The 66,773-nt window shown below is 34.6% G+C and overlaps 6 protein-coding genes and 1 pseudogene across 9 annotated transcripts; 3 read left to right on the top strand and 4 right to left on the bottom strand.

Moving 5' to 3' along the window:
- Positions 1–4,361: 4,361 nt before the first annotated feature.
- LOC133318175 (uncharacterized) lies at positions 4,362–14,139 on the top strand (annotated as a pseudogene).
- A 2,753-nt stretch (positions 14,140–16,892) lies between these two features.
- LOC133318156 (calcium-dependent protein kinase SK5) lies at positions 16,893–22,432 on the top strand. 2 transcript variants are annotated; one of them, XM_061520128.1, is made up of 7 exons: positions 16,893–17,445; positions 19,543–19,686; positions 19,805–19,957; positions 20,069–20,184; positions 21,614–21,781; positions 21,898–22,122; positions 22,277–22,432. In XM_061520128.1, exons 1-7 carry the CDS (start codon positions 16,893–16,895, stop codon positions 22,406–22,408), a joined length of 1,491 nt encoding a protein of 496 aa, XP_061376112.1. In that variant the 3' UTR covers positions 22,409–22,432. The 2 variants fall into 2 exon arrangements, with proteins under 2 accessions (XP_061376112.1, XP_061376113.1); XM_061520129.1 differs by having other exon boundaries at positions 16,986–17,445; positions 19,543–19,707; positions 19,781–19,957.
- Positions 22,433–22,747: 315 nt separating this feature from the next.
- On the bottom strand, positions 22,748–24,532 carry LOC133318163 (uncharacterized). The gene is made up of 3 exons (XM_061520141.1): positions 24,301–24,532; positions 24,068–24,217; positions 22,748–23,172 (listed from the first exon to the last, which is right to left on the bottom strand). Exons 1-3 carry the CDS (start codon positions 24,469–24,471, stop codon positions 23,029–23,031), a joined length of 465 nt encoding a protein of 154 aa, XP_061376125.1. The 5' UTR covers positions 24,472–24,532; the 3' UTR covers positions 22,748–23,028.
- A 5,185-nt stretch (positions 24,533–29,717) lies between these two features.
- On the bottom strand, positions 29,718–32,299 carry LOC133318164 (uncharacterized). The gene is made up of 3 exons (XM_061520142.1): positions 32,029–32,299; positions 31,791–31,937; positions 29,718–30,182 (listed from the first exon to the last, which is right to left on the bottom strand). Exons 1-3 carry the CDS (start codon positions 32,248–32,250, stop codon positions 30,039–30,041), a joined length of 513 nt encoding a protein of 170 aa, XP_061376126.1. The 5' UTR covers positions 32,251–32,299; the 3' UTR covers positions 29,718–30,038.
- A 1,740-nt stretch (positions 32,300–34,039) lies between these two features.
- LOC133318154 (uncharacterized) lies at positions 34,040–44,016 on the bottom strand. Its single transcript, XM_061520124.1, has 12 exons — positions 43,712–44,016; positions 42,928–43,074; positions 42,698–42,812; positions 42,506–42,600; positions 41,675–41,778; positions 39,134–39,171; positions 38,554–38,789; positions 37,342–37,435; positions 37,044–37,234; positions 36,236–36,455; positions 35,034–35,201; positions 34,040–34,556 (listed from the first exon to the last, which is right to left on the bottom strand). The coding sequence occupies exons 1-12, from the start codon at positions 43,907–43,909 to the stop codon at positions 34,405–34,407; spliced, it is 1,758 nt and encodes a 585-aa protein (XP_061376108.1). The 5' UTR covers positions 43,910–44,016; the 3' UTR covers positions 34,040–34,404.
- A 905-nt stretch (positions 44,017–44,921) lies between these two features.
- LOC133318165 (putative pentatricopeptide repeat-containing protein At5g08490) lies at positions 44,922–48,041 on the top strand. 2 transcript variants are annotated; one of them, XM_061520145.1, is made up of 2 exons: positions 44,922–47,200; positions 47,306–48,041. In XM_061520145.1, exons 1-2 carry the CDS (start codon positions 45,184–45,186, stop codon positions 47,803–47,805), a joined length of 2,517 nt encoding a protein of 838 aa, XP_061376129.1. In that variant the 5' UTR covers positions 44,922–45,183; the 3' UTR covers positions 47,806–48,041. The 2 variants fall into 2 exon arrangements, with proteins under 2 accessions (XP_061376129.1, XP_061376127.1); XM_061520143.1 differs by having other exon boundaries at positions 44,922–48,041.
- Positions 48,042–56,790: 8,749 nt separating this feature from the next.
- LOC133318155 (protein SUPPRESSOR OF GENE SILENCING 3) lies at positions 56,791–62,007 on the bottom strand. Of its 2 annotated transcripts, none has more exons than XM_061520125.1 (6): positions 61,889–62,007; positions 59,649–60,699; positions 59,019–59,313; positions 58,621–58,865; positions 57,539–57,696; positions 56,791–57,251 (listed from the first exon to the last, which is right to left on the bottom strand). In XM_061520125.1, the coding sequence occupies exons 2-6, from the start codon at positions 60,681–60,683 to the stop codon at positions 57,026–57,028; spliced, it is 1,959 nt and encodes a 652-aa protein (XP_061376109.1). In that variant the 5' UTR covers positions 60,684–60,699; positions 61,889–62,007; the 3' UTR covers positions 56,791–57,025. The 2 variants fall into 2 exon arrangements, with proteins under 2 accessions (XP_061376109.1, XP_061376110.1); XM_061520126.1 differs by having other exon boundaries at positions 61,897–61,976.
- Between the last annotated feature and the right edge of the window lie 4,766 nt (positions 62,008–66,773).

Below are 66,773 nucleotides of genomic sequence, written 5' to 3'. Positions count from 1 at the left end.
TTTTTCCTTCTTTTCTTGGTGGGTCATTTCGGCCACGAAATCTGCCAATACTTGGGTTTGATTACTAGCCTAGGTTCGTACAAGATGTCATACTTTGATAATTCTATGGATGAAGTGATCATCTTTCCTGCTCGATCTGGCTTCCTAAGGATTTTTTGATAGATTGGTTGATTCTAACTTTAATTGGATGCCTTTGGAAGTAATGTCTTAGACTATAAAATATGACTATTAATGTGAATGCCACCTTTTCTATCTGTTAGTACCTCAGTTCAGGCTCTTGAAGTGTTTTTCTCACAAAATAGATGGGTTATTTCCCAGGAGTGGTTTCTTTAATAAGAAATAGACTGGTGCTAGGTCACACAGGGTTGACCCTGGTCCATTAGGTTAAGAGCCTTGCTAGGATTGGTGTTGCGAGATAAAGCTCTTGTGAGATGAATTCTTGATTAGCGGGATACACTCTAGGATGAAGGAATAACTCTAGTTCTTGGTATCGATTGAAGAGGTTGGGGGAAAGTACCTACAATGCACTCCAACAATCAAGTTAGTAGATATCTTATGTTATCAAGTTTGAATGGAAAGATTATCATACTTGGGGTTAGTGGCTTTGTATATATAATAATTTAGCATCTAGGTTATATTGCCTTAGAGTGACAATGTTCATTCTTATTGGTGGGCAGGGATGACCTTTGAAGGCGAAGTAATGCCTTAAACTATTGAATCTCAATTTTATCCAATGTTTGGAAGAGATGTCTAGTTTCGTGATCCACCCCTAGCTCATAAGCATAAAGCAATTAATGTCTCCCTACTCGTTATAAGATAGGTTTCCAGATTCTATCTTCCCTTCGGTTTGAACAAACAAGTATAATCACACAAATTGTTGCTCAGTTCCTCGACTCCACATCATAGCTCTTCATTTTCTATTTCACATAGCTCTCTTTAACATGGTTGTTCATCCTCGATCTCTAGGAAGAATTGACATCTTGTATCACCGTGACCTCATTGTCCGTACCCACCACAAATTTGCTCAACCATCAGTTAAATTTAATCGGCTCTAATTAACAACTAGTGCCAAAACACATAGAAAATTTGGATAAACAAATAAATTGGGATTGATAAAGATTGTTAAACCCTAAAGGCTACAAAGGTAAAAGTACTTAATTTTTTATAATAGAAAAACACATACAAGATCAACATGTAAGCACATCGTGGAAGACAATGCAATAAATCCCAAATGGTGATAGAAGACCAAAACATGTAAAAAGCAAGGGATAACTCAAAATGACAAAGTCAACCCTCAAGTCAAAGCTTTCAAGTGAAACAAGGCATTAAAAGGCTCGAAGTATGAAGACTAAGGCTCACATAGGCTTACATAGTTAGAAATATAGTATCAAGTATAGAAACTTAAAGAATGAAGACTATTGAGCTCCATCTTCAAGAAATACACTCATAGTTCATAAGCATGCATTATGGGAACCTACATACTTCGATCATGCATACATGATCACACACACATGAAAAACTGTTAAAATGTTGCTAGAAACATTCATACATGTGTTAGAAGTCATTAAAAATCATTTGAAGTTGATTTGGATCGAAAATAATAAAAATCAACGCTTTTGTTCTGATGTTACTCAAGTAGCACATAATCATGTACCATAATACATGGTGTACTCGAGTACGAGGCCTAGGTACTCCAATACAAGGCTCAAGAACACCTACCCGAGTACAAGCTCATGATCTACTCGAGTACCTTATAATAGAAAGCTATAACTCGACTTTAATGATCTAATTTGAAGTCCAACAGTTATAAGCGGCTAGTACTTTGACTAGACACCTATATAAACATAATATTAGGGTTTCTAAACAAGTTTTGAGAGAGAAAAATAAAGAATACTTGCAAATCACATTATTCATGATTTTAGGCTTATTTTACATATCTTGAGAGAAAACTCAATAATCTTTTGTTCTTCTTCTATTTTTTCGATTTCTTTTGTAATTATGATTGTAGAAAGGTTGTTCTACATCTGTTTTAAGTTGTTTTTTTTGTTGGAACTCGAATTTGTGGAGTGGGGAGATCCTATAGGTGTATAGGTTGAGAAAGTGATTAAGATTCTTATAAAATTCTATTGTACATCAGTTTCTCAGCCACCGATTGAAAGTTCAAAGCATAGTGGATGGTCAACATCAGTCTAGACGTAGCCCTCTAGTGGTTTGATTTTTAATATAAAAAAAAATTAAAATACTATATTTCTAGTAGATTCATGCAAGTTGTAGGAGAATATAATAATAAATTTCATAACTTTCTGAACTTATAAATAGCACTATTTAAAATATTTAGCAGCATGTGATTCAGTCTACAAATCAATATAGTTCCCCCACCACTTTAATGGCAAAAAATAAAGTAATAAAATTACGCTTTCATAAATATAACAAATAAATAATTTAAACTACATTGTCTAGCTCAAACTTTTTCTTTCTCACTTTTCTCTTTCGGTGTGATTTGCGCATAAATGACATATCATGTATGTGAAAGAAAGAAAGTTAGTTGTCTTAGGTTTGGACTCTTTATCATGGTAGTTAAAATCAGGATTTAAATTTTAAAATCTCGATTTTAAACGATTTAGATTTCACATAAAATCGTAACTAATATGAAATCGTTAAAATCGTAAAATCCCTGAATTTTTTAAACAGTGATCGATTTTAAATCCTCTCTATGAAATCTCAACATCACCCTAAAAAATCCTACTCTTTTTTTTTCATCTCTGAAATCTCTGTCTCTGAATGGCTGAAGTGAACCTCTCCTTTGTTTTGTGACTTCGTCTCTAAAGCAAACAGAGCCCTTCAAAACTCTGACGCCGTTCCCACTCGGATTCCATTCAGGTTTACCACTTCTCCTTCGAAGTGTTCTTAGTTTCTTACTGTTGCTTCCTATTTTTTCTATTGATGTTTATTGATCAATGCTTGTTTGTTTCCTGACAAAACTGAAACGAAAAATTGATTTTTTTAGGTAAAATTAGCAGGTCTTCTTTTGGGAAAATTTTAATTTAATTTAATTTATTTTTTAACTAAGCAGTTCAAAGGGGGTCATCAGTCATCGTTCGAAGGGTGTTATTTGTAATCTATGATCTGTACCCAGAAATCGATTAGGCCATCAAGAGGTATTTTTTAGATTTTATACTCTATTTTTTTTTTTAAACAATATATGTCAGTTTCAAAGGGGTGAGCAAATATATGACATTCTCCCCCATCATCTTTTCGTCTGATGAAAACTATTGGGGCTGAGCAAATATATATATATATATATATATATATATATATATATATTGATGAATGGCTTCAGGTTGCTTTTGTTTTACTGCAACCCATGGTCCATGATTCTTGAATCCTTAATCATTATCTTTTGTTTTAAAGGGATAGAGGTGAAACACTGTAACTGGCAATTGGTATTTTATGATTTTTCTAGTTCAATGTTCTTTCCTCATGTAGACTTGGAATGATTGTTGAAAAGAATTGAAGGGAATTGTTTTTTATTACTTTTTTTGATTGAAGGAGTGAATTCATTGCTTCTTAGATATTGTATTTAGTACTGAAAACTGGTTTCAACTGTGCATCAAAAAAAGGTTATAATCTCCAATCAAAATTTCCCTTGCTACCTACAGTAATATTATTCTGTAGACTTGGTTTGCTCAAATTGTTTGTCTGTGTTTATGTGAGGGACTCAATCTGACAAGGTCTGTTTTTGTGAGGGACTAGGTGATTTCTGATTGAGAAAAGCCTAATAATTTTTATACAAACAGACGTGATACATGTTAAAGTTGTGCTACTAGTACTAATAATTCGAATGCTTTTTCTGAAAGAGTTCTACCATCTGTTGAAACCTGAGATATCAATGGAATGATTCCAAGATAAAGCTTTGTAAAAACTTCTAGCAAAGGAACTTACAAAAACAGAGCATTGACATCGTGTTTAACTTGTGAACTGTTTGTGTTTGTCACTTAATTTAAAGATGTCTTCTTAGTTGCTTTGAAATTGGATTCAAGTTCAATTCTACGGTAATGTCTTCTTACTTGAAATAAATTAATATTGAAATGTCAAAATCCTTTTATTATATTCAATTATGAGATTTGAAAATGATTTATTAAATGATAAATTTATCATACACAAAATTGAGAAAATACCAATTTCATAAACGGATGTCTTCTTACTTGTATGTAGACAACACAAGTTATGACCGATGAACATACACCCTTTTATTATATTTTATATTTGTGCTTTATCTATTTATTTGACTCATTTATTGGTTTGGATTTGTGTTGATTATCTGATTTTTATCAATTTTATGCTAGTTGTTAGCTTTGAAAATGACTTGTAGTGGAAGTTCTCCTGCTGGTTTTACTAGTTCTACGCCTTTTGTCCCTGTGGGTGGAGCTGGAACATCTTCAAGAACTTACAGGAATGCTCTTGTAAGTAGGACTGATGTGGCATGGAAACATGGTTGTTCGGTTGATGGAGGTACCAATAAAATTAAATGCAAATACTGTGAAAAGATTGTAATCGGAGGTGTTTACCGAATGAACCATCATTTGGCTTGCACTCAAAAAAATGTTGGAATTTGCATTGCTGTTCCTAATGCAGTCAAGAAAAAAATGTGGAACATTGTATGTGGTTTGCAAAAAAGATTAAACAATAAATCAAGCTTTGATGATGAGGAGAGGTGGTAGAAGTTGGTGAAAAAAGATCACATGATGAAGTTAGTGACAACTCTAGGAATATCCTCAAGAAAAAAGGAGTAAGCAGCCAACCTACAATCAATAATATTTTTAAGAAGAGTTTAAGAGACGGTGCATGTGAGAAAATTGCTTCCTTTTTCTATAACAATGCCTTACAATTCAATGTTGCACGAAGTGTTGAATTTCAAGAGATGTTTGAAATGGTTGCTCGACACGGTAGTGGATTTAAGCAACCATCCTACCATGAAATTAGAGGAAAATATTTGAAGAAACAATATGTGGAGACAATGCAAAGTATTCAAAAACATAAAGCTTATTGAAAGGATATGGGCTGCACCATAATGACGAATAACTGGACAGATAAAATGAGGAGGACGCTTATAAACTTCTTAGTAAACAACCTCAAAGAAACTATGTTTTTGAAGTCAATTGATGCATCTTACATCACCAAAACAGCTGAAAAGATATTCCATATGATTGATGAAGTAGTTGAGGAGGTAGGAGAAGAAAATGTCATCCAAATTATGACGGACAACGCTGCAAACTATAAAGCTGCTGGAGCATTGTTGATGGCAAAAAGACAAAGGTTGTATTGGACACCTTGTGCGGATCATTGTATTGACCTAATGTTGGAAGACTTTGAGAAAAAGTTGTTGGTTCATCATGAGACAATTGCAAAGGGGAGAAAAATTACTACATATATATTCAAGGACTTCTTTAATTTCCATATTGCAATTTCATACAAATGGAAGAGATATGGTTAGACCAGGCAAGACTCGCTTTGCCACATCTTATCTAACTTTGGGGTGCCTTAATGACAACAAGGGAGCATTGGTAAGGATGTTTACATCAGATCAATGAATGTCTAGCAAGTTTGCTAAAACAAATGATGGCAAATATATTGAAGATGTGGTTATGGATAGGGAGTTTTGGGAAAATGTTTTGACTTGTTTAAAAGGTGTTTTTCCACTTATCAAAGTGCTTCGTTTGGTGGATTCAGATGAGAAGCTAGCCATGGGGTTCATTTATGATGAGATAATTCGGGCTAAGGAGAAAATTTAGAATGCATTCAATGGTGTTGAAAGAAGGTAATTTGATTTTAAAATTCTATTTTCTAGATTTATATTTTGCTTTTAACTTCTGTTTGCTACTTTAAATCTAATGTTTTTTTTCATTCTTTTTACTCTTTAGTTATCAGCCTCTATGTGATATATTGATACTAGATGGGATAATCAATTGATGAGGCCTTTGCATGCAGCAAGCTATTTCCTCAACCCCCAAATACAATATAGGCCAGGATTTCATGCTGATTATGAAGTTAAAAATGGACTATATCAATGTTTAGAAAGGTTGGTGGGAAGTGTTGAAGAAAGAAGAAAGATTTATGATCAAATGGATGATTTCAAGTTGCAATTAGGGAAATTTGGTTATGAATTAGCCCAAGGTGGCATTAATACAAAATCTCCAACACAATGGTGTGAACCTTATGGGTTTGAGCATCCAGAGCTCCAAAGATTTGCAATGCGCATCTTAAGCTTGGCATGTAGTTCCTCTGGTTGTGAGAGGAATTGGAGTACCTTTGAGATGATAAATTTTCTTTAATATGTAAATCTAGGTTTGTACTTGCTATATAATTAAAATTACAAACCTACTTGTTGTATATTGATTATGTTTGTTTTTGTTTAGGTCCACTCAAAGAGAAGAAATCACTTGACATAAAAGAAAATGAATGATGTTGAGTTTGTGATGACAAATTCAAAATTGGCCAAGAAAAAGCAAGTTAGAAAAACTGTTGAATATAGTATTGATGATGTTTCATCCGAAAATGAATGGATTGTGAAAAATGAAGGAACTTTATCTCATGATGAAGGTTTAGATGAAGACAATTTTGATTTGGAATTGGATGCTCACATTGAACAAGACTTGGCTCAAGTTGGAGGAGAGCGTACCAGCCCTTTGTACACCGATACTGTTAACATTGATTATGATATTAAGCGCAGTTACAATCACAACTATTTATTTATAAAAATGCGAGTAAACTTTTTCCTCTTTATTACGCGAGCATTTAAAACAATAATAAAGCGTAATAAATAAAAGTTATGACCGTAACTGTAAAATATTTGCGGAATAATTATTTAAACTGTCTAAATATCATATAATACTCCTCTCAAGTCACTAAGGGGTTCCCATAAATCCACTTAGCTAAAATCTCACTTTTACGTTTTCTACCTATCTAAACATGGTTTGGTATTTTAATTACTGCGGATAAACCGCATGTCGTGAACCTCTCATCTTTTAGTATATTATTCTAGACTTAATTAACTATTTAACAAGCTATCACATGAGTCATAAAGTTCTCGCTTGCTCCGGATATCACCGTTTGAAGTTGGACAAGCAAATCTGCTAGCCAACCTCAAACACGCCTCCAAACAGCCCTCACTCTCTCAATGATTCTGGAAATTCCACTCATCCAATTGCTCTCAAATTTTTATACAGTAAACTAGACACCTCAGTCTTCAATTTGACATATTATACACTTAATTTGGCCAAGAAACGAAGCGAGAATAAAATTTCCAAAATCTGCCAGAAGCAGCCCCATGTGCAGGGGCGTTCTGCATAGTCCATGCTCTCTGTCCCCTAAAGGGCTGCGTCGTTTTCCTTTGGTTATCAAATTTTGGCACAAGGTAGTTGACATCTCAATATTTAAAATGGCGTATGGCACGTCCCTATTGTAATTTTGTGGAGGGAGATATGCTCTCCCAAAGTTCACCCAATTTTTGCCAATTTCTAGAAATTTCACCAGAATTTCCTTTGTTTTTCCAATAAATCTCACTTTTGTAAAAGTGCTTAACTATCCTCAAATGTACCTAATAGACATGGGTAACACTCAAGGACCACAAATGCCCTGGGTGCTCTTACAATCTTTCACAGTTTGTATACAATTTGCTCAACATACATAATCATTGCTTACTTTTTCAAAGTTAACTAATTTCAATCACAAGATCCAATTGCAAGCATTCTTTGACATAAAACATAATCAAATCCTAGAATAGGCCTATTTTCCTTTCATCATATAGCATGCTTCAGTATTACATCAAGTCTTCATAATACAAATTACAAGCCTCTTTACAAAAATTACAACAATTTTCCAAATATACATAATGAGTCACCAACATAAACCATGACAAATAATTGACTAAACTTAGGCAAAAAGTGACATGAACAAAGATGACTGATAATGATCCTAACTCAATACGATGTTCATGTCCTAAGTCTAGCCTAGGCCATGTCTCAAGATTTTGCTGTCCTATGGCCTCTTGCCTGCCGCTCCAACTCCACTGGCATTACCTTAAATAAAATTCCAAAAGCGGAGTGAGATATACGAATATATCTTAGAAATCCAGAGGTTCTGGAGAATACTCCGCCCAATGGCTCACTTCGATGCATATCAATAACATAATACAACATTTAAAACGGGATAAAGCAAGAGATTTAGTGAAATAGGGAAGCATAGGGAAACAAAATACGACGAAGCTGAAATGGTCAATGCCAAAGCCACGAAACGTCCGGTCTATTGGCCTCGACATATAGCCTACGGGTTCCAAACCAAGCTGAAACTCCCTCATGGAGAATTATCCAATGGAAGTCTGTAACGCCCAAAGGCAACTGTCTACTAGCCAGAGACTCGGTACATCCAATGTACCACTAAACATACAATAATGCATGAGCATGTTATACTACATTATTCACATCCAATCTAAATTTCTGGTTTCATTGAGGCATATTGTGTTTAATTCAGATTTTCTTGTGGTTCTGTGTTAGAAGATTGATCTAGAATTAATTCTGATTTTATGTGAAATTTTGAGATAAATTTCAAATATGATTTTTCTAGTTATAATTGTGATATTTTCTGTTTAAATCAGATTTCTTGGTGTCCATTGATTAGAAAATTAATTGTGTAATATCCAAGCTCATTGGTTCATTAATTTTAGAGATTTTGATACATATGTCATTGGTTTAATTTTTTGCATATGGCATAAATTTGTGGAGCTTAGTTTGATATTACTCTGATATATTTGGTGTGATAGGACACTGTATTTTTGGGTTATTTCACTTGTTACAGTTCTGAAAAATTCTGTATTGGTTGTTAAGTGGACTAGTTGCCTGTTGTAAAATCTGTCCTAAGTGTGTGGGTGCAACCGTGTGGGTTGGCGACCTTGTGCTTGGCTTGAGAGTGTGTCTCAAGGCCCGGAGCCTCAAGAATCCACTAGGGAGAGTGGAGGTCTTGTGTGCGAGGAGTTGGTGAACTCCGTAGGTTCGGCTTGAGAGTATTCTCAGAGCTTGGAGCAGTGTAGGCACTAGGAAGGTTTTTGATATTTTGTTTGATTGCATGTGTGACGCGTGTTTGTAAAACAGGTACACTTGTGATAAATAAAATATCTGCAACGACTTCAGTCTGGACGTAGCACCCTACTTAGGCTTAGTGGGTGTGAACCAGGATATATCGTGTGCTTCTTGTCTCTCTTATTTAATTTCTGAATATTTTGTTTAGAGACTGACAGTTACACTAATTCTGGTTTGAAAGTGATGTAGCATCTTATAGGTTCTGATATAATTGCTGTAGCACTTGAACTATTTTTTTATTTTTTTTTGTATTTGGAAATTAATATTTTTCTGTTTTGTTTAAGAAAATTACATTGCTGCATTTATACTCTATAAATTGCTAAGGTACGCATTCTGTTACTACATTGTTCTTAGCATTGTGAAAAATTATTTTGGGCATATAGGGACTGAAGAAAAATTGTGTAATTGTTTACTGAATTTAAAAAGTTTTTGAAAAAGTTTAGAACACCTATTCACCCCCCTCTAGGTGTTCCGTAAGCGTCTTGTGTAAGAAGCCACTTGCCCAACAAGTGGTATCAGAGCTTCGTGCTCTGAGTGATTGGCCATTGCCAAAGAGTTAAAGATCATATGGCTTCTTTCCATCAGGATATTCCTCTTGAGGGTGGTTCCACCTATCGCCCTCCGTTTTTCAATGGGATTGATTATCCCTACTGGGAAATAAGGATGCAGATTTTCCTTGAGTCGGAAGATCTTAAAATTTGGTATAGTGTAATTAAAAAATACACAGAGTTTACTAGAGCAGAATTAGAGAGTGCCCAATACAACTCAAAAGCAAAGAACTTAATAGTTAATGCACTTGGTAAGGATGAATACTCCCGAGTATCTTCATGAATACCCCAGGTCAACTGAAACTCCCTCAAGGAGAATTATCCAGTGGAAGTCTGTAACGCCCAAAGGCAACTGTCTACTAGCCAGAGACTCGGTACATCCAATGTACCACTAAACATACAATAATGCATGAGCATGTTATACTACATTATTCACATACACCTCTAACCACTACCCTCAACGGGCATTGTGGAGCACACACGGGGATCAAACCCCAGTACCAAGGGATTACATGAATAATCTCTTTCTTCCAGCTCAATTCAATATGTTCCCGAGCTTGGTACAAATAGAATTGCCTACACATAGGACATTCCCCAATTCTGAAGACCTCCTATGCATTATGGAATATATATTTTGATGATGACAAATGGTTTACAAGAAGTCTCAAATTGAAGATAGAGCTTGGTTAGGTATTTTTATATATTTTGTTACACACAATATTATATCATATAGTATCTTTCTAAGCTCCAATGCATATCATTGCATTTCATGCATTTAATTTCATAGTAAATAATAATGGTTAAGTTTAAAATCTAAAAGAAATAATTAAATAAATATAATAGGAAGAATATAAAGTAAACGAAATACATGATATAATAAAAAACAAAATAGCTTTACCATACAAATAAAATGCATGTATCAGGTCACGTAAATGTGCAAGGTACTTTAAAAAAAAAATATGGTCACGTGGGTTTTAGATTTCAATTACATATAATATAGTATTAATAAAAAAAAGGAACCAATAGCCTTATCAATTGAAAAGCTATCAGGTTTTAAAGAATAGGTATTGTCATTGTCAACGTTGGTTTTTGCTTATTGAAAGATATATAAAAAGTAATAAAAAAATTGTAAAAAGGCAATACATTACGCATACCAAGAAAAAGACGTCTGAAGCAAAAGAAAAGAAAATATTTCTTTCTCTCACTTTCGATAACAACGCTCTTTACTCTCTCACTCACCCACCGTCTCTGTTCTTTGAAATTTTTCAATCGGTGTGGAAAATAAAATTCTTCAAGCGGTTCTCTCTGTTCTTCTACATTGTCAAGAGTTTAAGAAGCAAGAAAAATTTTCAAGAGAAGAAAATCTTCTCAGAACCAAATCGCAATTCAAGAGTATGCTAGATCTCTTTATATATGAAATATACTGAATATTTGGAATTCTTGTGAGAACAACTCATATAATCTTTTGGGGCTTCATTTTGGTAAACTCTAATCTACTCATATTGTTGGTTAATATTTCTATTTGAACCCTATATTATGAAATCTTGAAGAATTTTGGTTAAGCATGTTAAATCTAAATTTCTGGTTTCATTGAGGCATATTGTGTTTAATTCAGATTTTCTTGTGGTTCTGTGTTAGAAGATTAATCTAGAATTAATTCTGATTTTATGTGAAATTTTGAGATAAATTTCAAATATGATTTTTCTAGTTATAATTGTGATATTTTCTGTTTAAATCAGATTTCTTGGTGTCCATTGATTAGAAAATTAATTGTGTAATATCCAAGCTCATTGGTTCATTAATTTTAGAGATTTTGATACATATGTCATTGGTTTAATTTTTTGCATATGGCATAAATTTGTGGAGCTTAGTTTGATATTACTCTGATATATTTGGTGTGATAGGACACTGTATTTTTGGGTTATTTCACTTGTTACAGTTCTGAAAAATTCTGTATTGGTTGTTAAGTGGACTAGTTGCCTGTTGTAAAATCTGTCCTAAGTGTGTGGGTGCAACCGTGTGGGTTGGCGACCTTGTGCTTGGCTTGAGAGTGTGTCTCAAGGCCCGGAGCCTCAAGAATCCACTAGGGAGATTGGCGACCTTCATTTTTGTTTGAAAGTGCTGTAGCACCTTATAGGTTCTGATATAATTGCTGTAGCACTTGAACTATTTTTTTTTGTATTTGGAAATTAATATTTTTTTGTTTTGTTTAAGAAAATTACATTGTTGCGTTTATATTCTATAAATTGCTAAGGTACGCATTCTGTTACTACATTGTTCTTAGCATTGTGAAAAATTATTTTGGGCATATAGGGACTGAAGAAAAATTGTGTAATTGTTTACTGAATTTAAAAAGTTTTTGAAAAAGTTTAGAACACCTATTCACCCCCCCTCTAGGTGTTCCGAAAGCGTCCTGTGTAAGAAGCCACTTGCCCAACAAATTCGATTTCCATTCACCAATGCATATACATGATTATAAAGAAATTCATGCATAGGTTCAAGACCACTCACCAAAATCCCTTTGGTCCGGGACCAAAGGCAACCCTCGAAGCTTACGGTTCCGAGTTCAAATCCGTGGGAGGCAACCTACGATGATCACACAAGGATCATCAATACAAGGTGAAATCCACCAAGATTACAAAACATCAAAATTTCCTCCCCACCTATGCTAGGTTCGGCCAACTTAGTGTTATTTTACAAAATATTTTTCTTTATTTTCTTTTTATTTTTGTTTAGCATCCCAAGACTACCACAACACCTTTTAGGTCCCACTTTCCATCCTACACCATCACAACATCATTTTCCCCAATTATTTCACTCTAGGTCCAAATGCACATCACACACAATCCAATTATTTTTCCTTAACTTTCAATGCATTCACTCAACATACAACCCATCCAAATACCATTTGACCACACAACACATCAACCACATAATTTTACAACATCAACTTCCCTATTAGCCTACATGACCAAAATGCTCATAGCCTTACACCAAGGGTTATTCAATCCAATTCAACATTCTCACACATCATACAATCATATTATTAACTCATACAACCGTTTCACAACTCAATTACACAATCATTCAACCAATCAAATCACAAAGTCATGAAACCTTAATAAAAAATTACTAAGTTAAAATCTCAATTTCATCAATAATTTTTATGACATTTATCACTCTAAAACATCATTCTAAGCCACAATTGTCTAATACAAAATTTCCATTTGAGCTCTCTAACTACATCAATCACACAATTTAGCTCTAGGTTTTCAAAATTTAAATTCGTGAATCAAGCCATAAAAAGTGTTGAAATATACTCACAAGTTTGGCCTAGGACCCCTCCAAGTGATCCCCAAGCAATGACTTGAACAAACAACTCAAAAAACCTCCAATTTTCGTGGCTAGTTTTGGCCCTTTTCTCTCAAATGAGAGGGTTTCAAGAAAACTAATCGGTGGGATGTGTTCGGATGATGATTTCCAACAACTTTGCTCACAAAATTTACTTGATTTGAGGTTGTATTGAAGGAGTTATGATGGAAAGAAGAAATGGAAGAGAAATGGCAATAGTGGGGGGTTGCTCCACGATTTTGAGGAGAGAGAGGGAGGAAAAGGATAATGAATAGTGGACTTGGTCATGTGTCATGACTTAACTTAAGTGGGGTGGGTCCCACTGCCACCTCACGCAATTCAAATTAATTCAAATCTCCCTCTGATTCCACTAAACGTCCATAATCTCATAAACTATTTAGAAACTCTAATTTTTAACATTAATCATTGTCCTTTAATTGCCCTTGATCAGATGAATCCGGAGTTTTCCGGTCATTCGGAGAAATTGCAGTTTTAAGCTGTTACGCGCGCCGTGGGCACGCTTCCCCAAACTCACTAATTCCCATCAATTTTCACCAGAAATCATATCTCCTAGTCCTATGTACCATTTATAACTTCTATCCAAACCTAGAGCTCAAAATTCAATCGGCACGTTTTACAGTGCAACTGTACCGTGATATTTTTATTCGGTAAAAACACTATTCACCGAATTTTTAGAAACTTGGCTAACCACTCAATTTTTCATTCTGAATCCATTTTCAGGGTTAGTTTTCTCATTTGAGACCTCTTACTCAATTTCACTCTCCTAGGGTTACGTGTTTGGCTAATTATCGTTTTACCCTTCCTTTGTATTTTGACCTTAATTTTAGGATTTTCACTAATCCTACCCTTTAATCCATATTTAATATCTTAATATATGTTTTAGAATTGCGAGGTGTTATAGAGAGGATGACATTGGTGTTGTTGGTGCCTCTATAGATGATATGGTGATTCCTAATTTTGAGTTTGACAATGTGGTTGATGGAAAAGAAAGAGAAGATGCCATGCCTATGCATCATGATGTAGTTGAAGATCATGTGGAACAAAATGTCTTTGATGATAATAACTTGAATGATTTATTAGCTTAGAGTCTTAGAGTGTGACAATTATTTAAATTAGAGTTGGATAATGATGGCGGTGTTGATTTAAATTAGACTTGTATCTTGGACTTTATGAGCTTGTTTGCCTTTGTTTGATTGGTATTTGATGATAATGTTGGACTATATTGAGCTTGTTTGCCTTTATTTTATTTTTTTGATAATAATGTTGTCCTTGGTGAAGGATTGATATTATACCCTTGAAGATAATGTCATAATGCTGGAAGGTGGCAGGTGATAAATTGGTATTATACCATTGATGATAATAATATTGCCCTTAGAGTAACATTTGATACAATCTAAGATTGCATGCAAATGTATAAGGATGGTGGCAGGTAATCTATTTTTCTTAATTTTTTTATACATATGCATATGTATATAAAAATTTAATTTTATAGCGCAGGTAAAATTTGCGATTTGTATTACGATTTATGATTTTTCATTCTCCTTCCGATTTTAGGTAAAATCGCGATTTTAACTACCTTGCTTTTTATTCTCAAAAGATTTTTAATTTAGTACTTTTGATGCATACATTTTAAAAAAATTCTCTCCGATAAATCCACTTTTAATCTTTTAAGATAGGTTAAATTTTTAATACTTTTATATAATGTACTTGATAACTCTAATAATACTTAAAATCTCACTCATGAGATTTTTTCGCGTTCTTTTTTCCTCGCAAAGCCGTGCCAATTGCTTATGTTTGCATAAGAGAGAACTTTATTTCAATTTTACAAGAGAACCATTAAACCTTATATATATGGGTTGTTAGAGATATTTATCTCATATAAGGAGAAATATTTTTTTCTCATTCTCTCTCTTTATATATATATATATATATATATATATATATATATATATATATATATATATATATATATGGAATAGAGTTTCTAAATTTACTTTAAAATTTTTTGTCTAATATTCACTAAAACAAAGTAGTTCTAGAGTTGAAAAATTAAAAAATTAGAATGACAAAGATTATTATAATCTCGAAATAAATTAAAATTACAAATACACCATGATTTTTGCTCCAAAATAATATCGTTGTGGAGAACATTAGACAAATTTTTCTAAAATAATTTTAGAAAAAATGAACCCATATTAAAATAAGAAAAATATATTTACCAAAAAAAATAAATAAGAAAAATATTAATACACAAAAGACATCTCTTTACGTAGGAATCAAGAACAAAGAGTTTTAAGCTATTAGGATTGGTCTATGTTTAAGCCACACGCATGCTATATTTCCATCATGAAAGGTGTTTAGCTAATTTCTTTAAAAATTGTTTTCATATGCTGGGTAAAATGCTTTTGTCTATAGAATCAGAACAGGGTGGATGAAATGGCGCAGTGCATCTGGATTTTTGTGTGACTGCAAAATCCCCTTTAAGTTAAAATGAAAATTCTATAAAACAGCAGTAAGACCGACAATGCTATATGGAGCGGAATGCTGGCCAACATATAGGCAACATGAGCATAAGATGAGAGTAGCAGAGATGAGGATGTTAAGATGGATGTGTGGTTATACAAGGATGGATAAGATAAGAAATGAAGATATTCGACGAAAGGTAGGAGTTGTACCGGTAGCCGAGAAGATGAGAGAACATAGATTGAGGTGGTTTGGACACGTGATGAGAAGGCCCTTGGATGCTCCTGTAAGAACAGAAGTTTGTTACCAAGAGCTCAACACAAAAAGAGGCAAAGGTAGACCGAAACTGACTTGGGGGAAGGTCATAAAACAAGATTTAATGGAGTGAGATATAGATTGGCGGACGGTATGTCTTAGAACGGAATGGAGAAAAGCTATAAGTATGGTGGAGGGTTAGACCCGTTGTTATTCCTATGTTGCAGATGGTCTCTTTTTAGTCCTTTTCCCCTTCATTTCCCCCACTTCTTCTTTTCCCCTTTCTTTTTTACCTTTATATATATATATATATATATATATATATATATATATATATATATATATATATATATATATATATATTACTATTATTATTATTATTTTAAACCGTTTTGTATCTTTCATATAAGTTTATCTACCACCCACCCTAATTAATTTGGAATAAATGTGATGTTGATGTTGATGTTGTTGAATAAAACAATTATTCAGTAAAGTTTAATCTTTTTATTGGTAAGAATAAAAGTTGAGTCACTTAATTGGATTATCATTAAAAATGGAAGTGTTTAAATAATTAAATAACAATTAACTTATTCAAACTCAACCATAAATTTTAAAAATAAAAATAAAAATAAATGACTCGAAAACAGAAAGTATACGAAATTAAAGTATAAAACTCTTGATTCATCAATGGTTTCAACTTTCAATGTAAAACATCCATTTTACACTAACAGTCAAATTATACAGTACTGCATCATTCAATAAACCAGACTCAAAATTAAAAGCATAGAAAATAACAACTCAAAATCGAAAGTAACAACAATACTTTTTATGGTTTCGAAACATTCCATTTATGAACCCCATTCCCATTTTGACCATTTCCAACAAGTCCATAAAAAAAGTGGTAAAAACAGAGAGAAATGGGGAAAAGAAGAAAAAGATAAACTTGCTTTGCAATTTGCATTATTGCTGACATCATCATGGTCATAGTTTGAAGTGATCTTATAATACCGCGTCTTTCATTAGTCCTAGTTGTTCCACACTCTTGACTCTTTCTCTCTGTCTCTCTGTCTCTCTCTTATTGTTCCGACATAGATTGCTATAACCAAAGACAACATTAACAATGTCGAAATCCAACGCTACCAGCACCACCTCATCACCGAAACCCAAGTGGGTTCTCCCTTATCGAACCCAAAACCTGAGTGAACTCTACACGTTGGGCAGAAAACTGGGTCAGGGTCAATTTGGCACCACCTACTTGTGCACACACAACACCACAGGTCGCAACTTTGCGTGCAAGTCAATCCCAAAGCGCAAGCTGTTTTGCAAAGAGGACTATGATGATGTGTGGAGAGAGGTTCAGATAATGCACCACTTGTCAGAGCACCCTAATGTTGTGAGGATCCATGGCACCTATGAGGACTCATCTTTTGTTCACTTGGTCATGGAACTCTGTGAAGGTGGCGAGTTATTCGATAGGATCGTGCAGAAAGGGCACTATAGTGAGAGACAAGCTGCAAAGTTGATTAAGACCATTGTTGAGGTTGTTGAGGCTTGTCATTCTCTTGGGGTCATGCATAGAGACCTTAAACCTGAGAACTTTTTGTTTGACACTGTTGAAGAGGATGCTAAACTCAAAACCATTGATTTTGGGTTGTCTGTTTTTTACAAGCCAGGTTTTTTCTTCTTCTTTTAATTCATTTCTTTGATGATGTGATATTTTTCAGTTTAATATATACTTATTGATGGTGGCATGTCATCTTTTGAATGCTGTGATGCGTGATCAGGATGCATGATTTGTTTATTTAGTTCTACATTTGTAAAATTATTGATTTTGGTTGTGTTATTTTTTTATTTCTATTCAGAAGAAAAAGAGAGGGGGTTGGTTGTATCAATCTGATATCATTGCCTCAGTTGCTCAGTTCTTAACCAGTGTGTTTTTTCTTATTGATTATAACCTGGACCTTGTGCAAAAGATGGATTTAAGGGAGCAATGGGGATCTTGGGAAATATTAAAATCAGAGTTTAGCTCAGCAATTGGTTGTGTTTGCTTATGTTACTTATTTTTTTCATGACGTGTATTGGAATGTGATCAGTTCGAGAAAGATATATATATATATATACTACTTGTTATTCAAGATTCATGGCATGGTCCCTGACTATGGAATCTCAAAGAGAATATATGCCTCCCCACTGTATTTGATATAGAATTCCTGAATGATGCAGGACCTGGGGTCCAAAATTGGATTTTTCTTTCCGCACTTCTTCATGCTCTCAATTAAATGGGGCAATGGACCCTGGCATTCTGTGTGAATCTTCTTCCTGCAGGCATATAAGAATTAACAATGAATTAGTTAAATTTGAGCAGGAAATGAAATGGTAGACATTAACAATGTGATCTGATTTTAACATAAATAAACATTTTAAGCCGATTTTGAATTAACTCTTTGCTATTTGTTGATCTTGCCTTAAGTGATCATGAGTTACTGTTTTAATCTGGACCTACTTCCAGCTTAGTGATGGTTTGCACCTTTTACGTGCATTTTTAAGTCTGGAGCAGAATTCATCTTTAGATGCAAACTGGTAGCTAATTCTAGTTTTGTGCTTTGTAAGTGATTTTATATAACAAACATACTATACTTCTTTTACTCTCGGTAGGTATGAGAAGTTGCATTTTAACATATTATTGTTACATCAAAACTCACTTATAACTACCATAAAATGATTTTAGAATCGAGAATGCTTATTATTCTTTTCTGTAAAGGCTGCAATTGTTGGTTTGAATAGTAATGTATGTTGTAAATGAAGTTTCACGAATTTTATAAATGTGTTTCCCAGTAAATGACTTGAAAATTCCTTGTCCTATTAGGTAGAGATTATAGTTTATTCCCAAAAAATAAAATCTAATCAATTTTCCTGTTTTTGTTTCATAGATTGAATTGAAATGACAATCTTTTTTGTTTTGAGAGATGTACATATTGAGATTTGATTTTCTTGTGTTTATTGGGTTCAATGGAGATAAAGCCAGAAAGGAAATATGCTATCATAAAAAAATTAAAAAAATACTCCTCATTAAACCCCGATTAGGGAGGGTAGACTGAGGACAATCTTTGTATGCAGCCTTACCCTTACAAATTTGCATAGGGATTGTTTTTCGGATTCCAACTTTTGACCTTTTAGTCACAAAGGAGCAACTTTGTCACTGCTCCAAGCTCACCCTCAGGCAATAAAACCACTAAAGTCACTCCCTGTTAAACCCGACTAGCGAGTGTGGGGTGAAAGCAATCCTTGTACGCAGCCTTACTCTTGCATAATTGCAAAGAGGCTGTTTCCTGGATTTGAACCCATGACCTTTCAGTCATGAAAAAACAGTTTTACCACCGCTCCGGTTCGCCCCCTTTAAAAAATATATGAAATGAAGAGGGTGCTCAAATGGGTCTGTCCTTTGCAATTTGACTAAAGACTTGAACTTTTGGCTTCTAACTGCTAGAAGTTTGAAGTCTGGAAAATGACTATATATGTGCCTTTGGGTATAATATGGCACCTTTATATCTATATTTTAGTAGTTTCTATGGGTCACACTATATTTAAGTAATTTTGCACTTAAACCTCTTTATCTAGGTGACTTCAAATTATGAATGTTTAAGTCACTCAAGTTATGCAGTCTAGTCTTGTATTTACAGTTTGAATTTTCCACCATCTTTCAGTCATTACCAGATCAACTGGAAACCCTTCCATGCTATGTATGCTTAACACAGTGATATCCCTTTCAGGCGAAATCTTTTGTGACGTTGTTGGAAGCCCATACTATGTTGCACCAGAGGTCTTGCACAAGCATTATGGACCTGAATTAGACGTGTGGAGTGCTGGGGTTATTTTGTACATCTTATTAAGTGGGGTGCCACCATTTTGGGCTGGTAGCTATCTGTCATTTATAAGTTAAATTATCAATTGTGGATGTAGGCATATTGCTGTTTTCTTCATGTTCATCCGTCCTCATTACTAATACAGTTATACAAACTTTGTCTCCTACAGAAACTGAGCAAGGGATCTTCCGACAGATTTTTCTTGGAAGACTTGATTTCCAGTTTGAACCATGGCCTAGCATTTCAGACAGTGCAAAGGATCTAATTCAAAAAATGCTTGATCGAAATCCAAATACAAGGCTTACAGCTCACAAAGTACTCTGTAAGTCTATTTAAATTTTATACTGAGCAAGTATCATGATTTGTATGAATACTTCAACAATTATTGGAATGGGGTTGAAGGCTGTGGCACTTATGTGGTTTTCTGTGTCAGGCCACCCATGGATTGTTGATGACAACATTGCACCAGATAAACCTCTTGATTCTGCTGTTTTATCACGCCTGAAGCAGTTCTCTGCAATGAATAAACTTAAAAAGATGGCTTTACATGTAAGACTTCCGTAAACCTTTTAGCTTAGGCTTAAAGATTTCTGTGTGCTTAGATGCTGAGCATGAAAGAACAATTTTATCTCTTATGAATACCCAGTTGTGTTTTCTTGTTAGAATGAGAAGGTAATTATATGTATTTTAAGTAAAATTTAGGCTAAACTGATAGCACATTGTTGCTTCCTACTAAACTGGAAGGCTTTTATGAATTTCATGTACATTCTCTTTAGCAAGACTTAATAAAAGGCTTCTTGATTCTAAAGGTTAATACAATGCAGCGGGATTTTTATTTCTTTCAACAATACTGATGACAGAGCTTCTTGATTTTTTTTATTTTTTTTAATGTTTTGAGCAAGATGCCTGATTGTCTTACATGGCTGTAGGGGATATATTAGTTTGGTATATGAGAACTTTTATGCCTGAAGGAATGCAATATGCTCCATTAGGCATTAGATTCCCAAGAAAGATGACTATCCTAGACCCACCCTGAAGTTAAAGGAATGTGATTTCCATTGTGTTTATGTTTTTCATGTATAGTGGACTCTGGTTTCACTTCAGCAACTCAGGTTGTTCACTAGACCCAAAGTTTTTAAATATTCATTTCCATGGGAATATCACAAAGGGAAAAACAAGTATCATGTTGTAGGACAATTTTCTTGTCATGCTATAGAGACAATAAGTGCAGGGTCCACCATGTTTAAAATTAAAAGAAAAGGAAAAAAATGCAGCACAAAAATCGATGTATGTGTAGGAAACTTTGCATTTGTCATGCAACATGACAAATGCAAAACCCTATCACAAAAGCTTAAATTTTTTTTATAGTAAATATGTTTAGTGACTTTTTAATACATATGTTGTATTGCTGTAAAAAAAAAAAAAAAAAGATCAACTCTCTCTCGAGTCTTTACCATCCTTATCATCAAAGAAAGTCCAGGAGCATCATACATGCATTAGAACCAGGAAGAGCTATACGGTTGAACTGGAACAGCCACATTGTGTCCAAATGCTTTTCTCAACAGCTGTCATCATCAGTTTGATGAATTTCATTGTCATGAAGGCTGATTTTTACTTTTACATTGATTCCTTTCATTGTTTGCTGAATATTTTCATATGGATTCAAACCCCTAATTCACATGCTTTTGAATTTCTGTTTATTAATTTTGGTTCTCAGTTATGAACTACATCCTGAATTTCAGTTTTGAATTTTGGACCAATGTGACAGCCTTGGCCTGACTTAAGGCATAACAATGTATCTTAGTTTGTGAGTATTAGAATTTTTTAAGTTTTTTAGCTTAACCTTTTTATTGCTTGTGTTTGGAACTATCAGGACCTCTTTGTCTTGACTGGAAAATGGGAAGTGATCTATTTCGTAGGCTTCTGCATGTCAAATCCTGATACCATGACATTAACAGTTTTGTATTCTTTCTCATAGGTTATTGCAGAGAGGCTATCTGAGGAAGAAATTGGTGGTCTGAAAGAGTTATTCAAGATGATTGATGCTGACAATAGTGGAACTATAACATTTGATGAGCTAAAAGAAGGCTTAAAGCGAGTAGGATCTGAACTTATGGAGTCTGAAATCAAGGATCTTATGGATGCAGTAAGATAAAATGTTAATGTTTTTAAGTTCAATCTATTTTCGTTATTTGTGCTGCTGTGCCTTCCAATTTTAAATTTTTAACAGTTGAACAAGACTTATAATCTTGCATGTAACAGGCAGATATTGATAATAATGGGACAATTGACTATGGTGAATTCATTGCTGCTACGGTCCACTTAAATAAGCTGGAGAGAGAGGAAAATCTGTTGTCAGCGTTCTCCTACTTTGACAAAGATGGAAGTGGTTACATAACTATTGATGAGATACAACAAGCTTGTAAGGAGTTTGGTTTGGATGATGTCCATATTGATGAAATGGTCAAGGAAATTGATCAAGACAACGTAAGCATTCTTTTGTCTTGCTATTTTAAGTTTCTACAACTCATCTTTTAAGATTATATGCCAGCATTAGCATTTTTATGCCTTTCATTGAAGAACTACAGCTCCATCAGTTGCCAACTTGTTTGTTGAGATTAATAGGAGATTTTTGTTGCAGGATGGACAAATAGATTATGGGGAATTTGCTGCTATGATGAGAAAGGGCAATGGAGGGATCGGAAGGCGAACCATGAGAAGCACACTCAATTTCATAGATGCTCTGGGAATAATAGGCAATGGATCCACTTAAGTTATTGTAACTAAAGTAATTATTTGGTGAAAAAATTTTGAACAAGAAAAACTTTGGCAACTTTCAACATTATCGGTAGCGTGACTAAAATTTGCATTTATGAATAGACCTATCGTCCAAAATGTTTTGTTTTTCTCCTTGAGATGTTTGAAGTGCAAACAAGGAGTGTAGTGTTTGATATTTTTCTAGTCACTTCAACAGGCACTGAGTTAGAATAATAGTATTGAGAAGGCCAAAAGATAAATGTGCAAAAGCAACAATAACAACCCTTATCTCACTAGATATGTAGGGTTGGCTTAATGCTTCAGACAACACCATAGGCTCTATCAAAAATCAATATTTAAATAAATCCATTAGACAAAGGTTTAAGTAAAAATTATTTTGTAGAGGTCAAATCTACATATAACATTCAGTCAACAAGTAGAGAACAATTTTGAAGAGGCCATGGCTTCTTCATTTAACAATGAGGAGCTGCCCCTGCACATCAATATGAACTTACTGAAAATTCAAGGTAACATCCAACATGTACAACTGAGGTAAAGTGATATCTAGATATATTTGCCAGATACTAAGGTGAGCCAACATTGAACCCGTTTACTTCAGTGCATATTTGGTGCCTTTCACATTTTACTGGTAAGGGCAAGATATTTGGTATGACGCCCCTGTGCAAAAATTTTGCCAGTCTTTTTCTTCTTGAATTCCACGCTGATAACAGCTACAGCCTTCCCTACACGCAGAGCCCTGGCCTCGATCTCAATCTCCTCCTATCATAACATTTGAAAAAAACTATTGCAGTGATATCTTGCATTAAGCACAAAATCCAAAATCAGAAACCATTAAAAGAATTTCCTACATTCCACTCCTTATATTGCATATTTGATATCAGATTGGCATCAATACTGAACATATATCATGTCAAAACTCGAAAGGAGCAGTGCTGACAAATTATCAGGCATTGCAATAGTTTAAAGAGAGAGTCAACAAATAAAATCCTCCAACATACACAATTGGATATGATGAACAAAAAGCTGACACCCCCTAACCTACTCAAACCTTAAAAAGAAGTGATTTTTTTTGTTCATCACTGAATAGGTTCTTGTAGAAGAGCCTTGACACAACGGTTGGTGTTGTTGCCATGTGACCGGAGGTTATAGTTTAGATTCATGTAATTAGCTTCTTGCAAAAATGCAAGGTAACCCTGCCTACTATAAACACCATGTTGCCCTTTTAATTGAATAGGTTCTTCCGTATAAAGTTCAATTAAAAAACAATACTTCTTTCTAAAATCATAATGAAAAGAAAAGTTAAGGTACCAAGGCAAAATCTAAATTTAAACAGCGACTTCAGCAACAAATTTGGTCTAAAACTCTACATTTTAGCATCAAAGTCCTAAAACCCATATCCTTTATTTTTCTTCTTTCCAGAGTTGACTTTCAAAATTGTTGCTTGACTAGATACCCAGTCAACTTGTAGTTCAATAGAGATTGTGAAAAAATAGAGAAGAAAACCATAAATTGTCTCCATCCATTTCTCTTCTTGTAACAAATAAAATAAAACAACCAATTCAACATAGTACAAAGAAGAAAACAACCATCACAAACTCACAAACAATGAAACAAAAATAAAAAAAAAATAAAAAAAGAGAGAAAAGTGACATACATCGACATAAGCAGCATCCAAGTATGTAACATTGATCTCAACGGAAACCCCCGTATTGGGAGCTGAATATCCAACGGTGGGAATTGCAGCCGACCCCACCACATCCACCAACGCAGCGGTGGCACCACCGTGTAACGAATTCCCAGAATTCTATGCAAAACAAAACAAAAAAACTCATCAAAATCTTAAAGAAAGCTAAAAAGGAAGAGCAAAAAAAAAAAAAGTAGTTATACGAGTAAACGAGGTGGTATCTTCATAGAACAAACGACGCGCCCAGGTTCGATGAGATCGACGCTAAGGGCATTCAATATTAAGGGTTCCAAGAACCTCGGAGGCAATCCATCTACCAACGATGATGTTTCTCCTCCTTTCTCTAAATATTTTTTCACTGCATTCAGCTCCATTTTTTTTCACTTCCTCTCTCTAAACCAAACCTCACCTTATTTTTGTTTTTTTATATTCTCTTTCATTCTTCCTTTCTTACTTTTTCATTTTTTTTTTTTTTTATAACAATTACTTTTTCATTTTAATTCTAATGCATCTATTAAAAAATGCGTTCGTCAATGTAATATGTAACCGAGTCCAAACTCCTACCTAATAATATTCGAGTAAGGAAAATTTGACTGAAATAAAATAAATTCATAAATAAGTAAGGTGTATTATTATGGTTCGTTTTTTCCTGTAGGTAATATAAATAATTGAGCTCACAATGATATCGTTTTGAAATAAAAATTAAATTTTTTTTTATAATTATAATTTATTTCAGGGTTATAATAGTCTTTTTATTATAATTTTTTAATTTCTCAACCCAAAATGATCATTTTGAAAATGAATGTAAATAAGTTATCTACATTCAGTGCAGACATTAAAACCTTACTTTAATTAAGTTAGTTTCACTTTGATTATTTATTTTAGTGGTAATTTTTCTTTCGAAATGCTTTTTTCTTTGGGTTTGCTTTTTCTGCATTTACTGCAGATAAGTTATCTCCAGTAAGCTCAATATGACGTCGTTTTGGAGTGAAAATCATGGTATTTTTGTAATTTTAATTTATTTCAAGATTATTATAATCTTTGTAATTATAATTTTCTAATATTTCAATCCCAAAATGACGTTATTTTGTAAATAAATGTTATTAAGTGCTGGACAATTTTGTCCTTTACATTGATAAACAATTTTGAAATTGTTATTTTTTAGCTAAGTAATTCAATAAAAAAGAAGAAGATAATATTACATAGAGCTCCAACATTTATGCACTCATAGCACATCCGTAATGTGCTATTTGGACAGGATAAATTTTAATTTTTTAGCTAGTAGCAAATAAATAGTTACGTATATAATTATACTTTTGAATTGAATTAAAATTTTACTGTTTAAATATTTTATAAAAATATATGAATAACAAATTAAATCAGTAAACATTGAAAATTTAAATTACTAAGATATAATGTTAAATAGAACTTGCATTGTGTAATTACAACTTGCATGAATGCCAAAATGTGTTGGCAAGTATAATTAATATATGGAAACATCTAATCTCATGTTGGAGGAGATACTCCTCTCATGTCATAGACACAACATATGGTGGATCTCACCATATGTTAAAAAAATAAAATAAATAAATAACAATACACATTTATCGATGTATCTATAACATAAGATAACTCTCTCTTACTACATGAATTTCCCTTAATATATATAGAGGTAATATGTCTCTCGAGTAACAAAAAGGACAAAATTTCTCTTCCAGACTCATAAAAAAGATGCCAAACACTTTTATTAGTGAGCCCCACATAAATGTGTATCTGCAGGAGAAATTTTGCCTCTCCTATTATAGAAAAGACATATTATCATATATATATATATATATATATGGAAAAATATTTCTCCAATCACTAGAGATAAAGTTATCTCCAGTGAGCTCAAAACGATGTCATTTTGGGTTATAAGATTAAAAAATTATAATGATAAAGATTAATATAACCCTACAATATATTAGAATTACAAAAACACCTTAATTTCGAGCTCAAAACAGCTCACCGGAGATAACTTATCTCTATTGACTGAAGAAATACTTTACCCATATATATAGGGTTCATTTTTTCTACAGTCAATGTAGATAACTTATCTACATTAAGGCCAAAACGACGTCATTTTAGGAGCGAATGTCTATAACTTATCTACATTCACTGTAGAAATATTAAAGCCATATATATATATAACATTTAAAAACCCGGCTCGGCCATCGACTCAGCCGAAGTTAGGGGTCACGGGGTCACTTTGCTTACCCGATTTTATATATTAAAAAAATATAAATATATATCCTATATGAAAAAAAAAAATCAAAGCACCAATCATTAAAGATTCAAAATATACTTAAGATAATTCAATCAATTACATCCACAAGTCAATATTCACAAGCTAATCATAGTATCAAACTATCAAAGTATAAAATATATATTCTAATAAAGTTAATGAAAAGTTATATCATTAAACTCAGGTCATTCGTGTCCTTCTCATGCACCTACAATAGTATGTGAAAGGATCTCCCTTACCTAATAGAAAATAACGGAAGAGAGGCGGCGGCAAGACAAATTAAGGGTGGGGAGAGAAGAACCAGCACAATGGTGGAGATCACCGGAATAGAGAGATTAGAAAATTATAATTATAAAGACTATAATAACCCTGAAATAAATTAAAATTACAAAAACACCATGATTTTCGCTCTAAAACAACGTCGTATTGGGCTTATTGCAGATAACCTATATGCAGTAACTGCAGAAAAAACGAACTCATATATATATATATATATATATATATATATATATATATATATATATATATGAGGTTATCGTTTCTGAAGTTGTTTAAGATAACTTTATATCCGGTCACTAAATCATAACCGTACAAAGATGGATCAATGATGATAAAGGAATAGAGAAAAAATGAAAATCATAACCATTCACACGTGAATCAATTAACATAAAGAAATAAATAAACAAAATGACGTAGTCTTGAGCTGACCGAAGACAAATATATCTCAAGCAACTTGAGATTTCCTTATATATATATATATATATATATATATATATATATATATATATATATAGGTAGATCCTTCGACCTCAGTGTCAAATTTGAAATTTGACACCTCATCTGAGAGCCATTAGATCAAAAAAGATTAACGAATCTGATTTGTAAGCATGTGACACCATTGATCTTTTTTGATCTAATGGCTCTCAGTTGAGGTGTCAAATGATTCTACTCTCTCTCTCTCTGTGTGTGTGTGTGTGTGTGTACTTTTGACTCCAGAGTAAGACTTAGAAGTCTTACACTTTGCATCTCAACTGTTGATGGATGAAAATCAATGGTTGTCATTTGTAGTGTAATTAACAAGTATGTAATGGTTGGTGCGGTAAAAAAATTATAACTATGTACTACGGATAATACATAATTATAATATTAAAATTACTTTTTTTTTAAATATAACTATGTACTACGAGTAGTACATAATTATGATATTAAACCTGTTTTTTTTTTCTTTTTTCATTAATTTTTCAAAGTCTTGTCCGGTGACGTAGGAGAAAAAAATTAACTTTAATATTATAACTATGTACTACTGCTAATATATAATTATATTTCTAAAAAAAACTTTAATATTATAATTATGTACTACTCGTAATACATAGTTATAATTTTTTGACCGCACCATTGACATTATATATATATATATATATATATATATATATATATATATATATATATATATATGAGTTTGGTGTTTGTCATTTAAAATGACATAAGTTATGTCATTTTAGAAGAGAGATAGACACAAAAAATAGAAATCACAGGAGAGAGAAAGTGAGTGATTTTTTTTTAATTTAAATTTTAAATAAAAAAATTATGTTGTGTCTATCTCTCTCTTAAGATGACATAACTTTATATCATTTAAAATGACAAACATTTTTCCCATATATATATATATATATATATATAACAAAAGAGAGAAAATTAAAAAGTAGAAACTGATTTGGAGAAGATATGACTTCTTTATTTAATAAGTAGAAACTGTTGGAATTAATGAATGAATTAATGTACAATGATCCATTGGTTATGAATAAGAAGTGGGTTAATAAAGAAAAGAGAAAAGGGAAGATGAAGAGGTGTGTGGGTTTCAACAAGTCCCACATTGGACAATTAGTAAGAAGTGGGAGAGTATATAAGCTCCCACTTCCCTCTCTTAGATTGGCCCTTGGGTCACTACATGTTTTATGTAGGGGGAGGAGCTAGGTGAGCATTGGTTCACCACACACACGCGTACCCACCGGATTTTTTGAGCAGTAGACACGGCGGTTCGCCGCCGGCGACTGTTCATCGTGACCGGTTATAAATAGACACTGACACCTTCAGAAATTTATCTAGTTTTTTCTGCACTTAAACTCTGCCGGAATTTTTCTCCTTCCGGTTTTGCATACTGTTGTTCATCCTCCGGTGTGATTTCTTCTGGCAATTGTTGTGTTCGTTTGGGCTGTTGATTGATAGTGCCACCATTCTTCAGACGTAATCCGTTCTATCCTGGGAGACAAGTGTCCATCAACCTTAGGCATCAGTGAGGGGGCAAATTGTCTTAAGGAGACACGTTCTGTGGGCTCGGATTTAATTCCTCTACTTCTGACATATCATTCTATCTGATTTCATCATTCTGCTTGCATCATCATCTGATTTCAAGTAAGTCAGTTCTCTAATTTTAATATTTATAATTGCACAGTGATAATTCTGATCATCTACCTCCTCTGGTTCTATACATGGGTTCAATCTTTTAGTGATATAATATCACCCACTGTCTTCAACAACAGAAACTGAGCTTATTTTCTGTGCTCGAGCAAGCAGTACATACTTTTTGTCCAAAAAAAAAAAAAAAAATATGGAATATGGATAGAAAAAAATATAGTTTACAAATATTATTTTTTACTATATTTGATAAAAGAAATAACAAGTACTATGTGATTATGGAACACACAATATTTTGGACTTTGAAATGCACAAGATGGATGGTGAAATAATCCACATAAAAGCTCCACAGTCAGCGAATATGAGGTACTAGAGGAGAGCATGTTGGACACAGAGTGCAATAATGGGGAGGCGAGTGCCCGTAAACCTTGCCCAATGAACCTAATCATTTGGAATTGTCAGGGTGTAGCCAAAAAGCACTTTCGTGGAACGCTGTCAAGCTTGGTCCAGAAGCCTAAAGCTCAGATAGTTGTGAGTGGCACCCGGGCAACCAAGCTTGGGTTTTTCTCATTATATTATGGAAGATGCTGTGGGGGTTCTCCGAAGGCATTTGATGTCTTTGGACCCCTGAAGCATGCCATATTACCCTGGATGAGCAAAATAGTCAGCTCACATATCCCTCAAGAATCGAAGGGATGAGGCTCCTATCTTCTTGGGGATATGCCTAACGTAGTGAATGAGAGGAACAACATTGGATTCCACCAGAGCCAGGATGGCTAAAGTTGAACTATGATGGAGCAGTTTCCTCAAAGGCTTAGAATACGATTGGCATCTGGGAATTTAATGTAACTTTTGCTTCTTGGGCCTCTTGGCCCCACAATCGACCAAAAAAATAAAAATAAAAATGCACAAACACGTTTCTCTGTAAACTTTTATTAAGAAAAAATAATAATAATAATAATTGGAACTTACATAAATCCTCTTCTGATGTTTAGAAAAGAAAAAGACAAAAATAAGAAAAGTAAAAGTAACATGATTTCTCTAGGTTCCCTATACTTTTGTTGAAATCTTCTTCTCTCCCGAATGTGAGAGGGAACATCACACATGTAACAACCGCGGAACCATGTAGGAAACTTAATCAGAAGTGAAATCTGGATATATTTGGTAATTGCCAACCAATTGCAAGAAGATGAGGTCACATTGAACCACTTACTTTAAGTGGCATACTTGTTTTGTTGATCTTCACATTTTACTGGGAACGGCAAGATATTTGGTATGGCGCCCCTGAGCAAATATTTTCCCAGTCTTTTTCTTCCTCAATTCCACGCTTACAACTGCTACTGCTTTTCCTACCCTTAGAGCCCTTGCATCAATCTCAATCTCCTCCTATTACACAAATTAGGATATACAATTATTAACACGCCCTTCACTTAATATTTTAAATTTTTGGATTAAAATAATTTTTCAAATGATATCATAACTTTTATGATCAAGTGATCTCGAGTGTAGAACTCACTGTCTCACTATATTAATAATTAGTTAAATATTATGCTATAACACCTTGCTTTGCCCAAATATTGTTATGGACTTATATATGAGACCCATATATTGATAAACTCAACAAAGGGCAATCCAAATATAAATCAATTACAATTAAGGAAAGGTATCAAATCAAAGATACCAATCCTAATACAACAGCATAATATATAGGCTTAGGCCCTTCACAATAGCACTGAAGGTCCAGCACTCAATACTCATAGGTAAACTCTATAAATAAGAGGTAAAACCTACAGGTATACACACTCTCTCTTTTACTGTTATACTGTCACTATACACACACAACACCCCTTTGGCAAAACAGTTTATTGTTCCTCTGTGCGCAGTGACCTACTTGACTCAAGGATATCTAATCCATAAATACTTTAGAGAGGGCACCTAGATCCAAAAGCAACATATTAACTTTATTGGGCTAGACATATTTGTCTCTAAGACAGAACAAATACAATCCTAGAAACTAGCAAAATAATTTTTGTACCATTAGTGGGGCTGCGAGCCCAATTTATAACCCTGATAGGGTGTAGTGGTTACTATAAGGGTATCAACGTCACCCAGCTTAACAATGAAGTCTCAGGTGTGGTATGGGGGGGTGAGAAGGGCTACAATGGCTATGTGAGGCAAGATAACGACATATATGTTGAAGATGCCATACGTTGGGTGAGAATAGGGATATTTATAGAGGAGATAATGTCTTGCCTGTACGAGAAGGTGAGCCAAGTCAACTCTCCTAGGAAAAAGCCAAAAGTACCATGCCTTACTGTGGCAATGCACTTTGCAACCCCTGTTATGCTGGTAACAGTCGCTGATGTAATAGCTGTGCAAAGGGATATCCATTTTGGGGGTCTGGTACGCTACCAAAGGAAGGTTGCATGCCAATGTAAGACATTCCGGTGTCTTACATTGTAGAATTTGTTACATGGAACAATGATAGCAGTGTTGGCATGCAAGGGCCAATAAAATTGACGTGGGTTGATTATTTGGGGCGAGACTGCCCTGTTGAGCTAATCGATTGGGCTATCCAGAACAATTTCCAACTACTCAAAACTACAAATTTGATATCAATAATACTTGACATGCACCATGTCAAAAGTTGAAGGTGGCAGTGTAGTAAAAAAAATCACCAGGCATTATTAAAATAAGGGAGGGGCAATGCTTTTCTGATGTTACATGAGATAACATTGTCTTATGTAGAGACATAATTAAGTGGATCCCACAGTTAAAAGAAAAGAAAAAAAAAATGTTGGTTCGGATTTCGATATGTGTATCACATGAGATAATATTTTTCATGTAAAATGAGAAAAACATTTTTCTTAAAATAAATATATTTGATGTTTTGATAATTTTAAAAAAATAAAAAATTAATACTTCCTTTTTTAAAATAATATTTAATACAAGGTAATAAATGCCTCCATTCAAAATAAGAAGATCGATACTGACATCGACGGAGACAGCATCCAAGTATGAGACGTTGATCTCGACGGAAACTCCAGAATTGGGTGAATATCCGGCAGAGGGAATCGCGGCTGCCCCAACCAGATCCACCAGCGTAGCGGTGGCACCACCGTGCAAGGAATTTCCGGAATTCTAGGAGTGAAGGAAAAAAAAAAAAAAACACATAATCAAAGTTAATTAACCATTAATTAATTATATATATATAGAAAGAGTAGGAACGAACGAGTAAACGTGGTGTTATCTTCATGGAACAGAGGACACGGCCAGGTTCGATGAGATCGACGCGGAGGCCATTCAAGATTAAGGGTTCCAAGAATCTGGAAGGCATTCCATCGAACGGCGTCGTCTTAGTAGATGCGTTTTGGCATCCTTTCTCTAAGTACCTCTTCACAGATTCCAACTCCATTTTTCTTCCTTCTGTGATTGATGACGACGACTTTGCCATTTTTAGTTTATTTCTTTGACTTTCAAGTTTCAACTTTTTAATCCCTCACTCAAACCAAACCACCAACTTTTATATTGGTGACTATAATTCTTTTTACTTATGTCATTTAAATAAACATTTTTTTCTTAGATTTACTCCGTTTGCGCTGTTTTTTTTGCCTTTAATAATTTATTTTTTTAATAAGAATATTTTGACTTTATGTGTGTATTTGAATAGAATTTAAAAAAATAAATAAAAATAAAACAATTTTTTTTTAGCCAAGATTCCTAACTTTTAAAAAAAGTTAAAATATTACTTTTTACTTAAGCTTATTTTATAAATATTGATAGTGCTGACGAGAGCGGGGAGTGATCGCCGGTGCGAAAGGGCATGGATAAGGAGCGACTTCTGACAGGTTTCCAGCGGGGGTTACATGAACGAATGAATCGAACCGACACCCGAAAGAGATAGATTCCAAAGACTGTGCAAGTATGAGACTGCACAGTTTGAGATAGCTTATAATAATTAATTGGTACTACCTATACTAACTAGATGCATCTACTTTTCGATAATCGGAATGGAAGAACTCCATAGTTAAGCGTGCTTGACTTGGGGCAATTTCTGTGATGGGTGATCTCCTGAGAAGTTTTCCCGGGAAGCGTGCAAGTGAGAAAAAAACACACTGAAAAGTCTCGTGTTAGTATGTGGGGATAATTGATTCTTGAAGCGGTCAAACGTTACAAGTAGCACCAAACCATTTTTATTTTATAATATCATCTATATATAATAAATTCAATATAATTTAATTTGGATTTGAATTTGAATTTGATCGGTTTTTAATTTTTTTTGAAAATTTTCAATATATTAATTTGTCAAATTCATGAGCACATAGAAATAATATATTAATATAAATATAAATTAATTCACCAAAATATATCAAAATAAAAATTTAAATTCTAAATATAGCTACTATTTTATAATATATGTGTGGAGTAAAAAGGGAGAATTTAATTTAATTTAAGATATAATAATTTTTTAAAATAAATACTATATTTTTTACATAAAGATATTATTTTAAGAAAATATATAACTTCAATTCTATTTCGATTCGATTGGTTTCTAAATTTAAATTTAGGAACCAATCCAATACAATTTATTTTTTGAATTTTTTAACACGGTTTTTTTTCCAATACAATTTTTTTTTTCAATTCTACTTTTGTTGTGTCTAATTAATTATGGCTACTATTAATTTTATTTTTTTTATTGAATCATCGACTTAAGTCTTGGTGCTGAACATTTACAAATTCTAAACTAGGTTAATCTGAGCATGAGCCGATCCAATTTGAGTATATCCACGGTTTAAAAAACAATTAAACTAGACAATCATTGAATAAAACAATTAAACTAACCTTTAAAAAACAATTAAACTAGACAATCATTGAATAAAACAATTAAACTAACCTTTAAAAAACAATTAAACTAATCATGAGCCGATCCAATTGTTTTATTCAATGATTCATATTATCTCTAGACAATCGTTTTGGCTACATATATATCAATATTAAAAAACAAAAGCTTGTCACCCCTAAGACACAACACAACCGGTCCACGACCTTACAATTCTAAGTAGATCTATAAGAACAACCTATTTGATGTCCCAAATCGTGTTTTAATCGTAGGCACATTACTCTCTTCCAAATTGCCTAATGACAGTCAATGATAGCGTAGCGGGGATTGTGGAAGATTGGGCTGGTGTAACTGTAAAAGTTTAATTTGAAATGTTAAAAAAAGTGTTCAAAACAAATTACAATATAAATAAATTACGACCAAGGATAAATTAGTTAGAAATACATTAGTAGTGGAAAAAATACATAAAATGGGCATTTGATAATAAAGGAAACTATAGAGAGGGCATTCTAATACACAAAACAAGGAAACTAGAAAGCTGTATGACCATCACCGTCAACCTCCCAGTAATCAGATACCCTATCCTTGGCTCCTAGTAAAACTTCCTGGAGGCAAGGCCAAACTAAAGCCCTTTTTTTTTTTTTTAAACAAAAAACCTAATAGCAAATGTATAACAAAAGGGGAGAAAAACAAAATAATCCCTACTGAATTCTACAGTGTTTAGTGTCTACTGTAAAATTCTCTCGAAGTGGTTGAGAGAAAACCAAATCAATTAGTTTTCTTCTCTTCTTCTTTTGCAGCATCCGTCTCTGCAGAATCTACAACCTGATCATCTTCACCTCCAAAACCAAATTCGTTCACACGTTTCTTGTCCACTGGATAAATCCATCTCTGGTATACATATATGAGAAAGATAAGATCTGCGAGGCAGGAAAGGACAAAAGAAATTAAGACAACGATAAAGGCCATTTGACGAACTGATGCTTGCATAGTGCGTGCAAATTGTATCATAAATGAGTGCATGCAAATTGTAAAAAAATTTAACCTTCATCTTGATACAACCACACAACCGTGAAGTTCAAATGCGAAGTTTATTAGCTCTCAGGTAGGTTGGGATTCAAAATTCCATTATATAAATAATTATAAAAGAAAGAGACTAGTGAGGCTGCTACAATAAAAAATTCAAATGTCAATGGCTTTTTGTTCTATCCACATTTATTTTACTCACAATTAACCCACCTTTCCTCCTCCCCTCATCAGGTCTTAGCACCTCCTTTGTTAGAAGAAGAAGAAGAGACAACATTTCATGCATTACAAGCTTATTAATCTTAAAATGAGGCTACCCTTAGTATATAAAGCAGTTGCCCAAAAGCATGTGGTCATGATCCCAATCTTACCATCACGGAAGACAGAAAGCCGATGTAGTGTTGGCATTTTAATGACAAAGGCAAAAAGATCATCAATAATGGTGTTGAGAAACTTGTAAGTCATCTGCCTCCAAGGTAGATGAGCAACAGATTTAAGCTTGTAGTTGATGAACAGTTGAGGACACATCATAATAAAACCTGCGACAGTTTTCCAGTATAAAGAGTACAAACATTACAAACTTAATGATCAGAAACATCTATGTTAAAATTGGTCAAATATCTGTTACGAAAAAGAGTTTTTTTTTTTCCTTTCTATAAGTAGAAAAGGAAAAAGAGGGCGAATCGGAACAGTGATAAAACTGTTGTTTCATGACTAAAAGGTCGTGAGTTCGAATTCAGGAAACAGCCTCTTTGCAATTATGCAAGGGTAAGGCTGCGTACAAGGATATCTTTCACCCCACACTCGCTAGTCAGGTTTAACGAGGAGTCTGCGTACAAGGATATCCTCCACCCCACACTCGCTAGTCGGGTTTAACGGGGAGTGATTTTTTTTGGTGGTCGGGTTTAATGGGAAGTGATTTTTTTTTGTGGTTTTTTATAAGTAGAAAAGGAGGGGAGGGGGGTGTGTGTGTGTGTGTTGGGGGGGGGGGGGGGGGGGTGGGGGGGTAATAACTAAGAAGACATTGATCTTTTTTAACAAAAATGATAAAAAATGCTGCCAAGGAAAGTAGCAAACATTGTTGATTTGCTACAAGTGAATTTCATATTTATTCTATTTTGGCCCAAATACAACACCAAAATAAATAATAAGAAAAATTCAGATATTTTTTCTAATTTACGTTTCCTATAGAGAGAATTAATCATGCTTACAGCAGGATAAGGGATGTTCACTTTGGTTATTCAACTCCCAAATTAAAAAAAGAGAGTAAAAAATCCTCATCTATTCAAACAAATGTATAAAAACTCTTTGCTTTAAGGTTTAACTCAATTAATTTATAAGACTCCGCTATATCAGCAGCACGTGTAATTAACACCGATGGGGAAAAAGGTTCATCCCGATCCAGGACAATCTTGCTCGGGATGCATGAACTGCAACAGTTAGGAACTTAATCCTACCAAATTTATTGGAGTCTAGGCACTTCTGTTTAAATTAATCAATTTTAATAGTCATGGTCATAAATGATAGCATCCCCCCAAAACACAATGATAAACCAAATTAGAAGAGTGCTTACCAAACATGTATACACAACTTGTGAGTGAAGACAGAATCCAAGAATACCAGCTCTTGTGACGCTCATACTTCAGTGAGTAAACAGCGAAGCCAGCAACAAGGAGAAATAGAACATAGGACAAAAACTTCATTGCAATATCATCATATTCCTTTGTCTTATTCTTTACATATGACTCTCGATCTCGGAGCCTCAACATAGGTATCCTCCCTGTCCTATCAATCTGGGAAAAAAATAATTTGCAGCATTAGGGATATATTATAAAGCCATTCATGTGTGTTCACCTAATAGCTTAAACTTAGGGTGAAGTTGGTTCACAACATGATTTTAGAGCCTCTATGACCAAAGTGCTCTAAAAATTCACGTGTCTTCACCTAATAACTTAATCTTTGAGGAGAGTTGGTTCATAACATGATATTAGAATCTCTATGATCAAAGTGGTCCAGAATTCAATCCTTGCCCTCCCATTCTTCTAATTAAAAAAACGAAATTTCAGCATAAGGTAGGTTCAGCACCTGCACCCACATAGTGCATGCACGCATCCACACACCCACCCGCACACGCACATGTAGTACCGGTATACACGACACATGACAATAAAGGGGTGAAACTCATAATGTCAGTAACACATGCACTCGCATGCTGTACTGGTATACATGACAATAAAGGGGCGAAAGCTTGTAAAGCCGGTAACAGCAATCATTGCCTCTTGAACCATGCTAATTTTTATATCAAAGATTCAAAATGCACACCTATCAAATATGTTCATATATACAGGGCAAAAAATAAGCTAGAAGATCACGAACAATACCTCTATGCGCATGGCTTTTCCAATTTTCCAGAACTCAATAATGCAACCAATTCCAGAGCTTGCAAGAATCATCCAAGAGGTGTCGTTGTCAAGCAGATAAAGGAAAATAATAAGCTGACAAATAAAGCTCACAACAACAGTCTTTGCAGAGAGTCCTTCCATAGATTTATTTTTGTTCCAAAATTGGATGTCTGGGTAGAAAGAAAATAATTAGATGATAAGCTATGCCTCTAACCAATTCCATATAGATTTCGTTTTTGGAGTTACTTTCCTAAAGATTGTTATAGAAAATTCATACCATTCTTGAAAGCCAAGAAGTCAAACACTGAATGAAGAAGAGAAACAACCATGGTAACTGCCAGGAGGTAAGGATTTCCTTCCAAGAATACCCTCTGATATAATTAGTCAGACAATTAGAGAAACAAGGCACTTATCAATTCATATAGAGGAGACAGATGCACAACAAACACAGGGGTTTTTATATTTTGAAACTTCATCTTAAATTTAAGAGCATTAATATACATTACATAAATAAGCAGTGCTTTACAGTTTGAATGCCAAGCTACTAAGAGACAAATCCAATAAAGGAGCATAGTAGACATGAGCATTGTGAGGTAAAGGTTAGGTAGGATAGGATAAGATGTACCTAAATAATATAGGTGTACCTTCAATAAAAGACTATCAGATGATTTCATTCGAGATTATACAACATGGAGATGCACTGACCACAGCAAAAGAGGGACAGAACTCAATCATAAAGTAATATGGGTCAAAGATCAAGGATGAGATTGTGGGAGAATTTATCAAGATTCAAGAAAGATATGGCTGTAAATAACGTATCATTTAAATTGGAAGGAAATTTGTTTGATGTTTTCCAATGCCAACTTTTGTTTCAAATATCAACCCGAGGGACCAAGACCTCATATATCTGATACAAAACTTAAAAAAAAAATAAAAAAAATCATATACATAATCTAACACCTGATACCTGGGAATAATTTACCCAAAGTCTTCAGAAAATCATAAGAAACTCAGAAATGGCTTTTATGATAGACAGCTTAACTATTTATGGAGCATATAGCCACAGTCCACAGTAAATCAGAGGTATGCCCACCTAGATTTTGTGAAAATACTAAATATTATCTTTATTAAAATGTCTTCCAACCCCCAATATTGCTGTTTTCATCAAGATCTCATTCAAAAAGCAATCCTCAATTAATCAGTAGTGCTTGAGTAAAACATTGCTACTCATTACAACCAAAGAGGACAAAATATAACGTTTTTGGAATTAAATAACATGATATTATAACTGGCAAAAATGTGAAGCCAACTTCATAGAGAAGGATGCAGTAAAAATAAGAAAAAGGCCTTAAATCTCAAACAAACCAACATTTAACTCGGTACCCAAATATATGAGGTCATCTCAGTACTCAATATGCATGTTCCATCAAATAAGTTCAGTCTACTATACTAACGTAGAATTGTGATAAAATTTTCTAAAACAACAGACCTTAAGTTCATCAGCCTCGCCTTCAAGCATGCTTCCATAACTACGGTGAATTTGGAAGGACTGGTCAATCTGCAGGAATAATTGCCACTTCGTCATACTAATGGGACCAACTTCCAGATTAAGTGATAACTCAGTTACTGTCTCATTCAAAGGTATCAGCTTATCCCTGAGTAACCAGAACTCATTGAAAAAAACAGTTGGATAGTAGTTCCCAGTAATAGGATCGATGTTGATGTCTGGGCACCAAAAGTTAAGGAAAGTAACACATGATCAGCTAACTTGCATGAATATGTCAGTGACCCAGTGTCAACATATTGGAAGGTCAACAAGGAATTCAAAATTCAAAAAATAAGAGAAAAATTAAAAAAAAAAAAAAATTACTTGAAAAACAAAAAGTATTCAATTATATAAGGCCCTGCCATCCACAAGTTCTCCATTATTCTATATATTAATCTTGCATAATATGAAAATATTTTTTTAATTCTAGACATGGTATCCAGAAACAAATGCCAAAAACAACAACGGGTAAGGTAATAAAAAGGAAATAACAAATAGAAAACAATGTAAACGACAAGGATACATGGAGCAATGTTTGGTGGTATGCCTGTTTTTGGGTACCTGCAATCAGGAAAAGTATAACATAACAATCAGCGGCATTAGAAAGAATATCAATCGATTAACTGGCTCAGCCACATACAAGTGTAGAAGTAAGATTTTAGAAGTCTTCCTACCAGAAATGAATCTAGGAAATGTAGAGGAAGAAAGTTCAATGGCTTTATTTGAGGAACAATTTAAGACAGCAAATTAAGTCTTAGTCTCCAAGATTTATATTGTATGACTAGTATCACCCATGGAACTACATTTACAGTGAGGTGGGTTGTGAAAGGGTGAGCCAACCAGTCTTGGCAGCTATAGAGTTAAGATTAAATACTCACATCCTAAGTGAATGCCGATTCTAGGACTGAAAGGTTGTATTCCAGATTGATAAAAACCTTGAGGTGCACCATCCAAAAAGCTAGCTCAAAAGGTGGGAGTGCCCAAGGCCTTATAAACCTCACATTAGTCACCCATGCAACTAATGTGGGACTCCAATGCCCATACATTGCAAATGGGTCGTAACATTCAACCACGCTTCGCAGCCCAAGCCCGAGGTTGCAAATCCAAGGGTCCAACCCTCGGGTTCCAGTCCCAGGTCCCAATCTACGAAGCATAATGGGTGCTCTGATACCACTTAATAAGAACCTTGAGGTGCATCACCCCAAAAGCCAGCTCAAAGAGTTAGAGTTCTTAAGGCCTTATAAAACCCACAATAGTCACCCATGCAACCAAAGTGGGACTCCAATGCCCCTTGCAAATGGGTCGTAACACAGATCCAGGATTCTATAGTCATGATCTTCTACTGAGATTAAGTGATTTCTAAACAACAATAATTTTAGTTTACCAGGATTGTCAGTCTTGAGAATGATATGTGAAACCAATGCACTCAAAATGAAGAGTACAATTATACAAGAGTTTTGATGATAACAAACAAGCTTGGAAGCGACTTCAAGGATAATACAACTCGCAACAATCAAAAAGTCCAAGGAAGCAATTCAACAAGACAACAGAAGCAAAACCTTCAACACACATAATCAAGATAGTAGTATATCCTTGGGGCTTAGATCTGAATGTAAAGGTAATTGATTAATGGTGCATAAATGAGCTCAAAGGATACTTAATTAAGTACATGCATTATCCATGACACTAATCACTTGAAAGTTTTTGAATAACTCATGAAAAAGACCCTTGACACTTTTTGTAACCTCGAAACAATTTTATCAAGTCAAGGAATTTTACTAGAAGTGATTAGAGACAAGATTGGAATGCTTTGCAACTCGAAAACTGCAATACTTAAGTTCTGACAAGAAAGTAATCGAATACTTGTGCTGAGAACAAAGTATTTGAATACCTTATGAAAAGTTTTCGGATACTTGATGAAGTATTTGAATACCTCACGAAAAGTATTCGAATACTTACTGGGCTGTAGTACCAACACCTATATAAACTCATTTATTGCTATTCAGAACATGAAGTATTACTGTTCCATTGATTTTGCAATCATTTTTTATTATTCTCATTAAATCAAACACATTTATTACTTGTTCTTACTCATATTGATCATAAAACTTCTTTGAGCTTCATTCTTGTGTCATTGATCAATACCCATAAGCTTCAACTTGTATAATCTGTACTTTAAGAGTACAAATCCATTTCTAAGCACTCTCCTTCTGTTTATTTAAGTTGAGGGTAGTGAGACCCTAGTGAAAAGGTTGCTCATAGCCTAAGAAAGTGAGTGGAAGTGTAAGGGTTTCAAGAACCAAAATTCTTGAAGTTTGTAGTGGTTTTGTCAAGCACCCTTGAAGCTTGACCATTAGTGGAAAGTTGATCGAGCGGCTTCAATCTGGACATAGGTCACGGTGGTAGTGACCGAACCAGGATATATCTTATTTGCAATCTCTCTAACTCCTTATCTCTTTACATAAGCATTGTTAGAATACTTGAGCATATTTAAATTCATACTTTGCATATTATTTGCTTGTATTAATTTCTATTCTTTAAACTTTACTTGTGTCAAATCATATAAACTCAAGAAATTCGTTTTCAAGAAAGAAAGTGAGGCATTTTGCGAAAATATTTTTAAAACTCAATTCATCCCCCCCCCCTCTCTCTCTCTCTCTCCTTGAGTAGAGTGATGGGCATCCCAAAGTACCAATTAAGCTGTTATGATCTAGGTGGAATTCATGAATAAACAGCTGAATCTTCGAAAATAAATTTTGTGAAGTTCCAATCCAAAGAGAAAGGAAGAGTAAAAATTGATTTTCATTCTAAGTAAGGTGGCTAAATATTTCAATCATCCCTGGTACTAGCTAATGCAAAACTAAAGACCAAAATAATTCCAATTAAAAGAAGGCCAATTTATCTGACTGTCTCTTTCATCTCCTGTGTGACATTTTCTCATAGAATGACAGAATAATAATCATCACACATCAATTTATAAACGGAAATAATGACTGGCAAAACACCAGCACGTATAGATAAAAGAAAATGCACCAACAAATTTAATGAATTCCAAGAAACATACTGAGTGAAATCAGCAACCAAGTTTATAGTTATATTTGGTTTCCAATATGAAACCCACTCCACAGGACCATCGTCATTGGAATCATCTTCAGCATCATCAACCACCTAACACAACCAAAAGTGATAAATATTGAGATCATCATGAAATCAGCAAGTAACATATCCTGGTGGCAAACATTGAACACTAATATTCAGCATTACTTGCATGTCCCCTAAAGGTGCTGCATCCGTGTATTAGTTTCCATCTGTTCTTTAGAAATAGAACTTCACTAGTATCAGACAGTAAACAAATAAATTTTTAAAAAAATGCAAATCCATGCTTCAACAGAAAACTGTATAATCTCCTATTAAGAAAGGTCTTGTGAACCCTGACTTAAATTTTATTGGAACCTTTACATAAATTTTCTGGCATGTGTCCTTTGATGGAATGTCCTAACCCAACTTTTGTTATTTAAGAAAGTATCCAAGTTTTTCCCACTCTCAACAAGTGTCTATTTTTCTATATCAGAGTAAAGAAGTAAACAATAATAATACTTAATCAAGATACAAGAAGTTATCTCACATATACTGTGGCATCGTCATGCTACCAACTAACACAGAGGACAAATATGTAAGAGGGAAGATAAAGACAATGCTTTCAAAAATCCTCCTCGTGTTCAAGCTATGATGAAATATGAAATTTATAAAAGTATCTCGACATTATGAAGAATATAATATGATAGTTCTAATGTGTCAAAACTCAACAGAATAAAGATCTTGAACTGAAGGACCAAAGTACCATCATAACAAGTTCACAAAAAGCTAATTATAAAAATATGAGCAAATAACAAACCTTGGATGTCACTTGAGCCTCACTAGAATCTGCTGAACTTCCCAATAGACTCTTCCTTTTATCTGCTTTTGACTTGGGCAAGTGCTTCACAACAGCTGAAACCAATAAAAAGAGACACATCTTGTAAACCACTTTCTTAAAGTTAAACATATTTAAAGTGAGTAAAGTATTAATGAGAAGGAAAAATCATACGATGTGTCCTTCCAAATGCTGCCTGAGGCTGGTATTCTGGGTCACTAGGGTCAGGTGAATATCCAGATTGTGCAAAGAAAACATGAGCATATAGACTTCCATTGTGCTTCAAAGACTGGAAAAAGAATAAGTAACCATAAAGTCCAATATTAAGGGAGCTACTTTAAACTTCAATAACCAATATAAATAAATCATGCATAGCTAGCTTTATCATTTTCAGGCAGTCATACCTCAGATGGATGATATTTCAAACTAAGGGACCTGGTACTCTCAGGTCCCCAAACAGCATATGGAATATTGGTTTCATGCCATACAAGAGAACTTTCACCACCAAAGTCATTGAACTTCTCACGCTCAGAAAGATAAAGCCACATATCCTGAACAAAATGGCATCCAAAAAGAACTTGATTAAGAACGAAAACAAGAAGCAACACGAACTAGAAAAACAATTGCAGTTTGCACCAACAACAGAACACAGGCTAGTAGTAAGATAATACTGATAAACTCTGTCTGCTCATGCACAACACAATTATTTTATCCATCTCTTTTCCAGTAAGTTAACCTTCAGTTATGTAATCCCCTCGTGAAGTTCAAACTTACATTCCTTAAGTGAACAAAAATATGCAATTCCCTTTTGTACACAAAAACCTAATTTTCTCTGCACGAGTTGTTTATTTCGAGACTTTGATCGAGAACAAAACTATCTCACATAAATATTCATACTGCGCCAAGACGAAATTTCGTTCAATCATAAAATCGTAACCTAAAAGTATCATCAACGTCCTATAAGTAGCTAACCTATGTTCAAAACTCAATCTAAGTCACTAGACAAGAGAATATAGAAGAAAAATACTGCTAGTGGAGACAACACGGCATAACTGAATTTTTCGAAAACTAAATGCAAAATAATAATAATAATAATAAATAATCGAAGTGAGATCATGATCATGCAATGGAAGTTGAGTTAGCAGAGGGGGAAGTAGGAAGAGAGAGAGAGAGAGAGAGAGAGTGCACCAGAGGCTGTGCTTTCTGGAAAAGGTTGGAGATGAGAGCGGAAGTTTCGACAGGCTTTTTGGGAGAGAAGAATTTAGTAGCGAAGTACCAGAAAACCGCCATGCGTATGATTCCGGTGAGGCCAAACCCTCCTTGCTGTTGTTGCTGCCTCCCTTGCGGCGCCTGGCCGCCTTCAACTACTGCCGCTGGCGGCGCCATCTTCGGCGGAGAGAGAGAAAGGGAAAGAGAGAGAAAGATCAGTGATGGAATCGAATATTTGAAACGAATACTACGACGGTGTTGCTGATGTATTTGACGTTAATAAAGGAAAGGGCCTAGTGGAATGAACCGAGTGGCCAAGATGCAAACTGCAGTTACTTAAACAAACTAACCTATTTATTCATCAAGTTGTAAAAAGGTTAAAAAAAAAATTAGATGAATAACGTAACATTAAATTATTTTTAAATAATCATTTTAATAATTTCAAATTAAAATAGAATTAATTAATACTCTTAGTTTACAAATAATATCTATTTATTTTTTAATTTCTGCTTTATCTAATATTCTGATCTCTCAACATTCATTTTCCCCATTTTTATTTTTTAAATTTTAAAAATTTGATTGAACAGAAAAATTGCTTATCATTTAAAACAATGATGATTATTATTATTATTATATATTTATTTTTCTTTAAAAAAAATCAACAGAAATATTAATATACCACTATAATTGTAAGTATGGATACCTGTTTGCTTATCATACTAATGTTTAGTATTTGAATTAAAATACAATATCACGTCGCCAAAAGAGGATCTTGATTGTCCGTTGATAAAAGAAAAATGAGTCATTTCAAGCAAAATATATTTACTATATTGCCCTAAATATACACGTTATATGCACACACAAAAAATATATGATTTTTTATTAAGAAAATACTTTTAAGAATGAAATACCTGAACTGCGAATATGTAACTCAATTTCGTTATAATTTGTAAAAGAGTTCGTAATAAATAGAATTACTCCAAATAAAATTCACAAGATTATTTTACTCGGAATATATATATTATTTTCAGTATATTCCCCCTTTTTTTAATGGAAGATGACATTGTGCGCACTAGTTGTAAAAGTGTGTTCCAAATTTAAAGATTTAGAAAACTCAATCTATTCCTGGAGGTGCCGCGGATGGTCACTTTCCCGGCGAAGAAACCGTCGTAAACGGCGGCGGGCCATATGGTCGGAGAATACAAAAGTCAGCAGCCAGATACTTCCCGTTAATCCATTTGTAGCCAGAAACCAACGCGTTGATTGGACTTTTTCATTTAGCACGCTACCTGCTTGTGAAAATGCCAACGAACACTATCCTTATTATTTATTTCGTACAAGAAAGAGGAATTAGAAAGCCCAAGTTTTGAGCTTGTCGTGGCTTTCAACTCTATTGTTCTGTTTTCAAAGGTAGTCTAACGTTAAAGTCCCCTTTGTAGCTTCCTGTGGGCATGCTTCAACACAATTTCAGGACATGGGGTTCCATCATTAGGAGCTTATGTGTAGATTCCAGGCACAATGAAGCATTGTCCCTTTTCCGTCACAGCTTAAATGGTTGTGCAGCTTTTAAACCAGATCACAATGTCCTTGCTGCCATTCTCAAATCTTGCTCTGCCCTTTTGGCTACCAACTTGGGCAGAGCTCTGCATAGTTATGTTGTTAAACAAGGTCATGTTTCTTGCCAGGTTACCAATAAAGCGTTGCTTAACATGTATGCTAAATGCGGCATGCTTGATGACTGCCTCAAGCTGTTTGATCAGCTCAGCCATTGTGATCCTGTTATTTGGAATATTGTTTTGTCTGGGTTTTCAGGGTCCAACAAATATGATGGTGATGTGATTAGGTTGTTTAGGACAATGCATTCGAGTGGGGAAGCTATGCCCAATTCAGTTACTGTTGCTATTGTTCTTCCTGTTTGTGCTCGTTTAGGGGATCTGGATGCTGGAAAGAGTGTGCATGCCTATGTTATCAAATCTGGTTTTGAAGCAGGCACCCTTGATGGAAATGCGCTTGTGTCAATGTATGCAAAGTGTGGGCTGGTGTCTCATGATGCATATGCTGTCTTTGATAATATCATTGACAAAGATGTTGTTTCGTGGAATGCAATGATTGCAGGCTTTGCTGAGAATGGGTTATTAGAAGATGCATTCACATTGTTCAGTTTAATGGTGAAAGGACCTATACAACCAAATTATGCAACTGTTGCAAATATTCTGCCTGTTTGTGCTTCATTTGATAAGAATGTTGCCTATCGTCGGGGAAGGCAAATCCACTCTCATGTGCTGCAATGGCCTGAATTGTCAGCTGATATTTCTGTCTATAATTCTTTGATTAGCTTCTACTTAAAAGTTGGACGGATGACAGAAGCAGAATCTTTGTTTTGGGCAATGGATTCAAGGGATTTGGTCTCTTGGAATGCTATTATTGCAGGATACACATCCAATGGCGAATGGTTAAAAGCATTGGATCTGTTTGGTAATTTACTATCTCTTGAGACGTTATTGCCAGATTCTGTGACCATTGTCAGCATACTTCCGGCTTGTGCGCAATTGAAATACTTGCAGATGGGGAAACAAATCCATGCATATATTTTAAGACATCCTTTCCTTTTTGAAGATACTGCCATTGGAAATGCTTTAGTTAGTTTCTATGCAAAATGTGGCTATACAGAACAAGCATATCATATTTTTTCTATGATATCCAGGAAAGACTTGATTTCATGGAATTCTATTCTTGATGCCTTTGGAGAGAAGAGGCATCATTCAAGATTTCTCAGCTTGTTACGTTTGATGCTTAAACTAGGAATTAGACCTGACTCAGTTACAATATTGACCATAATCCATTTTTGTGCATCTCTTTTGAGAGTAGAAAAGGTTAAAGAAATACACAACTATTCAATTAGGGCTGGATCTATATTAAGTGATACTACAACAGCAATTGGGAATGCAATACTCGATGCGTATTCTAAATGTGGTAACATGGAGTATGCTGACAAAATGTTTTGGAATCTATCAGAAAAAAGAAATCTGGTCACATGCAATTCACTGATTTCAGGTTATGTGGGGTTAGGATCACATCATGATGCAAATATGATATTTAGTGGGATGTCAGAGACAGACCTTACCACCTGGAATCTTATGGTTCGAGTATATGCTGAAAATGATTGTCCTGAGCAAGCTCTCAGTTTGTTCTATGACTTACAAGCTCGAGGGATGAAGCCTGATGTAGTGACTATCATGAGCCTCCTTCCAGTATGCACACAAATGGCATCAGTCCACTTGCTGAGCCAGTGTCATGGGTATATTATTCGGTCTTGTTTTGAGGATCTTCACCTTAAAGGAGCCCTCTTAGATGCATATGCCAAATGTGGCATCATAGGCTGTGCATGTAAGATATTTCAATCAAGTGCTGATAAGGATCTGGTTATGTTTACTGCTATGATTTGTGGGTGTGCTATGCATGGCATGAGTGAAGAAGCACTTGGGATTTTTTCACGTATGCTCGAACTGGGAATCAAGCCAGATCATGTTATCTTTACATCTGTATTATCTGCTTGCAGTCACGCTGGCAAAGTAGATGAAGGCCTGAAGATATTTTATTCAATGGAGAAAATCCATGGTATGAAACCAACCATGGAACAGTATGCTTGTGTCGTAGATCTCCTAGCTCGAGGTGGCCGCATTAGTGAAGCATATTCTCTTGTGACCAGGATGCCAGTTAAAGCTAATGCAAATCTTTGGGGGACATTGCTTGGGGCCTGCAAAATCCATCATGAAGTAGAATTGGGGCGTATTGTAGCAGACCAACTCTTCAAAATTGAAGCTAACGATATTGGAAACTATATCATATTGTCAAATTTGTATGCAGCAGATGCTAAATGGGATGGAGTCATGGAGGTCAGAAGGATGATGAGGAACAAAGATTTGAAAAAGCCAGCAGGATGCAGCTGGATCGAAGTTGAGAAGACAAATAACATTTTTGTGGCTGGAGACTGTTCCCACCCACGAAGAAGCATTATTTACAGTACACTAAATACATTGGATCAACAAATTAAAGAACCGGTGGAGTTTTAGCTTGTCTTGCTTATGCATGATGGCATTCATGGAGTTGCAGGAGAAATCATGCAGACACATTTCATAGATGAGTTCTATTCTTGAGGCATTTGAAGTGTCATAAAGCTTGGTTGAATTTTTAATTTTAAACTCGAGTATCCAATCTCATTTTTCTTGTGTAAAATATCTATTTTAATTCTGTAGGTAGGTAACATTAGTAAAGAAAATAAAAAGTAAAAAGGAGGTATACACTACAAATTTATTTGATTTATTTGTAGTACTTTCCCTGTAATTTGAAGATTGCTGAAGAACAGAATTGCAGCTTAGGGTTGCCAAAATTATACTTGTTTTTGGAAATGTCTGGGGAAACAAAGTGACCAATTCTGGTTCAGAGTATCCTGGTTTACACCGCGGTGATGGATAAAAATAAAATCGCCTCTCTTTTATAGCTTTATCTTCTTTGTTTACTTCAGGTATTGCTGACACTTCTTTCCTTTCTTCTTCCGGAACAGATAATAAAGAGAAGATTGTTCAAGGGGTGATGGGGCTTTGAAGATGACTTAAATTCCCGGATAAGGGGCTGTTACGAAAACTTGAATTTCTTGACTTGGAGGGAGAAAAACATGTATGTTTGGGATAGATGGGTCTGATTTGGGCATTGTGTATTGCCTTCTCTCATGGAGTTTAGATATTGTCCTCTTCGTACCAGCAACCTTTGTTTCCTCTCCTTTTGTTGTAGGGCAACGTTGTTAAAACGTAGAGTCTACGTTGAAACAGTAGGGGAAAGCAAAAATGTAAAATCGAGAAACGTAAACGAAACGTAAGAGTTTACTATGTATCAAAAAAAAAAAAATATCCGACACACACCAATACATAAGTCATCACAAATATAAGTGCAAACACTAAAGGAAATAAAAGTTAAGTTCAAACTCAGTCATCATAATACATATTAAAATCAAAACACCTAGGTAATACAATTATAAAAGATATTAACATCTCTAATTTAAGTCATTGGAGTTCAAGTCAATATCATCTTCTTCATCCCCTTCTCCACTAATAAATTCACCAATAAATTCGGGAATTTTCAAATTATTCAAGTTCTCTTCTTCTTCATTTGGATCATCCAAGCCAAAGGGATCTTGATCTTCTTCAACATCTTCCAAAAATGCTTCATATGTTGGTTCCACAATCCAATCATCATCCGACTCAATATCATCAATGAGGGATATAATCAATCTACACATGATGTTGGTCAATCAATGAGGGTGGACTTGTTCAATCACAAATGTCAATGTGGCAAGTTCACAACATATAAGTATCCATGCAGCCACATCATAGCAATGTGCAAGGCAGCAACCTTGAACCATTATGATTATGTTGACCATGTATTCTCCATCTGATACATTGCTTAGGTATATGTTGCACACTGGTATCCAATCGGCAATGAGTTATTGATTCCACCAGGCGATGACCCAATTGTAATCCCAGATACAAACTTGGTACGTGCAAAGGTAAGACCAAAGTCTTCAAGAATACATAATACGATGGATTAGGTTGAGTCTCAACCCTCAAGCAGCCAGAGTAGATGTAGGTGTTGGACAAGTGGCTTCAATACTCAAGAGGGGGGGTGAATTGAGTTTTATAAAATCTTTTCGCAAAGAACCTCCTTTGTATTTTAAAGAGTATTTTTTCAATTAAATGATTTAACAAGGAAAAATCTAAGTGTATGAGTAAGTGTGTGATCACTAAAATAAGCAAGCGAATAAATAAACACAATCTAAAAATGCAATTTCAAGACTAAAGCAAGGAGTTCAAGGTTAGAGAAATTGCAAACTAGATGTATCCTGGTTTGGTCACCACCACCGTGACCTACGTCTAGACTGAAGCCGCTCGAACAAACTTTTTCACTAGCTATCAAGCTTGAGGGTGCTTGACAAACCACTACAACCTTTCAAGACTTCGGACTCTTGATGCCTTACAATTTTTCACTCCAAATTTTCTTAAGAATTTGGTGACCTCTCAAGTGTAAAGGGTTCACTCCCCTAACTATTCAAGAAATCAAATGGAGGTGTTTAACAATAGCTAAGTACTCTAAAAGTACAAATTATACAAGTTGAAGAACTATTGGCGTTGACACTTTCACAAGAATAAAGCTCACAGAGTGTTTATGATCAAGATGAATGAGAATAAGCAAACAATATGATTTAAATGAAGAATAATGATCAAGAAGTGTTGTCAAATCAATGGAACAATGATTCCTATTTGTAGAAGCCCCCCATGAGTGTTTATTCAGCCATTTTCGCAAACTAGCCATTTTATGGCCGTTATTTTTGTCTTCTAGTGCAGGAGGGAATCAATTCCCTTGCTCTGGGAATCGATTCCCAACTTTTCCAGAGAGAGGGAATCAATTCTCATATGCAGGGAATCGATTCCCAGCCTGTTGCAAATGTTGGAAATGCGTTCAGGATTGATTTTCTTTGTTTCAACTAAATTGTAATCAGTTTTAAGCATTTGATAAATGTCTAATATTATCTTTCATAAATAAGATATGCTAGGAAACTTTCTCATTATCAAATGATGATTTAATGCATGTGTTTTGGAAAAACAACTTTAAGCTTTTCATGCAAGTAATCAATCACCATCACAATTAACTCTAAAATATTATTTATGGACACTTTGGGTTTAGATTCTTCTCTTGAAGCTTGGGGCTTGATCTTCTTTAAGCTTTGTCCATTGTCTTGATGGACTTCACAATCTTTGCTTGAATCTTTAGACTTCTTTTTTATTGTTGCAAGTTGTAATGCTTGAGGTTATTTCTATGTTTGTTTATAATCATCAGAATCCTTGAATTCTATATTCTTCATTTTGAGTGCATTGTTTCCACAGTAGGGATTGCAAGCAAGTTGGTCATATATACGTACATGTACAATGAGAATTAGACAAGCTTAACTGTATTTTGTATTGTGAGATGTACTCAAAAGTAAGCTGGTGTCTTGTATTATTCACTTTTCGACATTTTATTCAATTAAATGTGATGAACTTATTATGCATTTGTTGTTCCTTTTATATATTATGCATTTGTTTATATCACACAAATTGTCATCCCTAGTCCCACTATAGTAATACAGAACACAAAGCAAGGCATTATGTCATTCTTGTTGGTGAATCACACATTGTTACCCTAAAACCAACCTAAATCTTGAGTTGTTGCACAATGATGGAAATTTTAAGCATGGTAGGTGTTATATAGCCTATATTTCTCTCCCCTAGTCATAATGTACGAGTGTATGCATTTACAAAATCATTTGGACCAAAAAAATTCGTGGAACAGAAGTTGGATTACCAAACCCAATTGGTATACTCAAGTTGTCTACTTGAGTACTTGATACTCGATAAACCACTACATGTTACTCGAGTATACTAGCTAGGTTTTGCAATCCATCTTCTGGTCCAGGAATTTTTTTGGTCCAAATGTCTTTGTAAATGCATATACTTATACATTATGACTTAAGGAAGGTCTTCTAGGCATCATAAGGTTACAGACGGTCCTGAGTGCGTAACGGTACAAAACCATTAAAGGCAACTTGGTTTCAACATACCAAGTTGTCATTTAGGTCAACAATGACCAAAACTTGAGTCAATTGACACACTCTAATGCATTTGGACTTGGGAAGGGGGTTTGCGCATGTAAAATGAGTCAGTTGTCATTCAGGTCAAGTTTAAGCGGCAAAATAACAATATTCATGCTAAAATGTAAACATAAAGTCATTAAACATTAACATAGGAACAATTTCATTAATAAAACTTCATTACATAAACTTCTAAGTACAAAATAAACCCTAAATACAAAAAAAAAATCCCTTATGCCTGGTATCTGAGTGCATCACCTCATCCTCATGGCCCCCCTCCTCCTCAGAAGCAGACTCAACAACAACATCAGGCTCCTCCACAGTGCGTGGACCCTATATGTACCCTACTTCCAAGCGTCCTACCCTCAACTCCATATCAGACCGCCACATGCCTTGTGCCTGTCTAAATCCCTAAACTCATGTGTCAAGGAGTTAAGGCCCCACGTCAAGTTATGCATGGATGTCATAACATGGTCAATAGTCCATCCACCCTTGGGAGCTAGAGGAGGTGGTGGTCGAACATGGGGGAGAAGTGCAGGTGCATCAGCATCGTCAGCAGCGCCATCTTCACCATCATCGTCATCAGCAAGTGCATCGTCCATCTGTGCATCATCATGAAGGGGTAGGGGTGTAAATGAGATGGGTCGAGCCAAGCCTATGAGAAATATTTTGAGCTTGGCCTATTAGTCTGGTACGAGTTAAATTCTAGGCTTGCCTTGGCTTGTTCATGAAAAATTAAAGGCTTGGCTTGAGCTTATCTTAGCACATTTATAATTATAAAAATGAATTTTTTCCAAACTCACATATGTCCAAATGTTGAGATTACAAATGCATTAAATTTCGATATCGAAGAAAGAGGAATTGAGAAAGAGTACCTAGGTTTGTTCAGTTGCTTGTGGAGTTAAAGATTTTTATTGATTACTAGAGTTGCGCTAAGTAGAAGGTTGGGGTAAAGTCGTGAAAAGGTGAGTGACCGAGGGTAGAAAAGAGAGACCAATAGTCAGAGAGCTTGTTTGTGAAATTGTTACTGTGAGAGAATACCAGTAGACAATAGTAAAAAAATATAGTTACAAAAGTAGGGTTAATGATTCAGTGATATAAATTATATATTATTTATTATAATAATATATCAGGTCAGCTCGCGGGCTTTCAAATCAAGCCTCATTAACTTAGGCTTGGGCTTGTTTGCTAAACAAACTTTTTTTAAAGCTTGATCCCGTTCTATTTATTAAACAAGCCAGGCTAAGCCAAGCTTTGGGCCCCTGACAAGCGGCTCGGCCCATTTACACCCCAATGTAGGGGGACTTCAAACTTCCACTACCACACACCCCCTCCTCTCAGTGATCCCACATTGTTGCGATAGACGTTTGTCGAACCTGAAATTCCAACCAGTGAGTCTTCAGGATTTCATTCCCCATACGCACCCCAAAACTATGCAGTATCTTCTGAACCAGGTATGCATAAAGAAATGGAGCGACTCTAGACCTCGTAGCCTTATGCATCAGTATCCATATATATAGTGCCTCTTGTACACCCTAATCTGGTGAAGGATGGCCCACATAATAACATAATCACCCTCCAGCACCTTCATGACATAATGCAATATGTGAGCAGGCGTAGACTGATTTCTCACAAGATACTGAGCATATTGGCCAGCCTCTGCATCAGGGATTGTAATTCTTTCTACTTCTAGGGGTATAATGACAGATTGAGAGGCCCTCTAGGTCTCGACGACAATTGAATCCCAATGATAACCATCAAAAATAGCATAGGAGTCTCCATTGTACATGGCTGCATAGTAGAGCATCAAAGTCGAAGCCGAGGAGCTTCGTCCACATAGGGCCAGTCATGACAATATCAATTCTAGAGACACGGGATGTCAGCTCACCCTATGAGTAGTGGAGGTTCTAATAGAACGCCCTTACAATAACCTCTGAATACAGGCACTCGATCTCCACAAGCACCAAGAGATGTGTCTGTCCCAGCAGTGTCATAATGTGAAACCCCTCGAAGTTGAAGAACGCATAATTCAGTGATTTCAGGTCGCATATGGCGTGATTCATGAAGTTCTTCACGAACCGTTCGTGTGCCACCACGTCATTGTTAAATAAATAACTGAATGGCATGTTAGGAGACTTCTCCACAGCTGGCTCTGGCTGAGAGGATGAGGACGCATCATGTCAGCACTTTGTCCTCTGCTCGGTGGTCAATGCGGCTTTCTTAGAAGTATGTTTGTCAGTTATTTTTTCACAATTTCAAATCTTAAAAAAGTTCTAAATCAACAACACAAAACACAAAATAACAAAAAAAACAATGAATAATTCGGCAAAAAAAAAAAACCCAAATTGGAAAACCAAGGTTTCACAAATTTGGGTTCAACACTCTAATTCATAGCAAATTTCGTGCCTATTTGGATCTTCTTTTTTTAAGCTAGAAGCTACTTATAAGCATAAGCTAGGCCAAACAGGTTTTGAGAAAAACTTTTATAATGAAAAGCTCTTTTTTATATAATGAAGAAAAAAGCTAAAAGCTCCTAGGAGGAGCTTTTTTAAGCTCTTATGTGTTTTTCTTGAATTGTGTGTGTGTTTTTTTAAATGAAGACCTATAAAGATAGAGAGAGAGAGAGATAGTTTTCTTGAAATATGTGCTTTTAAGTAACTTTCAAGCTAAATTTTTATGTAATTACCAAGCAGCTTTTAGCTTTTATTTAAGCTCTTTTTTTTTAGTTTTAGCTTATAAGTAGCTTCTAGCTTCAAAAAAGAGGATCCAAACAGGCTTTTCACATGCTAATCAACACAACAAACCCAAAAAAACTAACAAATAAACAAAAAATTCGAGGAAAAATTGGGAGATTTGGGTTAGGGTTCATAAAAAAAAATACATACCTAAATAAGATTCCAATTGGTTGAAGAAGGTGAGGATGATGATGGTGGGAGAATGACCGGTTAATTTCAGTGGCTAAGTGAAGGAGATTGCACTCGGGTATGTGAGGAGGGAGAATGAATGATACGAGGGTTTTTATAAATAAAACTCAGCTCTGAAGAATACTGGAGTACCCCACTCATGGACTCGAGTACATAATGCTTCAAAAAACCCAGATGAAAAACAATACTCGAGTATTCAACCAGTGTACTCGACTATACACTATTTTGCGAAGAATACTCGAGTATCAAGGTCCTATACTCGAGTACATAACTCGGTCAACGGTCAAATATGTGTAGATAAGTGATATGGTTTGGTGTGAGGGCAAAATTGTAATATTTTTTTAATTAGGGGCAAAAGGGTCAATCACCCCTCATGATTTCTTTTTCTCTTTCTTATCTTCATATGACCCCACATGGGTCTCATACACTTTTATATGTGTGTAGAAAATAATTTTATCTCTTAGAAACATCAAACTCATATATTAATCCAGATTTCCATAAGGTTTGCTACCTTCTTGGCTTACACTACGAGATTCTTTCGTTTATACGAGCTTAGCAATGATCAATAAAGGCATGAGCAAATTACTTCAGCAAAATCAAATCCCAATTAAAAATAGGAACACTTTGTCTAAAGAAGATAAACAAAGAAGTTAGGTACTAAGACTGGTGACACAAGGAAAAAATAATTGTAGCTAAGGCTCTACAGTGTAAACAAATGCAGACATAACAATTTCGTCACTCGTGATTAGTGTCCATAAACACGGGTTATTATTTCAAATTAAGTTGACCCAATCTGCCAAGAAACTCTTCGTAAATTGTTTTCTTTAAATAGGAGAATAAATACTTGAATAAATCATGTTTTTATAGGTTAACTAAACTACACTAATTGATAATATAAACAGATGTTTTTTTAAAAGAATTTGTCCGTTTAATGCACTTTTAAACTATTTTCTTAACCAAAAAGGTTTATCCAAATAAGTCCTGGGATGTACATGTCACTCTTATCTGTCCCACTTGCTTTGGATCATTCTCGCGTGATTTCTAGTTTTTGCACTCGTCCTTATACTTCGGTTTTTTTCTTTGGCTGTCTTTGCCTTTTACACCATTCTCTCTTTATTACCCTTTTTCTCTTTAAAAAAAAAAAAAAAAAATCTCAGTTTGGATTCCATCTTTGTTCGTTTGGTAAGAATTTATTTGCTTATGGTAGTTTTTTTTTTTTTTTTGATAATCTCTTATGGTAATTTTTAACTATATGTTGGTTGTTTATCAAATGGAAATATTGACATTAAATTTTATCTGCTTCATTAGCAGTTAAAAATTTATCTGATATAGTATAACACCCAAAAATTTTGCTTTGATTAAGGATTACTATTAAGGTTATGATTTATGGTTGAAGCTTAATTAAAGAGTAAAATAAATAAATGAATGGGTGTAAAAGAATTTAATTTGGATAAAATTGTCCCTGCCCTATACATAACTTAGAATATAGGCCAAGGGCAACTGAATCATGTGACGCTAGTTTTTTTTTTCTTTTTAACCAAAAACACCTTCAGCCCCTTTTGATACTCACCACCGAAAAAAAAAAAAGAGAGAGAGAGAGAGAGAAGGCCTCTTCTCCATTTCTTTTTCTCTTCTCCTTCACTTCTCAAAAATATATACTATGCTTTTCTCATGCACATGAAACTTGAAAGCTTCACCATGGAATTAATTCTTCATCACGTTTCAATTTATATTCACATGCAATCCACCCAAACCCATAACCCTTAATCTGCATGGAATGACTTTAAACTTCAGGGTGTTAAAATTGCATCAAAAGCAACATGCAGAAAATTACGGGCAAGCAATATGATATCGTCACACGATATATCTCTCGTTTTTTGTTTGGAAAAGAATAATGTTACCTTGTCTATTAAGGTTTCAAATGCCTAAATAGCATTCGCTAAAATATCTCGTCAGGCGGCTAACATTACATGAAGAAATAATTGTTTACAGAAAGAAACTTTAAAAATTTCTGGGAGTACCGGTCAACTCATTGGACCTCCGATATAAATCCAGGGTTATCAAGTGCTACCATTCAATTATAAGGTATGAGACTTAAAAGTTCTAGTGTTGGATTTATATAAACTTTGTCTCCTATCTTACAAACTAACTTAGGTTCATTTCAAAAAATGTAACTCCATGAGTGTAAAAAAATTTCTCCATTAAATGACATAGGTACCTAATAGAGACAGAGAACGCCTATTACTCATTTAGAATTAGCTGACTAGGCATGCAATTTGTAAAATAAAAACTTATACCTATGCAACTTGGGTATTAATTGGAAGGATAGTCATCAAATATTTACTAGTGGTTAGTTTTTAATTAACTTTCAACCATCTATTGTAAAACCAGCTGATAAATGTTTAATAATTCACTTAGGTTCGAGATACCAACAAAGGAACTCAGTTTCCATTTTGTAAAAAAAAGGTCAATGAAACCAGAAATTCTAGTCATTAGTACTACATGCACGATCATTTCAATTTTTAAGTAGTTTTCTATCTCCAAGCATATACTGTCAAATGTAAACTAGAAAAGAAAACAACATACTCAAATTTCAAACTCCCAATATTCAGAAAGCAGATATCTAGGCACTCTTATTATCTATTTCGCTGTTTATCTGTTTGTATGCGTCTGTGAAACACCCTACCATTAGATACCGTTGGACTTCGTCTCTGGGTCAGATGGGGAGTACTTTTCCATGAGTTTGGTCAGTTCCTCATCAAACATTTTCTCCATCTGCACCTCTTCCTCCCAATGCCTCAGCCTCATTGCAGCAATACTCTCTTCATGAGCATGATACAGTTTCTCCTTTTCAGCAACAAAGTTCTCCATTTCTTTATCTTGGACCTCAACAAATTTTAGATATTCATCCATCCTACATACAAAGAAATCAAAATTCACCATGAGCCGATGAAAAATATTAATACCTCTACCCAAATAGCTGGACAATATTTTTTCTGTAGTACATCTACATACTCTCTCCTACAACACATCAATTTTTCAGAGTCATGTGAAATAGGTTTTCGTTCCAATTTGTCCTTCAAACATCTAACTTAGAATCACCTAAAAAATACTAATTTTCACAAATTTATTAGAATATACTAGCTTCAGATGCATTAGACTGGAATTGAAATATAGTCGAAACAAATGACAATTCCATACTTGAGTCTCCGCTCCTCAGCATTTAAAGGACTAGTACTTGACTGCTCTGCCTTCTTACGTTCTGTCTGCTGCACCCTCTCAAAATCTTCTTCCTTCGCATTCCTTGAATCATGAATGATTCTGATCTGGTCCTTAAAGAATTGTTCTTGCATGTACATCTTCCATTGAGAGACAGAATACAAAGGTGAGAAAAAGTTAAAAATAAGACGAAATGTATCATAACAGAGAGAAGTAAATCATAACCTAGAGAACATTAACAACAATGGCTAACCAGAAGAGAAAACGAGGATGAAGTCACCCAAGTGCAGATAATTAACATATAACAACTTTCTCTTTAGAACAGAGAACAGATAACACTAAATATTAGTTAAGCATTACATTAGTATAAAAAAAAAAAGTAAACCAATAACTTGAATGAAATTAACAGGACACATAGTAGAGGTCATTGGATAAATTGATTAATCAAACACAAACTGATCTGGAAAACTGGGCCATCAGCAGTATGCATCAGACCTTCACAACAAAACAGAATTAATCAACCCATATCCAGATCTTTCAAAGATCATGTACTTTGTTTTAAAGCACTATATAATAATCCTTCTTGATAAATAACATAAAGCATTCAGGACCAGTGCAACTCATTATCATTGCTCATTGAATTGTTTTTTTAAACTTTTAAGATGAAAGGGAAAAGGTAGAACAGTAACAACACAACATTTAGGTGGCAATAAATGCAATTGGATCTCTTCTTCCTTGCTAGTCCAACTTGACAGGTCAAACTGACGTTTGACGGGAACATAAATCACGTTTTTATATTCAAAACCATATCTGTACGGGAAGAGAAAGAAAATGTGACACTATCTTTAGCTTATCTACTCTTGTACTACAAAAAACACAAATTACAGCTAAAACTGTTCAATAAAACAGTCAAGGAGAAGCATATCCTAACCTCAACTTAATGGCTACAGAAATAATCAAATACTAAAAGTACATTCCACAAACAAAGCATATATACACCAAGTAACCACTTTTCAATAAAATTAAAATAACAATGAAGTCTGTCTGTCTGATGTTAGTATTACCTCTTCTTTGTTCTCTTCATGTTGCATTTTAGTTCTCCGCCTCACAATGCGATTTTCCTCTGTTGTCTTTCGCAGCTTCTCAGTCACTATACCAAAAGATTCTTCAAGAGCTTTTGAACGCCTTTTTTCATTGACAACCTTGTTCTTCAAATAGATAAGTTTCTGGTTGTCCTCATTCATTTGCCGAATTTGGTTTACAACCATCTCCTGATACGACCTCATTTCATATTTGAGTCTAGATTTACCTACACAATTTCAGGCAAAAAGAGACGACAATAATTCAGAAAATAATTTGTTTTCATAGTTCTGAATTGGTTAATCTGCAACTAGTAGACATCAAACAACCTGCATAATGTGAGTGTGGAGAAGAAATATAACTGAGAAAGAGGAAACGGAACCTTGGGAATGCTTGTTAAAAAGGTCCAGGTCTTCTTTAGTAGCCATGTATCCATAAAGTTGGCGATTCCCACCAGGGAGAAATAAAATACGACGATTATACCAAGCATCTTTATCGGTTCCTTGCTCTGCAAAATGCTTATGCAGACGCTCTGCCTCTAGATAACCACTAGCTGAGGCTTCAAATATCAAAACACTCATCCCGCGATGACCCTGAGGACCATAAGAGTGTCGTGCTTTCATAGCTGCGTATGAGCTAAAATAGTCAAGAAGCTCCTGGTTACCCATACCTTTCCACTAAAAACAGAGAACAAAATCTAGAGTTAACGCAAAACCAGCAATGACAGGAAAATTAAGAATGTTTAGCTATAATAATAATACAAGTGATCAACATAATAATTATGATAGTGTTAGTTATTCATCATTTGGCACAAATAAAATATGGGTTTTATAATTCTCATTTAACATGAGAATTTGAATTTTCCTACACACTTCGATTTTTGTGCCAACGTGGGTCCTACACATAATTTTTTCTAACATACGGATCCCACATACTTTTTGTCTCTACAACATGAGAATTGAATTCTCATGTTGAATGAGAAATATAAAACCCATAAAATATATAGCTATACCTTCTCATTTTCATCCTGTTCAAGCTTCGTATTCTGAATGACAACAATTGGAGGCCAAACAATTTCATGATCTTTCTCCTCATCTTTTAAACCTTTCCATTTACCAAATGCTTCCCCAGATGGAATTACTGAAGTACCTCTTCTGCGCAATTCCTCATCCAAAAGTTCAGCAAGCTCCCTGTGAATCTTCACCCTATTTGACCCCTTTGTTTTGGCATGTGTCATCAGAGGCTGCAGTCCTCTGTACCAATCAATAGCACCAGGGCCACCTTGACAAGCTGCACAGTGCCACTGTCTTTCTGGTTCATTTATCTCTTCAACAGTCAGGCTATCCAAAATCTCAAAGAATTTCTTAAACCATTTGCTCTTCTTACGTGTCTCATGGCTCTTTTGACTAGCGTCTGAATCATATTCATCACTCATTAGATCATCATCAGTATCTTCTAAACCATCAGACTCCTCCTTGTCATCATCATCAATATCATCAACATCGTTATTATTTTCAAGGTACTCTGGTGCAGTTTCATCCTTTGCATTGGACTGCATTGAACCAGTTCTAGATTGCCAATTCCATCCATGCTCCAGCGGAGGCCGAATTACAGGATTCGGAGTCATATTGTTGCTTTCATATCCACTTGTAGCTAACTGGGGCCTTCCATTTCCTCTGCCAGCTGGTCTCCTCAAGTTAGCATTTTGTGTCTGCCAGGCATTTCCAGAAGCTCTTCCAACTCCACCCTGATTCCGAATGCCTGTCCTTTGAGCCATATCTGTATTCCCCCATGCCCTAGGATTAGAATTATGAGCTGGAGGACCCCATTGTTTTGGAGCACTGCTTCCAGCTCTGTTCTTGGGTTTCCTTGCATATACCTCCCATTCACCATCATCTTGTCCACCAGAGTCTAGGTTCACATCAGCAATACCCTGGGTCAACTGCTCAAATTCTGGATGAGAGTCAGATATGCTTTTCCCTTTGGATGACAGATCATCATTGTTAATCATAGCAGAAGGTCTCCCAACCCCTCTTTTTGAACTCATTTGTATGTGCTCTAATCTGGATCAAGATTTTTGTCAGTCAACAATGAAAACGCAGAATAGGTAAAAGTGCATAAAGAATCATAAACCAGAAGGAACATGACACAATAATATCAGTTAACTTATTTCATCAATTAGAACAAGAAAGGGGTAAACCTAACTGTATAGTTGAAGAAAGAGAAACCCCAGCCCAGCAACAGACACAAACAAATCTAAGCACCGTAGAAACATTCACTGACTAATAAATTACATTTTCAAATTAAGATCATAATCAACATTTCATTTCGAACTCAGCACTTGGAAAGTAGTAGATACACAGCAAATAGAAAACAACTAAAGGAGGAATCTCAATGCAAAACTACAAAGAGACCAAGGCAATGTGAGAGCGAAGATAATGCTTTTACATGAATCAAATGCAAGGGAAAGCCTTTACGGTACAAAACATGTTATAGCAAAAGATTCAGAAAAATGAAGCTTGCCATCATATAAAAGTTAAAAGGAAGAAAATGTGATTCCATGAAATTGAAATACAACATAGCTTTTACAGATATTGAAATTAACATTTAATAGCATTCTTCTGTCACAAAAAGGGCCCGAAATAACAGCACTTGCAATTGCATTTAAACTAACCTTTTATTTTGCTTTAAATATTAAATCCACACATTTTATTTGAAATACAACTAAATTATAGAAGAAGGGTGTTGTTATTGTAATATTGTAAATAAAGATGAGCAATCGATCTCTTCCTTAAAAGAAAAACTTTTTTTCTTTCTTTTGTTCGGTTGGAGCCTAGAAGAGGATTTTGTGGGGATCACTCACACACAACTAAAATGCATCAACGGTTAACGTAAAACAAGCCGAAAACCTTCGCTAGAAACAAACCCAAAACATTTTAAAAAAAAAAAACCCATCGATTCAAGAAGCAAGAAAAACCCTTTTTTTATTTTTTTTTATTCTTGATATATTCTTAGCAGAGAAGAGAAGCATGCGAAAGGAACACCAGTTTTCACGATGAATGATTCAAGCAAGAACCAATGCACGTAGTTGAAAACACATAATAAAGGATTTTAAAAACAAAAACAAAAACAAAAATAAATGACAAAGCGACATCGTATCAGCGTAGCTATGAGTTGTGAGCTAATGAGAGATGAGAACGTGGTGAAAAAAAGAGACAAGAGAGAGAATCGGCAAAGAATGGAAGGAATCACCAGTGGACCTATGAAGATCTCAGGTAGAAAATGAGGGAGAGCAGTGGCGGTTGAGAAGCACGCGCCACCACAGTCACCGAGAGTAGAGTGTGAGAGAGAGACAACGGAAGCGTAAAATGCGTGCCAAAGTAAGTTGCGGGAAGAAGACCTGTTTACTTTTGGTCGCGGACTTGAAAACTCAATGAAATCTGGTTTATTGGGTACAAAATAAAATAAGATAAAATTAAAACCAAAAATTGAAAAAATTCACACGTACGGAGAAACTTAGAGACGAAGGAGAACGAGGACTGAGGAAATAAGCAGTGCACAGCGTTGGGTATTTCATTTTCAATAAATAAAGGGGAAAATAGTAGATTGGATAATTAATGTTTGTAGAAATATTTTTTTATGTTGTTGGAGAAAATATTTTTTTATGTCATTCATACATCTAGATATGTACTTTGTTTTTTTATTTTTATTTTAATTTTTTAATGGTGGAATCTACCTTAAATATGTGTGTAGGAAAAAAAAAGTTATCATGTGAAAAGAAAAAAACAAAGCCCTTAATATTTACCACTTTAGTATTTTTATTACCTGTTTAATTATTTTTAAATTAATTGAAAATTAATGATGAAAGTAGGGAAAAAAATTAATTGAGATTGATTTTAAATTAATTTAATAGTAACCAAACAAGTACCGGAGCCCCTTTGAATATTCTCTTTTTGAACTAAAAGTTACTTTTAAGTTAAAATTAAAAAAAAAAAAACTTAAATGAAAAGTTAAAAACAGTTTGAATATGTCATTCATACATCTAGATATGTACTTTGTTTTTTTATTTTTATTTTAATTTTTTAATGGTGGAATCTACCTTAAATATGTGTGTAGGAAAAAAAAAGTTATCATGTGAAAAGAAAAAAACAAAGCCCTTAATATTTACCACTTTAGTATTTTTATTACCTGTTTAATTATTTTTAAATTAATTGAAAATTAATGATGAAAGTAGGGAAAAAAATTAATTGAGATTGATTTTAAATTAATTTAATAGTAACCAAACAAGTACCGGAGCCCCTTTGAATATTCTCTTTTTGAACTAAAAGTTACTTTTAAGTTAAAATTAAAAAAAAAAAAACTTAAATGAAAAGTTAAAAACAGTTTGAAAATTATTATGATTATTAAAAAAGCGAAAAATGTGTATTATTTTAAAGGACATAGAGTTGTGTCATTTTAAATGAGAGAATGAGATAAATCATGAGAGAGAGAGGAGAATTTTTTTTAAAGATGTGGGTCCCATTTTTTTGTGAGAGTGAAAGGATGTAAGGTGTGTCATTTAAAGTTAGCTTAAAAGTTACTTAAAAGCTGTTCATTTCAAACAAACAAAAAATACACATTCCAAGAGTTTGTTTGAATCCTATCTTTTTTAAGCTAGAAGCTACTTATAAGTTAAAGCTAAACAAAGAGCTTAAAAGAAAGTTAAAAGTTATTTGGTAATCACATAAAATTTTAGCTTAAAAGCACATATTTCAAGAAAATTATCTCTTTCTCTATCTTTATAACTCTTCATTATAGAAAAAAAAAGCATACAATTCAAAAAATATATATAAGAGCTTAAAAAAACTCCTAGAATGAGCTTTTAACTTTTAACTATTTTCTTCATTATAAAAAAGCAGATATAAAAAAATTGATAAGTGCTTATAAAAAAGTTTTTCCTAAAAACTTTTGACTTTTGACTTTTTTCTTGGTAACAAAAAAACTCTTTATATTATAAGAGCTTTTGTAAAATATGTTTGTCATAACTTTTGTTTATAAAAAGAGAAAAAAAAAAAACTAAAAAAAAAAAAGAAGAAGACCCAAACAAACACTAAGAGCGGTAAATTTAAAATGATAATAAATATAATGTTCCACATAATTAATTACAATGGTTACATTAAACTAGCTTGGATAATTGATTCTTTATATCAATCCCATTTAATTTAATTATTATGGTCCAGTAATCGAATTTATGATTTATTTAAAAAAAAAAATTATACATTGATTTTTTTTAATTTAACTTAATCATCTGATTAATTTTTTTAAGCTTTTAAAAGTGTATATTTTATATTTTAGTAATTAAACACTAATGAAGCTCTTGTTCCGGGGACAATTACATTTCTTTGCTACATTTGTTTATGCTAGTCCATTTGATCAAGCTCGCCAATAGCTTTGGACTGAGCTTTATAATATCAGCCATGATATTAGAGGACCTTGGCTCATGGGAGGTGACTTTAATGAAATAGCTAGAGTCTCAGAGGTGGATCTCCCCTGAAATTTAATCGTTGTTCCCAATTTGCTGAAGTATTGGAAGCTTGTTCGGTGGTGGATTTTGATACAGCTGGCTCTTTTTTCACTTGGCAAGGTCCCAAATTGAGCCACCTTGACCATGTGTTTAAGCGTCTAGATAGATTGTGTGGTAATCTGACTTGGAGATTACATTTTGATGAAGCTGAAGTAACTGCACTCCATAGGGTTAAGTCTGATCATAACCCTTTACTTATGAAGATTTTACAGGATTCTAAAGATGGTGGCTATAAGCCATTTCGCTTCTTAGCAGCTTGGATGTCTCACCCCCAGTTTGAAGGTTACCTTAATTCTCATTGGAAGCAGAATCAAGAAATTGCATCTTTGTTGTTCCAGATTACTCCTCTCTCTCGTAATTGGAATTATCGAGTCTTTGGTAATATCAACTGAAGGAAGGAATCTCTGGTTAAATGTCTTTCTGGTACTCAAAACCAAAAGGCTATTAATGACTCACATCAGATGGAAGCTCAAGAAGATCTTTTACAACAAAACTTTGGTGAGATTCTGTATCAAGAGGAACTTATGTGGTTCCAAAAATCAAGAGCAGTGGATTGTTGATGGTGATAGGAACACCAAATTTACCACCTTAAAACTGTAGCCCGCAGATCACATAACAAGATTCTTAGGCTACAAAATGGAGCTGGCCAAATGGTGTCTGATCCAGAAGAACTTAAAGGAATAACATGCAATTTTTTTAAGAATCTTTTCTCAGAGGAAGTCTCCAATAGAAGGTGGTTATCGTCTCCTAATAACTGGCCAGCTGGTAACTCAGATGTTCTTAACAGGTTGTCTGCTATCCATACTCAAGCAGAAATCACTTATAGTCTAAATTCCATGGATGCCTTCAAAGCATCAGGTCCAGATGGGTTCCCAGCTGCTTTCTTTCAGGAGAATTGGGAGAGAGTCAAAGTGCAAGTTTTGAGTTAATCCAAGCTCTTTGGATTAATCCTTCCTGCATCAAGAATATAAATTCCACCTTGCTGGTCCTTATTCCAAAAATCCAAAAATCAACAAATATCAGCCAATTCCATCCCATTTCATTATGTTCAGTATATAAAACTCTTAGCAAGGTGGTGGTGAATAGAATGAAGCCTATTATGGAAGAGTTAATTTCCCCTTGCCAGGTCAGTTTTTTCCCTCATAGACATATCCAAGACAACATTGTAATTGTTCAGGAACTAATTCATACTATGCACAAGATGAGAGGCAAGAAAGTCTTCATGGCTATTAAGGTTGATTTGGAGAAAGCATATGATAGAATGTCTTGGGGTTTCATTAGTCGTTCCCTAGAAGAAGCTCATTTTCCTCAAAAGTTAATTGATGTAGTGATGGCAGCTATTTCTACCCCAAAGATAAATGTTCTTTGGAATGGTTTCTTAACTGAGGAGTTCTCTCCTTCTAGGGGTCTAAGGTAGGGTGACCCTTTATCCCCTTATCTCTTTGTTCTTGGTATGGAAAAATTATCTCATATTATTAACACGACAGTGGATGGGAAGTTGTGGAACCCCATTCGAGTGGGGCGTAATGGACCTAGTATTTCCCACATTATGTTTGTGGATGACTTAGTCCTTTTTGCTGAAGCGAACGTGGATCAAATGTCAAATGTGCTTAAATGTCTTAGTCTTTTTGCTGATGTTTCGGGGCAAAGACTAAGTGTTCCTAAAACTTCCATTTATTTTTCAAGGAACACGCCTGATGGATTGGCTGAAGACATAGTTGCTGTGAGCGGGTTCAAGAGAGTTCATAACTTAGGAAGGTATATAGGAGCTTGGATGCAACATGGTAGAGTTACAAGAAACTCTTATGCTCACATTGTGGATAGGGTGAAGAGTAAACTAGATTCCTGGAATGCTCATTCCCTTTCCCAGGCAGGCAGGTTCACTCTGGTTCAATCTATTATTTCTGCCATTCCATATTTCCATATGCAGAATGGAAAAATTCCTACAGGTGTGTGTGATGAGATTGAGAGAATTCAACGTAATTTTATTTGGGGTCGCCCAAATGGTGAGAGGAAGAATCATCCGATTGGCTGGGAAACTTTGACTTTACCAAAGAAAGTTGGAGGTATGGGCTTAAAAAGGTTGTCAATTATGAATGATGCTTTACTAGCAAAAATGGTTTAGAATATCTTTAGTGGTAACAAATCTCTTTGGGTCCAAGTTCTCTGCTCAAAGTATGCTAAAAGGATTAATAAGGGAGGTTCTTTTGTTTCAAAGCATGGTTATTCTCAGCTATGGACTAATCTTAGCAGGGTATGGTTCAAAATGGAGGATAAGTTGGAATGGAAAATTGGTAATGGGCAACAGGTAAATTTTTGGTTGGATAATTGGTGTCAGTCCCTTGATTGTCTTGCTGATCATGCTATTTATACTATCCCATATAAAATGATGAACAAGAAAACAACTGATTTTACTACTGTTGAGGGATCATGGAATTATAATTTAATTTCTCAATGGGTGGATCCTCATATAGTTGACTGTATTCGTAGTATTCCTCCTCCTTTGAGTGATGCAGGGTCTGATAAAATGAGGTAGAATCTTTCTGGAAGTGCTGACATATCTATCAAGGGTGC

This window comes from Gastrolobium bilobum, unplaced genomic scaffold (genome assembly GCF_033153095.1).
Source record: "Gastrolobium bilobum isolate Gb01-03AN ecotype WA unplaced genomic scaffold, APGP_CSIRO_Gbil_v1 utg5821, whole genome shotgun sequence".
Lineage (NCBI taxonomy): Eukaryota > Viridiplantae > Streptophyta > Magnoliopsida > Fabales > Fabaceae > Gastrolobium > Gastrolobium bilobum.
The sequence above is the reverse complement of the archived record's forward strand: the minus strand, read 5'-3'. Positions and strand labels throughout refer to the sequence as shown.

Bases quoted from the DNA above. Each gene is read 5' to 3' on its own strand.
- LOC133318155 (XM_061520125.1), bottom strand. From the start codon at position 60,683: ATGAGTTCAAAAAGAGGGGTTGGGAGACCTTCTGCTATGATTAACAAT. The intron at 57,697-58,620 runs GTAATACTAACA...TCTCAATGGAAG, and splicing joins ATGAAGAGAACAAAGAAGAG to ATGTACATGCAAGAACAATT. The intron at 57,252-57,538 runs GTATGGAATTGT...CTTTGTATGTAG, and splicing joins GCTGAGGAGCGGAGACTCAA to GATGGATGAATATCTAAAAT.
- LOC133318164 (XM_061520142.1), bottom strand. From the start codon at position 32,250: ATGGCAAAGTCGTCGTCATCAATCACAGAAGGAAGAAAAATGGAGTTG. The intron at 31,938-32,028 runs GTTCGTTCCTAC...CTTCACTCCTAG, and splicing joins AGATAACACCACGTTTACTC to AATTCCGGAAATTCCTTGCA. The intron at 30,183-31,790 runs GTCAGTATCGAT...TTTGTGTAATAG, and splicing joins TGGATGCTGTCTCCGTCGAT to GAGGAGATTGAGATTGATGC.
- LOC133318156 (XM_061520128.1), top strand. From the start codon at position 16,893: ATGTCGAAATCCAACGCTACCAGCACCACCTCATCACCGAAACCCAAG. The intron at 19,687-19,804 runs GTAGCTATCTGT...TGTCTCCTACAG, and splicing joins GGTGCCACCATTTTGGGCTG to AAACTGAGCAAGGGATCTTC. The intron at 20,185-21,613 runs GTAAGACTTCCG...TCTTTCTCATAG, and splicing joins TTAAAAAGATGGCTTTACAT to GTTATTGCAGAGAGGCTATC.
- LOC133318154 (XM_061520124.1), bottom strand. From the start codon at position 43,909: ATGGCGCCGCCAGCGGCAGTAGTTGAAGGCGGCCAGGCGCCGCAAGGG. The intron at 38,790-39,133 runs GTATCCTTGTCG...TTTGGTGCCCAG, and splicing joins ACCACCAAACATTGCTCCAT to ACATCAACATCGATCCTATT. The intron at 36,456-37,043 runs GTATTGTTCGTG...TTTTTTTCCCAG, and splicing joins GAAAAGCCATGCGCATAGAG to ATTGATAGGACAGGGAGGAT.
- LOC133318165 (XM_061520143.1), top strand. From the start codon at position 45,184: ATGCTTCAACACAATTTCAGGACATGGGGTTCCATCATTAGGAGCTTA.
- LOC133318163 (XM_061520141.1), bottom strand. From the start codon at position 24,471: ATGGAGCTGAATGCAGTGAAAAAATATTTAGAGAAAGGAGGAGAAACA. The intron at 24,218-24,300 runs GTATAACTACTT...TGTTTTGCATAG, and splicing joins AGATACCACCTCGTTTACTC to AATTCTGGGAATTCGTTACA. The intron at 23,173-24,067 runs GTATGTCACTTT...ATGTTATGATAG, and splicing joins TGGATGCTGCTTATGTCGAT to GAGGAGATTGAGATCGAGGC.